Source organism: Artemia sp. Qi Xiang Cuo, chromosome 5 (genome assembly GCF_049724085.1).
Source record: "Artemia sp. Qi Xiang Cuo chromosome 5, ASM4972408v1, whole genome shotgun sequence".
Classification (NCBI taxonomy): Eukaryota; Metazoa; Arthropoda; class Branchiopoda; order Anostraca; family Artemiidae; genus Artemia; species Artemia sp. Qi Xiang Cuo.
Window position 1 is genome coordinate 68,653,111 of NC_142798.1, and position 72,089 is coordinate 68,725,199.

The window sequence follows — 72,089 nt, forward strand, 5'->3', positions numbered from 1 at the left end:
TTTACGTGTCTGGGTTGATGTTTGTAAGTTCAAGTATTTGTCTTTGTTGGTTTGAATGTTTAAAGTGTCTGTCTTTCTCTGTTTGTGTGTCTGATTCTACTTGTTTGCATGTCTGAGTTGATGTTTGAAAGTCCAAGAATTTGTCTTTGTTGGTTTGAATGTATAAAGTATCTGTCTTTCTCTGTTTACATGTCTGATTCTATTTGTTTGCATGTCTGGGTTGGTGTTTGCAAGTCCATGAATTTTTCATTGTTTGTTTGAGTGTATAAAGTGTCATTCTTTCTCTGTTTGTGTGTCTGATTCTATTTGTTTGTTTGTCTGGGTTGGTGTTTGCAAGTCCATGAATTTGTCTTTGTTGGTTTGAATGTCTAAAGTGTCTGTCTATCTCTGTTTGTGTGTCTGATTCTATTTGTTTGCATGTCTGGGTTTGTGTTTGCATGTCCAAGAATTTGTCTTTGTTGGTGTGAATGTCTATAGTGTCTGTCTTTCTCATTTTTTTTGTCTGATTCTATTTGTTTTCATGTCTGGGTTGGTGTTTGCAGGTCCAAGAATTTGTCTTTGTTGGTTTGAATGTCTAAAGTGTCTGTCTTTTCTCTGTTTACATGTCTGATTCTTTTTGTTTGCATATCTGGGCTAGTGTTTGCAAGTCCAAGTATTTGTCTTTGTTGGTTTGAATGTCTAAAGTGTCTGTCTTTCTCTGTTTGTGTGTCTGATTCTATTTGTTTGCATGTCTGGATTGCTGTTTGCAAGTCCAAGTATATGTCTTTGTTGGTTTGAATATATAAATGTCTGTCTTTCTCTTTTTGTGTCTGATTCTATTTGTTTGCATGTCTGGGTTGATACAAGCAAGTCCAAGTATCTGTCTTTGTTGGTTTGAATGTCTAAATTGTCTGTCTTTCTATGTTTGTGTGTCTGATTCTATTTGTTTGCATGTCTGGGTTGGTGTTTGCAAGTCCAAGAATTTGTCTTTGTTGGTTTGAATTTCTAAATTTTCGGTCTTTCTAAGTTTTTGTGCCTGATTATATTTTTTTGCATGTCTAAGTTGGTGTTTGCAGATCCAAGAATTTGTCATTGTTGGTTTGAATGTCTGTCTGTCTATCTGTGTATGTCTGGTTATATTTGTTTCCTTTTCTGGGCTGGTATTTGCATGTCCAAGTATCTGTCTTTGTTTGTTAGTATCTCTAAAGTGTATGTATTTCTATGTTTGTCCATCTGATTCTATCTGTTTGCATTTCTGAGTTGTTTTTTGAAAGTAAAAGGATTTGTCTTTGTTTGTATGTCTAAAGTGTCTGTTTTTCTCCGTTATAGTGGCTGATTCTATTTGTTTACATGTCTTGGTTGGTGTTTGCAAGTCCAAGTATTTGTCTTTGTCTTTGTTTGAATGTCTAAAGTGTCTGTTTTTCTCTGTTTGTGTGTCTGATTCTATTTGTTTGCATGTCTGGGTTGATGTTTGCAAGTTCAAGGATTTGTCTTTGTTGGTTTGAATGTCTAAAGTGTCTGTCTTTCTTTGTTTACACGTCTGATTCTATTTGTTTGTATGTCTGGGTTGGTGTTTGCAAGTCCAAGAATTTGTATTTGTTGGTTTGAATGTCTAAAGTGTCTGTATTTCTCTGTTTGTGTTTCTTATTCTATTTGTTTGCATGTCTGGGCTGGTGTTCGCATGTCCAAGTATTTGTCTTTGTTGGTTTGAATGTCTAAAGTGTCTGTCTTTCTCTGTTTGTGTGTCTGATTCTTTTTGTCTGCATGTCTTGGTTAGTGTTCTGGGTTGGTGTTTGCAAGTCCAAGTATTTGTCTTTTTTGGTTTGAATGTCTAAAGTATCTGTCTTTCTCTGTGTTTGTGCATGATTCTATTTGTTTGCATGTTTGGGTTGGTGTTTGCAAGTCCAATAATTTGTCTTTATTGGTTTGAATGTCTAAAGTGTGTGTCTTTTTCTGTTTGTGTGTCTGATTCTATATGTTTGCATGGTTGGGTTGGTGTTTGCAAGTCCTAGAATTTGTCTTTGTTGGTTTGAATGTCTAAAGTGTCTTTCTTTCTCTGTTTGTGTGTCTGATTCTATTTGTATGCATGTCTGGATTGGTGTTTGCATGTCCAAGTATTTATCTTTGTTTGCATGAATGTCTAATGTTTCTGTCTTTCTCTGTTTGTGTGTCTGATTCTATTTATTTGCATGTCTGGGTTGGTGTTTGCAAGTCCAAGAATTTGCCATTGCTGGTTTGAATGTGTAAAGTGTCTGTCTTTCTCTGTTTGTGTGTCTGATTCTATTTAATTGTATCTCTGGGTTGGTGTTTGAAAGTCCAAGAATTTGTCTTTCTTGGTTTGAATGTCTAATGTGTCTCTCTTTCTCCGTTTATGTGGCTGATTCTATTGGTTTACGTGTCTGGGTTGATGTTTGCAAGTTCAAGTATTTGTCTTTGTTGGTTTGAATGTTTAAAGTGTCTGTCTTTCTCTGTTTGTATGTCTGATTCTACTTGTTTGCATGTCTGAGTTGATGTTTGAAAGTCCAAGAATTTGTCTTTGTTGGTTTGAATGTATAAAGTGTATGTCTTTCTCTGTTTACATGTCTGATTTTATTTGTTTGCATGTCTGGGTTGGTGTTTGCAAGTCCAAATATTTGTCTTTGTTGGTTTGAATGTCTAAAGTGTCTGTCTTTCTCTGTTTGTGTGTCTGATTCTATTTGTTTGCATGTCTGGGTTGGCTTTTACAAGTCCAAGAACACGTCTACGTTGGTTTGAATGTTTAAAGTGTCTGTCTTTCTCTGTTTGTGTGTCTGGTTCTATTTGTATGCATGTCTGGGTTGGTATTGCAAAAGGTTGGTATTGCAAACAAAGACAAATACTTAGACATGCAAACACCAACCCAGACATGCATACAAATAGAACCAGACACACAAACAGAGAAAGACAGACACTTTAAACATTCAAACCAACAAAGAGAAGTTCTTGGACTTGCAAAAACCAACCCAGACATGCAAACAAATAGAATCAGGCACACAAACAAAGAAAGACTGCCACTTTAGACATTCAAACCAACAAAGACAAATACTTGGACTTGCAAACACCAACCCAGACATGCAAACAAATAGAATCAGACACACAAACAGAGAAAGACAGACATTTATATATTCAAACCAACAAAGACAAATACTTGGACTTGCAAACACCAATCCAGACATGCAAACAAATAGAATCAGACACACAAACAGATAAAGAAAGACACTTTATACATTCAAACCAACAAAGACAAATTCTTGGACTTGCAAAAACCAACCCAGACATGCAAACAAATACAATCAGACACACAAACAGAGAAAGACAGACACTTTAGACATTCAAACCAACAAAGACAAATACTTGGACTTGCAAACACTAACCCAGACATGCAAACAAAAGGAATCAGAAATATAAACAGAGAAAAGACAGACACTTTAGACATTCAAACGAACAAAGACAAATTCTTGACACCTTAGACATTAATACCAACAAAGACAAATACTTGGACATGCAAACACCAACCCAGACATGCAAAAAATAGAATCAAACACACAAACAGAAAAAGACAGACACTTTAGACATTCAAACCAACAAAGACAAATACTTGGACTTGCAAACACCAACCAGACATACAAACAAATAGAATCAGACGTGTAAACAAAAAAAGACAGACACTTTAGACATTCAAACCAACAAAGACAAATACTTGGACTTGCAAACCCAAACCAAGACATTTAAACAAATAGAATCAGCCACATAAACAGAGAAAAACAGACACTTTAGACATTCAAACAAAAACAAATTCTTGGACTTACAAACACCAACCCAGACATGCAAACAAATAGAATCAGATACACAAACAGAGAAAGACAGACAATTTAGACATTCAAACCAACAAAGACAGATACTTGGACTTGCAAACACCAACCCAGACATGCAAACAAATAGAATCAGACACACAAACAGAGAAAGACAGACAATTTAGACATTCAAACCAAATAAGACAAATACTTGGACTTGCAAACACCAATCCAGACATGCAAACAAATAAAATCAGGCACACAAACAGATAAAGACAGACAATTTAGACATTCAAACCAACAAAGACAGATACTTGGACTTTCAAATATCAACCCAGACATGCAAACAAATAGAATCAGACACACAAACAGAGAAAGACTGACATTTTAGACATTAAAACCAACAAAGACAAATACTTTGACTTGCAAACACCAACCCAGACATGCAAACAAATAGAATCAGACACACAAACAGAGAAAGACAGACACTTTAGTCATTCAAACCAACAAAGACAGATACTTGGACTTTCAAATATCAACCCAGACATGCAAACAAATAGAATCAGACACACAAACAGAGAAAGACAGACATTTTAGACATTCAAACCAACAAAGACAAATACTTGGACTTGCAAACACCAATCCAGACATGTAAACAAATAGAATCAGACAGACAAACAGATAAAGAAAGACACTTTAGACATTCAAGCCAACAAAGACAAATACTTGGACTTTCAAACACCTACCCAAACATGCAAACAAATATAATCAGACACACAAACAGAGAAAGACAGACACTTTAGACATTCAAACCAAAAAAGACAAATAGTTGGACTTGCAAACACTAACCCAGACATGCAAACAAGAAGAATCAGACATGTAAACAGAGAAAGACAGACACTTTAAACATTCAAACCAACAAAGACAAATACTTGGACTTGCAAACACCAACCAAGACATGTAAACAAATAGAATCAGCCACATAAACAGAGAAAAACAGACCCTTTAGACATTCAAACAAAGACAAATTCTTGGACTTACAAACACCAACCCAGACATGCAAACAAATAGAATCAGATACACAAACAGAGAAAGACAGACAATTTGAACATTCAAACCAACAAAGACAGATACTTGGACTTGCAAACACCAACCCAGACATGCAAACAAATAGAATCAGACACACTAACAGAGAAAGACAGATAATTTAGACATTAAAACCAACAAAGACAAATTCTTGGACTTGCAAACACCAACTCAGACATGCAAACAAATAGAATCAGACACAAAAACACAGAAAGACAGACACTTTAGTCATTCAAACCAACAAAGACAAATTCTTGGACTTGCAAACACCAACCCAGACATGCAAACAAACAGAATCAGACACTCAAACAGAGAAAAACAGACACTTTAAACATTCAAACCAACAAAGACAAATACTTGGACTTGCAAACACCAAGCAAGACATGTAAATAAATAGAATCAGCCACATAAACAGAGAAAAACAGACCCTTTAGACATTCAAACAAAGACAAATTCTTGGACTTACAAACACCAACCCAGACATGAAAACAAATAGAATCAGGCACACAAACAGATAAAGACAGACACTTTAGACATTCAAACCAACAAAGACAAATTCTTGGACTTGCAAACACTAACCCAGACATGCAAACAAATAGAATCAGACACACAAACAGAGAAAGATAGACAATTTGGACATTCAAACCAACAAAGACAGATACTTGGACTTGCAAATATCAACCCAGACATGCAAACAAATAGAATCAGACGTGTAAACAGAGAAAAACAGACACTTTAAACATTCAAACCAACAAAGACAAATACTTGGACTTGCAAACACCAACCAAGACATGTAAATAAATAGAATCAGCCACATAAACAGAAAAAACAGACCCTTTAGACATTCAAACAAAGACAAATTCTTGGACTTACAAACACCAACCCAGACATGCAAACAAATAGAATCAGATACACAAACAGAGAAAGACAGACAATTTGAACATTCAAACCAACAAAGACAGATACTTGGGCTTGCAAACACCAACCCAGACATGCAAACAAATAGAATCAGACACACAAACAGAGAAAGACTGACATTTTAGACATTAAAACCAACAAAGACAAATTCTTGGACTTTCAAACACCAGCCCAGACATGCAAACAAATAGAATCAGACACACAAACAGAGAAAGACAGACAATTTAGACATTCAAACCAACAAAGACAGATACTTGGACTTGCAAATATCAACCCAGACATGCAAACAAATAGAATCAGACACACAAACAGAGAGAGACACTTTAGACAGTCATACCAACAAAGACAAATACTTGGACATACAAACACCAACCCAGAAATGCAAACAAATAGAATCAGGCACACAAACAGATAAAGACAGACACTTTAGACATTCAAACCAACAAAGACAAATTCTTGGACTTGCAAACACCAACCCAGATATGCAAACAAATAGAATCAGACACACAAACAGAGAAAGATAGACAATTTAGGCATTCAAACCAACAAAGACAGATACTTGGACTTGCAAATATCAACCCAGACATGCAAACAAATAGAATCAGACACACAAACAGAGAAAGACATACATTTTAGACATTCAAACCAGCAAAGACAAATACTTGGACTTGCAAACACCATTCCAGACATGCAAACAAATAGAATCAGACACACAAACAGATAAAGACAGACACTTTAGACATTCAAACCAAAAAAGACAAATTCTTGGACTTGCAAACACCAACCCAGACATGCAAACAAATAGAATCAGACGCACAAACAGAGAAACACAGACACTTTAGACATTCAAACCAACAAAGACAAATACTTGGACTTGCAAACACTAACCCAGACATGCAAACAAAAAGAATCAGACATGTAAACAGAGAAAAGACAGACACTTTAGACATTCAAACCAACAAAGACAAATTCTTTACACTTTAGACATTCATACCAACAAAGACAAATACTTGAACATGCAAACACCAGCCCAGACATGCAAACAAATAGAATCAAACACACAAACAGAGAAAGACAGACACTTTAGACATTCAAACCAACAAAGACAAATACTTGGACTTGCAAACACCAACCCAGACATACAAACAAATAGAATCAGACGTGTAAACAAAGAAATACAGACACTTTAGACATTCAAACCAACAAAGACAAATACTTGGACTTGCAAACACCAACCAAGACATGTAAACAAATAGAATCAGCCACATAAACACAGAAAAACAGACACTTTAGACATTCAAACAAAGACAAATTCTTGGACTTACAAACACCAACCCAGACATGCAAACAAATAGAATCAGATACACAAACAGAGAAAGACAGACAATTTGAACATTCAAACCAACAAAGACAGATACTTGGACTTGCAAACACCAACCCAGACATGCAAACAAATAGAATCAGACACACAAACAGAGAAAGACAGACAATTTAGACATTCAAACCAACAAAGACAAATACTTGGACTTGCAAACACCAATCCAGACATGCAAACAAATAGAATCAGACACACAAACAGATTAAGACAGACACTTTAGACATTCAAACCAACAAAGACAAATACTTGGACTTGCAAACACTAACCCAGACATGCAAACAAAAAGAATCAGACATGTAAACAGAGAAAGAAAGACACTTTAGACATTAAAACCAACAAACACAAATTCTTGGACTTTCAAACACCAACCCAGACATGCAAACAAATAGAATCAGACACACAAAAAGATAAAGACAGACACTCTAGACATTCAAACCAACAAAGACAAATTCTCGGACTTGCAAAAACCGACCCAGACATGCAAACAAAAAGAATCAGACATGTAAACAGTGAAAGACAGACAGTTTAGACATTCAAACCAACAAGGACAAATTCTTGGACTTGCAAACACCAATCCAAACATGTAAACAAGTAGAATCAGACACACAAACAGATACAGACAGACACTTTAGACATTCAATCCAACAAAGACAAATTCTTGGACATGCAAACACCAACCCAGACATGCAAATAAATAGAATCAGACACACAAACAGATTAAGACAGACACTTTAGACATTCAAACCAACAAAGACAAATACTTGGACTTGCAAACACTAACCCAGACATGCAAACAAAAAGAATCAGACATGTAAACAGAGAAAGACAGACACTTTAGACATTCAAACCAACAAACACAAATTCTTGGACTTGCAAACACCAACCCAGACATGCAAACAAATAGAATCAGACACAAAAATAGATAAAGACAGACACTTTAGACCTTCAAATCAACAAAGAAAAATACTTGGACTTGCAAACACCAACCCAGACATGCAAACAAAAAGAATCAGACATGTAAACAGAGAAAAGGCAGACACTTTAGACATTCAAACCAACAAAGACATATTCTTGGACTTGCAAACATCAACCCAGACATACAAACAAATAGAATCAGACACACAAACAGAGAAAGACAGACACTTTAAACATTCAAACCAACGAAGACAAATAGTTGGAATTGCAAACACCAACCCAGACATGTAAACAAATAGAATCAGCCACATAAACGGAGAAAGAAAGACACTTTGGACATTCAAACTAACAAAGACAATTTCTTGGACCTGTAAACACCAACACAGACATGCAAACAAATAGAATCAGACACACAAACAGAGAAAGACACTTTAGACATTCATAACAACAAAGACAAATACTTGGACATTCAAACACCAACCCAGACATGCAAACAAATAGAATCACACACACAAACAGAAAAAGACAGACACTTTAGACATTCAAACCAACAAAGACAAATACTTGGACTTGCAAACACCAACCCAGACATACAAACAAAAATAATCAGACACATAAACAGAGAAAGACAGACACTTTAGACATTCAAACCAACAAATACAAATTCTTGGACTTGCAAACACCAACCCAGACATGCAAACAAATAGAATCAGACACACAAACAGAGAAATACAGACACTTTAAACATTCAAACAAACAAAGACAAAATACGTGGACTTGCAAACACCAACCAAGACATGTAAACAAATAGAATCAGCCACATAAACAGAGAAAAACAGACACTTTAGACATTCAAACAAAGACAAATTCTGGTACTTACAAACACCAACCCAGACATACAAACAAATAGAATCAGGCACACAAACAGATAAAGACAGACACTTTAGACATTCAAACCAACAAAGACAAATTCTTGGACTTGCAAACACCAACCCAGACATGCAAACAAATAAAATCAGACACACAAACAGAGAAAGATAGACAATTTAGACATTCAAACCAACAAAGACAGATACTTGGACTTGCAAATATCAACCCAGACATGCAAACAAATAGAATCAGACACACAAACAGAGAAAGACATACAATTTAGACATTCAAACCAGCAAAGACAAATACTTGGACTTTCAAACACCAATCCAGACATGTAAACAAATAGAATCAGACACACAAACAGAGAAAGACAGAAACCTTAGACATTCAAACCAAGAAAGACAAATTCTTGGACTTGCAAACACCAACCCAGATATGCAAACAAATAGAATCAGACACACAAACAGAGAAAGACAGACACCTTAGATATTCAAACCAACAAAGACAAATACTTGGACTTGCAAACACCAGCCCAGACATGCAAACAAAAAGAATCAGACATGTAAACAGAGAAAAGACAGACACTTTAGACATTCAAACCAACACAGACAAATTCTTTACAATTTAGACATTCAAACCAACAAAGACAAATACTTGCAAACACCAACCCAGACATGCAAACAAATAGAATCAAACACACAAACAGAGAAAGACAGACGCTTTAGACATTCAAAACAATAAAGACAAATACTTGGACTTGCAAATATCAACCAAGACATACAAAGAAATAGAATCAGAAATGTAAACAGAGAAAGACAGACGCTTTAGACATTCAAACCAACAAAGACAAATACTTGGACTTGCAAACACCAACCAAGACATGAAAAAAAATAGAATCAGCCACATAAACAGAGAAAAACAGACACTTTAGACATTCAAACAAAGACAAATTCTTGGACTTACAAACACCAACCCAGACATGCAAACAAATAGAATCAGACACACAAACAGAGAAAGACAGACAATTTAGACATTCAAACCAACAAAGACAGATACTTGGGCTTGCAAACACCAACCCAGACGTGCAAACAAATAGAATCAGACACACAAACAGAGAAAGACAGATATTTTAGACATTCAAATCAAAAAAGACAAATACTTGGACTTGCAAACATCAACCCAGGCATGCAAACAAATAGATTCAGAAACACAAACAGAAAAGGACAGACACTTTAGACATTCAAACCAACAAAGACATATTCTTCGACTTGCAAACACCAACTCAGACATGCAAACAAATAGAATCAGACACACAAACAGAGAAAGACAGACCTTTTAGACATTCAAACCAACAAAGACAAATACTTGGACTTGCAAACACCAATCCAGACATGTAAACAAATAGAATCAGACACACAAACAGATAAAGACAGACACTTTAGACATTCAAGCCAACAAAGACAAATTCTTGGACTTGCAAACACCAACCCAGACATGCAAACAAATATAATCAGACAAACAAACAGAGAAAGACAGACACTTTAGACATTCAAACTAACAAAGACAAATACTTGGACTTGCAAACACTAAACCGGACATGCAAACAAAAAGAATCAGACATGTAAACAGAGAAAGACAGACACTTTAGACATTCAAACCAAAAAACACAAATTCTTGGACTTGCAAACACCAACCCAGACATGCAAACAAATAGAATCAGACACACAAACAGATAAAGACAGACAATTTAGACATTCAAACCAACAAAGACAAATTCTTGGACTTGCAAACATCAACCCAGACATGCAAACAAATAGAATCAGACACACAAACAGAGATAGACACACACTTTAGACATTCAAACCAACAAAGAAAGATACTTGGACTTTCAAACACCAACCCGGACATCTAAACAAATACAATCAGACACAAAAACAGAAAAATACATACACTTTAGACATTCAAACCAACAATGACAAATTCTTGGACTTGCAAACACCAACCCAGACATGCAAAAAAATAGAATCCGACACACAAACAGAGACAGACACTTTAGGCATTCATACCAACAAAGACAAATACTTGGACATGCAAAAACCAACCCAGACATGCATACAAGTAGAACCAGACACACAAACAGAAAAAGACAGACTCTTTAAACATTCAAACCAACAAAGACAAGTTCTTGGACTTTAAAAAACCAACCCAGACATGCAAACAAAAAGAATCAGGCACACAAACAGAGAAAGACAGACACTTTAGACAAACCAACAAAGACAAATACTTGGACTTGCAAACACCAACCTAGACATGCAAACAAATAGAATCAGACATGTAAACAGAGAAAGACAGACACTTTAGACATTTATACCAACAAGGACAAATTCTTGGACTTGCAAACATCAACTCGGACATGCAAAAAGGTAGAATCAGCCACATAAATAGCGAAATACATACACTTTATGCATTCAAACCGACAAAGACAAATACTTGGACTTACAAACACCAGTCCAGACGCTTGCACCAATAGAATCAGACACAAAAACGGAGAAAGAGACACATTAGACATTCAAACCAAGAAAGACAAATTCTTGGACTTGCAAACACCAACCCAGACATGCAATCAAATATAATCAGACACACAAACAGAGAAAGACAGACACTTTAGAAATTCAAACCAGCAATGACAAATTCTTGGACTTCCAAAAACCAACCCAGACATGCAAACAAATAGAATCAGACACACCAACAGAGAAAGACAGATACATTTGACATTCATACCAACAAAGACAAATACTTGGACATGCAAACACCTATCCAGTCATGCATACAAATAGAATCAGACACACAAACAGAGAAAGAAAGACACTTTAGACATTCAAACCAACAATGACAAATTCTTGGAATTGCAAACACCAACCCAGACATGCAAACAAATAGAATCAGACACACAAACAGAGAAAGACACACACTTTAGACATTCAAACCAACAAAGACAAATTCTTGGACTTGCAAACACCAACCCAAACATGCAAACAAATAGCATCCGACACACACAGAGAGAAAAACAGATACTTTAGACATTAAAACCAACAAAGACAAATACTTGGACTTGCAAACACCAACCCAGAACACTAACCCAGACATGCAAACAAATAGAATCAGACACACAAACAGAGAAAGACAGACACTTTAGACATTTAGACCAACAAAGACAAATACTTGGACATGCAAACACCAACCCAGACATGCAAACAAATAGAATCAAAAACACAGACAGAGAAAGACAGACACTTTAGACAATCAAACTAACAAAAACAAATTCTTGGACTTGCAAACACCAACCCAGACATACAAACAAATAGAATCAGACGTGTAAACAAAGAAAGACAGACACTTTAGACATTCAAAACAACAAAGACAAATTCTTGGACATGCAAACATCAACCCAGACATGCATAAAAATATAATCAATCACACAAACAGATAAAGACAGACACTTAAGACATTCAAACCAACAATGACAAATACTTGAACTTGCAAAATCCAACCAAGACATGTAAAAAAATAGAATCACCCACATAAACAGAGAAAGACAGACAATTTAGACATTCAAACAAACAAAAATTCTTAGACTTACAAACACCAGCTATGACATGCAAAAAAATAGAATCAGATACAAAAACAGAGAAAAACAGACACTTTAGACATTCAAACCAACAAAGACAAATACTTGCACGTGCAAACCCCAATCCAGACATGCAAACAAATAGAATCAGACACACAAACATAGAAAGACAGACTCATTAGACATTCAAACAGACAATGTTTAATTCTTCGACTTGCAAACACCAATCCAGACATGCAAACAAATAAAATCAGGCACACAAACAGAGAAAGACAGACACTTTAGACATTCAAACCAACAAAGACAAATTCTTGGACTTGCAAATATCAACCCAGACATGCAAACAAATATAATCAGACACACAAACAGACAAAGACAGACAATTTATACATTCAAACCAACAAAGACAGATACTTGGACTTGCAAATAAAAACCCAGACATTCAAACTAATAGAATGAGACGCACAAACAGAGAAAGACAGACATTTTAGACATTCAAACCAACAAAGACAAATACTTGGACTTTCAAACACCAATCCAGATATGCCAACAAATAGAATCAGACACACAAACAGATAAAGACAGACACTTTAGACATTCAAACCAACAAAGACAAATTATTGGACTTGCAAACACCAAACCAGACATGCAAACAAATAGAATCAGACACACAAACAGAGAAAGACAGACACTTTAGACATTCAAACGAACAAAGACAAATACTTGGACTTGCAAACACTAACTCAGACATGCAAACAAAAAGAATCAGACATGTAAACAGAGAAAAGACAGACACTTTAGACATTCAAACCAGCAAAGACAAATACTTGGACTTGCAAACACCAACCCAGACATCCAAACAAAAAGAATCAGACATGTAAACAGAGAAAAGACAGACACTTTAGACATTAAAACCAACAAAGACAAATTCTTGGACTTGCAAACACCAACCCAGACATGTAAACAAATAGAATCAGCCACATAAACAGAGAAAGACAGACACTTTAGACATTCAAACCAACAAAGACAAATTCTTGGACTTGCAAGCACCAACCAAGATATGTAAAAAAATAGAAGCACACACACAAAGAGAGACAGACAGACACTTTAGACATTCAAACCAACAAAGAAAAAAACTTGGACTTGCAAACACCAACCCAGACATACAAACAAATAGAATCAGACACATAAACACAGAAAGACAGACACTTTAGTCATTCAAACCAACAAAGACAAATTCTTGGACTTGCAAACACCAACCCAGACATGCAAACAAATAGAATCAGACACACAAACAGAGAAAGACAGACACTTTAGACATTCAAACCAACAAAGACAAATACTTGGACTTGCAAACACCAACCAATTCATGTAAACAAATAAAATCAGACACATAAACAGAGAAAAACAGACACTTTAGACATTCAAACAAAGACAAATACTTGGACTTCCAAACACCAACCCAGACATGCAAACAAATAGAATCAGACACACAAACAGATAAAGACAGACACTTTAGACATTCAAACCAACAAAGACAAATTCTTGGACTTGCAAACACAAACCCAGATATTCAAACAAATAGAATCAGACACACAAACAGAGAAAGATAGACAATTTAGGCATTCAAACCAACAAAGACAAATTCTTTGACTTTCAAATACCAACCCAGACATGCAAACAAATAGAATCAGACACACAAACAGAGAAAGACATACATTTTAGACATTCAAACCAGCAAAGACAAATACTTGGACTTGCAAACACCAATCCAGACATGTAAACAAATACAATCAGACAAAAACAGATAAAGACAGACACTTTAGACATTCAAACCAACAAAGACAAATACTTTGACTTTCAAACATCAGCCTGGACATGCCAAAAAATTGAATCAGACACACAAACAGATAAAGACAGACACTTTAGACATTCAAACCAACAAAGACAAATACTTGGACTTGCAAACACCAACCTAGACATTCAAACAAATAGAATAAGACACACAAACAGATAAAGACAGAAACTTCAGACATTCAAAACAACAAAGACAAATTCTTGGACTTGCAAACACCAACCCAGACATGGAAACAAATATAATCAGACACACAAACAGATAAAGAAAGACATTTTTGACATTCAAACCAACAAAGACTAATACTTGGACTTGCAAACACCAATCCAGACATGCAAACAAATAGAATCAGTCACACAAACAGAGAAAGACAGATACTTTAGACATTCAAACCAACAAAGACATATACATTGACTTGCAAACAACAACACAGAAATTCAATCATAAATATTAAGACTCACTAAAATTGAATGACCTTCAATATATTCTCTACTACCCAAACTGACAAATACAGGGACTAGCAGAATCCAACCCTGACATGCCTAAAAGTAGTTACCTACTCCCTAACAGTGCCATACCGAAACTTAAGACAATAAAGTCAACGTTTACTATTATATAGGAAAACAAACATCGACCGAAACATGCAATCAAAAAGAATCATAAATGTAAATAGAGAAAGACAGACACTTTACACATTCAGACCAACAAAGACAAATTCTTGGAATTGCAAACACCAGCCCAGATATGCAAACAAATAGAATCAGACACACAAACAGAGAAAGACAGACACTTTAAACATTCAAACCAACAAAGACAAATACTTGGACTTGCAAGCACCAACCCAGACATGTAAACAAATAGAATCATCCACATAAACGGAGAAAGACAGACACTTTAGACATTCAAACCAACAAAGACAAATTCTTGGACCTGCAAACACCAACCCAGACATGCAAACAAATAGAATCAGACACACAAACAGAGATAGACACACACTTTAGACATTCAAACCAACAAAGACAGATACTTGGACTTGCAAACACCAACCCGGACATCTAAACAAATACAATCAGACACACAAACAGAAAAAGACAGACACTTTAGACATTCAAACCAACAATGACAAATTCTTGGACTTGCAAACACTAACCCAGACATGCAAACAAATAGAATCAGACACACAAACAGAGAAAGACAGACACTTTAGACATTCAAACCAACAAAGACAAATTCTTGGACTTACAAACACCAACCCAGACATGCAAACAAAAAGAATCAGACATGTAAACAGAGAAAAGACAGACACTTTAGACATTCAAACCAACAAAGACAAATTCTTGGACTTGCAAACATCAGCCCAGACATGCAAACAAATAGAATCAGACACTCAAACAGAGAAAGACAGACACTTTAGACATTCAAACCAACAAAGACAAATACTTGGACTTGCAAACACCAACCCAGACATGTAAACAAATATAATCAGCCACATAAACGGAGAAAGACAGACACTTTAGACATTCAAACCAACAAAGACAAATTCTTGGACTTGCAAACACCAACCCAGACATGCAAACAAATAGAATTAGACACACAAACAGAGAAAGACAGACACTTTAGACATTCAAACCAACAAAGACAAATACTTGGACTTGCAAACAGTAACCCAGACATGCAAACAAATAGAATCAGGCACATAAACAGAGAAAGACAGACACTAGGTAAATCACGACAAAACATTACTGAAATAATCCAAGTCTTGCATTTCAATGAAAGAAATTCAAAATGAACTTTGTAAAATCAAGAGAATGTAAAAATCCAAAATGAACTATGAAATATCAAGAGAATGTAACTGTGACAAGATAAACCACGACAAAACACTACTGAAATATTCCAACTCTTACATTTCAACGAAAGAAATCCAAAATGAACTTTGAAAAATTAAGAGAATGTAACTGTGACAAGGTAAACCACGACAAAACACTACTGAATTTAAGTATGTTTCATCTCATTCGAAGACATGTAAAAAAAAAGTTGAAAAAAATATCATGTTAAAAAAAAAAAAATGGGGGGGCCAAAAAGTTGGAGGGGAGGGGGCGCCCTTCGAGTTTGGGGATAGGGGACCTTTGGGGGGTTGATGTTTCTGCTGGTTAGGGTTGTTGGTGCTTATGATCCTTGATGGTTCGTACTCACATACACCTTACTACTTGATTTGCAAGGATTTCTAAGGTGTGTTCTGAATTTCATTATTAAAATTCTTTTCTTGCAATCTACATCTCTTTTAGTATCAACTTTTAGCATACTATAACGTTAGACTCTATTTTAAACTGACAACACTGTTCAAACACCACTTGTGTATTATACAGAACACATCGGAGATGTAGAGCTAGGTCAACTCGCAATGTCATTCTATCATCATTAACCATTTTCATAGATTTATGTTGTTCCAAATTTATAATAAATAAGGTATGAATTAACAAGCCCTTCGGGTTAGCCTAACTGCTAATCAGTTTAATCCTTTTTTTTCTCCACCTTCATACAATCCAATCACTAATTAGAATCATTCACGCTCCTATTATTCAAACATTAATTAATATCGTTCTTAGAGTTCAATTCGCAAATGCTAAACCCTTTTTTTGTAAATAGAGTTATTTTTTGGTAAATGATTCAATAGCATATTGGCATCAATTCTAGACATGTTACATTTTTAATCAAACTACTCTCGAGTTAAGGCAATTGTCCCAAAAAATATATCGCTTTTTGAAAGGGGAATCCCCACTGATACTGCTCGTTTTTTTTGCAATGTTTAGGAACCAGTGGGGAATCCCCACTCGTTTGGTAAGGTACCAAGGGGACATAAGCAAATAGCTTGTAGTTTCAAAACGTGTTTTTTTTTCTTTTTTTTATCACTTTGTTCGGAAAGGTACCAAAGGGACAAAAACAAATAGCATGTAGTTTCAAAACGTGTTTAATCACGTGTAGAGGTCCCATAGAATAGCACAGGAAGGAACATAAGGCCATAACATGGGAGGGAACATAAACCCTTAGAATAGCATAGAAAGGAACATAGCGCTATAGAATCGCATGGGAGGGAACATAAACCCTTAGAATAGCATGGGAGGGAACATAAACCCTTAGAATAGCATAGGAAGGAATATAAACCCTTAGAATAGTATAGGAAGGAACATAATCCACCCAAATCCATAAGTACATGCTCTGGAAAGGTGCCATGGAGCATAAAGTAAGCAAATCCATAAGTACATGCTCTGGAAAGGTGCCATGGAACGTAATCTAGGCAAATAGCATGGGAAGGAACATAATATAGGCAAAGTATAACTTAGCACTCTACTGCTATAATCCCTCAATTGAATACATGCAGCTCAGTGTGATCGTTTTTCGAAGCTACAGACACTTGGCAGGATTACCCTTTAACTTGGAAGCTACAACCAAGGGGCTTTCAACTTCCTGTCACCTGGTGTACATCTCAAAACGCCACGTATACTGTAGAGCTCCGCCATGGATGGTACTCTTGGCACACTCCACCTGGGGCACATGATTTCTTAGAGTTGGCTACCCCTCAGCTACATCCGGGTACTTTGGCAAAAAAAGGAATCGCAATCAAACTGAATTTAACTTCCTTATATATTGTCAACTGACAGTTTAATAAACTAATTCCAAAATTGTTGAAGTGCCCCATTAATCCGAGACTAAAAGGGTTGTCCTAAGCCCCATGTCTCACCAGGGGTGACAAACCCTCTCTGTGGGTAGTCAATGATACCTTTTCCTTTTTTCTCGTTCAATGGATTGTCGGTAATTTATTTCTTCGTGGGGCGATCAAGCAGAGAATGTAAATCGACCCATAGTGGGTTTTAGCACATTTGGTACTCAATTTTGTCCTCGTGACAACAGGGTACGGACGCCTTCTGATACTTGTTTTGTTCCTTTTTTTGTATTTCTTCTTAGAAAATAAATTGCGAATATGTTTTGACTTTTTTTGCATCGTTTCATTGCTAACGAAACAAAAGTAAGCAAATAAAAATCCGGTTATAGCCAAAACTGTGTTACACACACTTGTGCAGGGGCGAGGGTGATTCCTTATTCCAAGGTTTTTTCACCTTAGGAGAAATGTGGTGAGCTTAAAAACGCAAAAAATTCATATTATTGAGGCCAGACTCATATGTAAGATTCTGTTCCGGGAGACGGGGTGGCATAAAACTTCGAAAAAACTGCCGAACCAAAAATACAAGAAATATATTGAAAGCCCGTCAATCATGGACAAAATTGTTAAATTTCAAGAATCAGAAGGTTATGGGTGTAGAGGGTGCTCCATCTTGTAACAGTCTGATTAGGCTGGAGGTATGCCGTCAGGATAGGCATAGCGCATAGTGTGAAAAGACTTAGACCATAATTATTTCCTTTCCTTTTTCATATATATTCTTTTATCCGAGTATTTTTATCCTTTAAAACCCTGTTTATAGTCATTTATCATCAACTAAATTGTTTTTTCAAGAAATTGCATTCAAATATAATTTTCTGTTTAGCTGAACCACGTTTTCCGTCTAACTGAAGCAAATTTATTTTCCATCTAAGTCTGTAACCATTGATTAATTTATGGCAAATTTGGTATCCAGTATATCTCAAAGGGCAACAATACCCCCCTTGTAGATGTGATTAACCTCCCCCGAATATTTGAAAAATATATTATTTTAGTTTTTCCATTGAAAAAAAAATCCCCCCCCCCTAAGATTCTGACAAGTACCTTTTTTGTTTCTCTATTCTAAATAAACTGAAAAAATCCTTGCCCCCTCCTCGTACATTTTTCTGAGCTAGCTGCCCTGCAAGTCACCGGTTGAATATTTCCTCTCTATTAATTGGTTCCCTTATATTGGGACCTGCGCGAGATTTTCATGTTTACGGAGTTTGTATCCCTATCAATGTTTTATTCCTACTAATTTTAACTAATCAAGTTGTTTAGAAGTTTGATCATAAGTTTAATGCTAATACCCCTGATTTTCAATGTGCTATTGATTCGTCAATGCTTTAACTAAATGTGACAAAATGTTTACTGAATTTCTTACAAGGTAAAAGTACGTTGTTTCAAGACAAATTTGGACTAATACACTGGGTTAGAAAAAGTTTTCTGAAATTTTCCGATATTTTTTCCTCAATAGTTTTGGTCGTTTCTCAATATCACTTGTGCCAAAGAAACACTACAGTCTTATTTGTCTGTATCAAAAAAAAAGAAAAAAAAATATGTGATTTATCTGTAGAGGGAAGGGGTAGCACCAATCTTATGTATAAAACTTGATTACCCTTGCAATATTAAAAAAAAATTCCAAAAATCACAAACACTCCCAAAAAATTCCTCACACTTGTGCTAAAGAATTGGAAAATTCAAATGACGAGACCTTGGTTTGAAAGTCTGTGTCAAAACTAAGCTATCCCACAGTATTTTCTACTGATACTATGTCTTGGTAAATTTTGGTCTACTCTTGCTTCTATTTTTGCTTCTATTTTTTCTGGTTCTATCTAGATCTACCACTAATCTTTACTCTGGCAGATCCTAAAAATTACTCAATACACTTGAATCAAGGCCGTATCCAGTTACGGCGGATCAAATCCTCTCCCCCTCTCCAAACAAAAATCCTAGATACGGCCCTCTGTGGGTGCCAGATTAAAAACAAAATGGGAAAAATATTCCAAATTTTTCACACACAAAAAAAATAGCAAAAATAAAATCAAATAATCTAACAAGCGTGAAACTACCACAAATCAGCACCGATAAATAAATGAAGCCCAAAACGAACAGAAATTACAATTAATAACCGAGTCAAACTCAAAACGAGCAGAAATTAACATAAGTTGGGCTCAAAACCCCTATGCCTTCCCAAGGCCAGAACATAATTTGCACTTTACTGAAAAAAATATAAATGTTTTTACTTTTATAACTATAATCAATCAAATAATATTAACATTTTGATTACTAAATATCAGCATATGTATATTAAATTGAGAATGCACATTCATTTGTATTTTTTTCAGTAAAGAGCAAATTATGTTCTGGCCTTGGGAAGGCATAGGGATTTTGAGCCCAACTTATGTTAATATCTGCTCGTTTTGAGTTTTAATTGGTTATTTATTGTAATTTCTGTTCGTTTTGGGTTTCATTATATATCGATGCTGATTTGTTGTATTTTCACGCTTGGTAGATTATTTGATTTTATTTTTTGTTTAATGGAGTTCTTTACTTTTCATTGAAAAGCTTATTTTGTGGAAAAAGTTTTTTTAATTAATTTCTGTTCGTTTTATAGTGACATAGTATTTTCAGAGAAAAAGAATATAATACTTTAAATCTTTTCGTTTTTTTAAGAATTTATAGTTTGGCCTGCTATTTGTATGCTGGAGAAAAATTTTCAGCAATTTTTAACAACAGACATCCTTGTCAAAATCTGGACACAAATAGTAGTGCTTAATTTAGTTTCATACCTCCTCTAGCTGACCTGAAATGGAAAACTTGATACCATTCGCAAAAAAATCTGTTTAATTTCTTTGATAGCTTGGATAAACTTACGCTATTTTGATTTGGTTAAATTTTAAGGGCAGAAGCAGCCCCGAAAGTCACTTCAAATCACTTTCGACTATTAAAAAAGGCACTAGGCCTTTTGATTTCCACTCGAATGAGCCCTTTTTGAGTTTCTACGACAGCACCTCATATAAACACCTCATATTCCCCCAGGGTATAAATTATAACCCTTACCCTAATTTCCATAACTTTCAACTACGTTAAACAACATGGCTATCTCAAAATTTTGATTGGACGTGTCTGAGAAAACGGTGGGCGTGAGAGGGGCGTTAGTCTTTCTCCAATCACTTTCAACTATTGAAAAAGGCACTAGCCCTTTCAATTTCCAATCAAATGAGCCCTTTTCTAGTTTCTACGACAACGCTTTTAATAAAAACCTTACATGCCCCCAGAGGATAACTTACAACCCTCGCCCTGAGGGCGGGGGGGGGGGGAGGTTGTCATCCTCAAAGACCTAATTTCCAGAACTTTCTACTACGTTGAACAAAATGGCTATCTCAAAAATTTTTATTGGCTGTGTTTGGGGGAATGGTGGGCGTGAGAGGGAGGGTTAGTTACCCTCTAATAATTTTCAACTATTGAAAATGGTCCTAACCCTCTCAATTTCCAATTGCATGAGCCCCTTTTGAAGTTTCTACGACAACTCTATCATTAAGAACCTTATATGCCCCCAGGGCATAACTTACAACCCTAGCCCTGGGGACTCTGGGGGGGGTTCTCATCCTTAAATACATAGTTTCCAGAACTTTCAATTACGTTGAACAAAATGGCTATCTCTAAACTTTGATTGAATGTGTTTGGGGAAATGGTGGGCGGGAAAGGGGGATTAATTACTCTCCACTCACTTTCGACTATTAAAAAGGGCAATATCAATTTCCAATCAAATGAACCCTTTTTGAAATTTCTACAAAAACTTTCTATATAAACCTTATATGCCCCCAGGGCATAACTTACAACCCTTAAACTGAGGGCTCTGATGGGGTTATCATTCTAAAAGACCTAATTTCCAGAACTTTCGACTACGTTGAACAAAATGGATATCTCACATGATTGAGTATTTTAGGGGAGATAGCTGGCGTGAATGGAGGTTTAGTTACCTTTTAATTAATTACGACTATTAAAAGGACACTAACCATTTCAATTTACGAATTGAATGAGCCCTTTTTGATGTTTATACAACATCGCTTTCTATAAAAACCTTACATGTTCCCAGGGCAGAACTATACAATCCTTGTCCTGTGGGTCGTGGGGGGGGGGGGGGGGTGGGTCGTCATCCTTAAAGACCTAATTTCCAAAACTTTCAACTACGTTGAATAAAATGGATATCTAAAAATTTTGATTGGATGTGTTTGGGGAAAAGGTGGGCGTGAGAGGGTGGTTAGTTGCCCTTAAATCACTTTAGACTATTAAAAAACGCACTAGCCCTTTAAATTAAAATCGAAGGAGCCCTTTTTAAAGTTTCTACGACCAAGATTTCAATAAAAAACTTATGTGCCCCCAGGGCATAACTTACAACCCTTGCCTTGGGGGCTGTGGGGGACGTTCCTCCTCAAAAACATAATTTCTATCTGGAAATCCACAACACTGAACAAAATGGCTATCTAAAAATTTGGTTGGATGTGTTTGGGAAAAATGTGGGCGAGAGAAGGGGGCTAGTTGCCTTCCAATCATATTTGAAAATTGAAAAGGTCGCTAGCCCTCTGAACATCAATTTGAAAGAGGACATTTTCATGTTTGTATAACAAATATTTCAACAAAAACTAAAATGACCCTTGAGCATAGCTTATACCCCTTGTCCTGAAAACTGGGGGGGGGGGAGTGTCCTAGACTGAGGTATAATTTCCTGAACTTTAACTACGTGGAACAAAATGGCTATCTCAATATTTTGATTGGATATGTTCGAAGAAATGGTGGGCTTGGAAGGGGTGTTAGTTCCCTTCCAATTACTTTCGACTATTAAAAAGGGCACTAGCCATTTCAATTTCTAATTGAATGAGCCCTTTTGAAGTTTCTATGACAACGCGTTCTATAAAAACTTTTATGCTCCCATGGCATAACTTACAACCCTTGTACTGAGGGCTGTGAGGGGTTTGTCATCCTCAAAGACCTAATTTACAGAATTTAAAAGTACGTTGAATAAAATGGCTATCTCAAAATTTTGATTGGGGGTTAGTTGCCCTACAATCACTTTCGACTATTAAAAAGGGCACTAGCCCTTTGAATTTCAAATCGAATGAGCATTTTTGAAGTTTCTACGACAACACCTTCTATAAAAACCTTAAATGCCCCCAGGGCATAACTTACAACACTTGCCCTGAGGACTGTGGGGGAGTGTCCTCCTCAAAAACATATTTTCTATCTGGAATTCAACTACGCTGAACAAAATGGCTATCTCAAAATTTTGATTGGATGTGTTTGGGGGAATGATGGGAGTGGCGGGGGGGGCTAGTTGCCCTTCAATCACTTTCGACTATTAAAAAGGGCACTAGCCCTTTGAATTTCCAATCAAATGAGCCTTTTTTGAAGTTTCTACGACAACGCCTTCTATAAAAACCTTATATGCCCCCAGGGCATAACTTACAACCCTTGCCCTGAAGGTTGTGGTGGAGTGCCCTCCTCAAAACATAATTTCTATCTGGAAATCAACTACGCTGAACAAAATGGCTATATCGAAATTTTGATTGGATGTATTTCGGGAAATGGTGGGAGTGGAAGGGGTGTTAGTTGCTTTCCAATAACTTTCGACTATTAAAAAGGGCACAAGCCACTCCAACCAATTGAATGAGCCCTTTTCGAAGTTTCTACGACAACTTCTTCGATACGAAGTGCCCTGCTCTAAAGGGAAAAAATATTAAATGATGCTTTGTGCCAACATCGTTTTTATATGCCCTCAGTGCACAGCTTAAAACCCTTGCCCCGAGGGTTGTGGGGGAGTGTCCTCCTCAAAAACATATTTTGTATTTGGAAATCAACTACGCTGAACAAAATGGCTATCTCACAATTTTGATTGGATGTGTTTGGGGGAATGATGGGCGTGGGGGGCCTAGTTGCCCTCCACTACCTTTTGACTATAAAACAGGGTAATATTTCTTCGATTTCCCAATTTAATGAAGTTGATTTGAAATTTTTACAAGACCGATTTGTGTAAAAACCACATATAAACTTTGGGTCTACATGAACATACTTGCCCCTAGGGCGTTGGGGGAGTGTCTTTCCGACAAACATATTTTCTACCTTTGATTCAAATACGCTGAAAAGAATGATTTTCTGAATAGGTTTTGGGGATTTGTTTGGGGAAATAGTGGGCGTGGGGACGGGCTAGTTGCCCTCCCCTCCAATCACTTTCGAATATTGAAAAGGGCACTAGCCACTACAATTTCCAATCGAATGAGCCCTTTTCGAAGTTTCTATGAAAACTCTTTTGATACAAAGTGCCCGGGTTTGGAGGAAAAAAACATTGTGCCCACATCGTTCTTTACTTAGGCAACGCTATTGCGCTGCCTATGAAACGATAAAAGGCCCTGGAGGGTTAACAAGGACCTCACTTTGGGATCTCAGTCACAAAGATGTAAAACTTCGGGAAAGTGCGAAAGTGAGGATGGAGGGAGGCACTGGCCCAAAGGTCATACCTTGGGCCATGCAAAAGCTTGACAATTCTTTTATGGCTATATGATTTCATCATGGTTTATTGTTTATTAGCATATCCACTTTTTTACTATAATAGTTATTTGACCGCCTTGTTTTAGGTTGGGCCACTTATAACTTGGGGCCCTGAAGATGCTCACCTGACTGGCATTTCAACCGTTCTGATACAAACGGCTATCTAAAAAATTCGATGTGTGTGGGGCTCTAAGGGTTTGTGGAGTGTTTAAGAGATAGCGAGTTGTCCCTTGATCAGTTTTAACCCTTAAACAGGGCACCGTAGCATTTCAATTGCGATGGAATGAGCCATCCTTAAAATTTTTATGACCGTCTGTTTATAAAATGACTCACAGGGGAGGGGCAACAAATCAAACAAGTCGCTCTTTACCAAGTCACCGCTACTAAGCTGACTAGAATTTCATTGTTTTTGCTTTTTTTTTACTGTTAAAGTACAGAAGTAAAATAAGAGCACAATAGAATGTTTTGAATGTACTTGGAAATATCAGCTTGAAAAACTACTTAGACTTATTTAGAATTTAAATAGAAATGCCAAAGAAAGGTACTTGACAGCTGAGATTCATTATAGTTGCATATAAATATTAAATTCAATTATGTAAGGTTCCACATTATAGGAAGGGGCACTACCTTAACTTAGCAACATTGTCGTAAAGCTACCCATAATTTACCATTCATAGCAACAATGTACACTGGTGCACGTTTTATACGAGGAAGTGGGCCCTTTGAGGCTAAAATGTTTTGGCAATGCTGTTCATTTCTTAGTGTCCAATTCCCAGTGTTTTCAATTCGAGGGGGGAGGCTCTCCCCTATATTTTGAAAAACACCTTATTTTTGGTATTTTCATAATGTTTTTTCTTCTGATACTGTCATTGAAAATAAAATCGAAGAAACAACAAGTTCCTTTCCTACTAGATTTGAAAAAATCCATCTTGTGCACCCCCTAAATTTGTGCGAATTGACAAAACTGAGCAGAACACTCAGAAAAAAGGAACAAAACCCTCAGAGAGGTGGCAAATAGACCTGCTGTCACAAAATCTAACAAGCAATATTTTTTTTTTTTTTTACTTTCACCATCATAATCTACATGGTCAACTTATCTGGTTTATTTTTATGGTCAGTTACGACTGTCCGTAAGTCATTTATGTCATTTAGTCATTGTCCGTAAGTATTTAATTTACTTTCAATCTCAGTTGTTTTTGTTTTCACTATTAGTTGCTTTTTATCGTTTGTTTAAACTGCTACTTTTTGTGGAGGATTTTTTTTTAGTTTAATAAATATATCCATTTAAACTGACTGGTTTATTTACGCTTCTGTAGGCTCTTGAAGTCTTGTTCGTTAAATTCACATCTTAATTGACATATTGCATGTTTTCCAGCTTGAATGAGAATGCATACCTGTAGGTAATTTTCTTGAAATTACTGATCTTCTCGAAGACAGAACAACTAGACATGGTAATGAATCTAAAAGTGGTTAGTGCTTGCCATCGCATTAAAGAGAGAGAAAGACTACTGTCTACGATCGCTGAGGGACGCCAGTATTTAATAAATTTAAAGGCCGCATAATCTTGAAGATGAACCAGCAGACCTAAATTTAATATGCCACTTAAATTGCGTAAAATGGCTTTATTTAAGTTTAGTGTGGCCAATAATACCACTGCTACTATTATAGCTCATCGTAGTACCAGACAACCAGAGGCCAGCGCAGCTACGCACGCTCCTCCTCCACCCCAGTCTGTTTTAATCTGTATTGTTCACTCCCCCCTTGAAGTTCCTATTTCTTTTCAAACCTTCTTATGATTTTTTCCGCTCCATTTGAGGATGTCCTGCATTTCGTTTGGCTCCAGACGATTACCATAAACCATAATGTCTGGCAACCATGACCACACCATATTAACCTTCCGTTCACTACAGCCATGACACGCAGGGTTGCCATCTGTAGCACGAAAGTGTTATTTTAGCACTGTTTCATTATGTGTAGCACAAATGTGCTATATTAGTACAATTTGAGCACTAACACAGTCAATTCTTTGACAGTAGCACCGAAAATCGCTGTTTAGCCCACAACTTCGGGCAATTTTAGCACTTTAGGAACTGACTGTGGTGGCAATCCTGAGAAAATGGCATCATCTCGCATTTTTCAACTTACTGTTTAATTTAAGGTAATTCAAACGAGTACCCAAAACTATTTTTAAGTGGATTTGATACCCTAAAATCATATTGAGATCCTCAGCGTCAGCTGACCGTCTAAATAACAAAGGGCCCATTAGCTAATTCTCACAGGGGACTAGCCACCTTTGATGGCTACTGAGAACCTGTGGCTTGACTATAAAATAAATGCTAGAATATTTTTAAGAGCTATTTTTTCCTGAACTTCAAAAGGAAAATTCTGTTCTGTTTAATCGATAAAACCAAATTCACACTTTCTAATTATGTAAATTTCATTAAAACAGAATATCTCTATCTCCAACGCTAACCGGAGAAGTGAAAAATAAGCTGCGACGTTTAGCTCTCTGTCGTTCATTCGGATCTCTTATCTAAGCTATGTAAGTTACGGCAGGACCACCCAACCAATTCTAAATAGTTTGGCTACATAAACTAAACAAGTTTAAAACAAAAGACTTGGGTGACCCTTTAAAGTATCAAATCCCTTTGAGCGATTCCTCAGAATACATCTAGTATATCATCCTTAACCTCTCAAAAACACACCTGTTTCAGATGCCATACTTTACCTTGTCATTCCCGTAGCTTCCTTGGCTCCAGATTATGATTCAAAATCCTAATCTTGGCTCGAAGACTCGTCTTCCTATCCTTCCAAAATTTTTAAACTACGGAAAAAAAACCTGTACCTCCAACTTTGCTTCTCTAACTCTCCTGTTCCATATAAACTCTGAAATAATCCTTCAATAAATCTAAATGATATTGATTACTAAAGAAAAATCAACTTCTAGAGTAAGTACAGCATTGGCTTGTAGATTGAAAAAAAATACGTACAATTAAGGTTCACTCTAGTCCTGGTCTATACACAAATATCCTTGAGTTTTTGTTCATGACTCCTGGGTCTTATCTTTGACAAACCTACTTTAGATCCTCAAAATTTCCCGGTTCAAGGACTAATCATGGTTTCCTCTACTTAGCAGTACTTATCATTATATATTTTATATTAATATTAATTGCATATTATTATAGATTACATTAGTGTTAAATATGACTTAGAACAGTATGACTTAAAATCGTTTAGTAGCTTGTCTTGAGGAAGAGTTGGACCTACTAGGCTTCAACTAGAATTCCCTCTGAACTTCTGAACCATCAAAATTGTGCAGAAAATTGTAGCCTACGTGGTTTTAAAATAATGGATGGAAAAAGATTTTCCTGCAGTCCCCTTCCGCCACCTCAGATGGTGTTCAAATGTCTCTATCCAAAAATAGAATACTGACAGTGCCAAAGGATTAGTCCAAAGTCGATTGTATACATGGCTTTTAAAAATTTTGATAAAAGCTTAAAAAAACCTTTTCATACTGTGGAAGCTCCCAGTGTTTTTTTACTCGGTTACATTTACCACTATGGTCCCTACTTGGTATTAAATAGAAAAAACAAGTTTTTCTTTAACTGAAAGTAAGGAGCGACATTAAAACCTAAAACGAACAGAAATTATTCCGTATATGAAAGAGGCTGTCCCCTCCTCAAAAGTTCATAACTTGCAGAGCTTCACCCGGGGATTGTGAGGGATTAAGTCATCCTCAAAGAAATAGTTATTGTATTTTTCGACCATATTGAACAAAATAGCTATCTCAAAATTTTGATCGGGTGACTTTGGGGAAAAAATGAGCGTGGGAGGGGGCCTAGTTGCCCACCATTTGTATGGTCACTTAAAAAGAGCACTAGAACTTTTAATTTTCGTTCAAATGAGCCCTCTCGCGATATCCTAGGACCACTGGGTCGATACGATCACCCCTGGGGAAACAAAATAAACACGCATCTGTGATCTTTCTCCTGGCAAAAAATACTAACTTCCACATTTTTATTAGGAAGATCCGAAAAAAGATCCACAATTTTTATATTTTTTAGGAAGATCCGAAAAAAGAGTATGTTTTAATCTAGGGGGGTAATTCAACTTTTTTTCGATTTTACATAGAAATTTCAAAACAAAGTTATCGATTAAACCCCTCCCCCGATAGATACCCCTGCCCATGTGTTTATGATGTTGCACCATATATGACCCCTCCCCACTCATGACGTTTCATGTTGCTTCTTTGTTAATTTGCGTTCACACAACTCTTTCAGTAATGTGTACGTTTCGACTTTCATTCACATTCTTTCTTGTTGAAATAGTCCCTTTCAATTTCCTCCATTATTTTCTGTAAGCTTGTTGAGAAGTGTAGTTACCTGTCGTATTCTTTATTGAAGCAGAGATGACGCTCAGAGTGAGCGCTTGTCCAGTATACACAATTATAAGAAGATTTTTTAAATAGAAAAATGTTCAACTAAAATTGGTACTTGTGTCTTAAAGCCCGGGCCGAATCTACAGTATTTTCATTGAGGGGGCAAGAGGGGTTCATATCCTAATATTCAAGGAGCATGGGCTATATAATAATTTTTCTCCACATTATTGGAGGGGCAACAGCCCCCCCCCAGCCCCTCCCAAACGACCCCCCTGCGTAAAGCCACCACACTCAACGCTAACACGAGACAATAACCGGTTTTCATGGTCTTTAAACAAGACAATTAGCTTTGGCTCGGTGGGAAACTACATTGTAGCTATATTTTAATTAAATATTTAGTTGTTATTTTGGTTAGGTTAGATAAGTTTAGGTTACGTATTAATATGATGCGTTCTGGGGGGCCTTATTGCCATAATTCTGTGTTGTAGTTTCCGTAATCTTGTTACAAGTGTATTTTACTTTCATCATACTTAGGAAGATAATTTCTTAAACCACATTGGCCTGACATCACATAAAGAAAGAAAAACGAGCAAAAATGGGGTTTTTATAGGCCAAATGAAGGCCAACTCAACCACCTTAGAGATATTTTATTTGGGAATGGTTATCCAATCAGTTTAATAAATTCTGTAATTGCAAAACGCATTAAAAGATTATCAGATAGTTCCACAGAAAACACAAATCAAAGGGAAAATTCAGTTTATCTTGGTCTCCCATACATTAAAGGGATTTCAGACCACATTTCAAAAAATCTAAGAAAAAATAAAGTTTACACTTATTATAGACCCAGAAAAACTATCAGATACCAAATTTATCAAGGTATAGACCCTATCCCGATAGGTGAAAACTCTAGTGTCTAGAGAATGCCTTGTTTGTGTGACCTTAGGTACATCGGAAAAGCTAACCAGTAACACATGGGGCGATTAAATCAGCCCTATATTTCAATTAACTATGAGCTTAAAATGCGGAAAAAAACAGAAAATTTCGACTTTGCCCTTGCTAAGCAAATTTTTGAAAAACCAGACCATACTATTTTGTTTAATCAAGCTAGTCTTATTTCGAATGATAAAGGTATTGTCCAGCACTACAGAGAAGCTGTTGAAATTTATAAATACCAACATTTAGGTCTAGCTTTAAACAGAGATTTAAGAATAAATGAGTCATATTTCGGTTTTCTCAAAAGAGAAGCCGATACTTTAGTAATCCCTGAAATAAACCTCGAACCACTTTCTCAGTCATCTAATCAAACACGTGAATAACCTCTTGGGTCTCAAAGGGTTTCTGCAAGAAATGCCTTAATTAAAATCCGAAAATCAAATGACATAGTTTTCCAACTTATTTAATTGCTGGTTCGTTTTTTTTTTCGAGTGAATGAATTGTTTCCTTTCCTTTGTCAGTTGTTCGATAGTATCCGTCGATGGGAGTTCATTTTTTTTTGTATTTTGTGCAAATCGCGGATATTGGCGAATAACTCGCTTTTATGGTGTTTAGGTAGTTGGTTTTAATTATTTTTATTTTTGTCTTTTATTTATAAATCATTTTGTTTTGCGCTGAAAAAGAGAGGCGATTGTCATCTAGAGACATTCACTTTGTTTTTTCAGTCTCTTCATTTGGCCTATAAAAAATTCAATTTTTATAGTTTTTCTTTATTTATATCATCATATATTTCATTAGCAAATTTTGAAATATTTTTGCGTGTAACCTCCCCAATGAATACAATTGGTATGAACAAATACAACCTCCACTGAGATTTTTTTTTACAAATGGGAAGAAGATTAGGATCTATAAAGGGAAAGGTGTCAAAACCTGGCTTCTTACTAATTTTCACATACCTTATGGCTTTGAAATTTTATCACGCTATAAACCCTGGCTCTCCCCAGACTGGGGACGATGGTTCTAGATGTAAGAGTGTGACAAGACAAGTGATTCTTGTCATCTCAACTGTGAGAGTCATCATATTGGGAATTTCGTCAAATGGACAGTACAACGCAACTCAAAAAGGTGGGAAGGGGGATTGTAAGTAATAAACAAGACAAAGTATAGCATCCAAAATAGCAAGCTTGTATCTTTTTCTGGTATGTCAGAATCATGCCAGCGAGAGGAAGTTGTAATAATGGGTGAAAGGTCAGCCACCTTATCCTCTCGTGTTTTAACTTTGGGTTAAAATAATACCTGCACATAGGATATGGGGAAAATTCCCGTTAGATCGGACTGAATGACTGACTCTAGGAAAAATAAAAAATAATGGCATAAAATGAGATTTTCTGTTGTATCGATCCCCTCCCCGAAGATAAAAGTGCTGAAACCCTCTTAAAGGTCAGAACTAGTGTACCTTTAGCTTAAATTTAGCTTCTCCAAGAAACAAGCCTCTTTTAGAACTTGGAATACAGAATGGTCCTAACCTCCCACAAATAGTGAACGTTCAGAAAAGAAATTTACGCAATTACAAAGTTGTTTCCAGGCGTTGATCTGGTCGAAAATTCAACCAAGAGTAATACGATTGAATTTACCCCTATTGGCTACTATCTCATTATTGTAGATACAGCTAGCCCTAAAAGGGTATATGAGGTACAAGCTACCCCTATAAATTGCGAAAGCCTTAAAAAAGAAGAAGGAAAGATGACTTTCTATCATAGGCAGCGCAATCGCGCTGCCTAAGTAAAGAACGATGTTGGTACAATGTGTTATTATTTTTTTTTCCTTAGACCAGGGCACTTCGTATCGAAGGTTTTGTCGTAGAAACTTCGAAAAGAGCTCATTCGATTGGAAATCGGAGTGGCTTGTGCCCTTTTTAATAGTCGAAAGTGATTGGAAGGCAACTAAAACCCTTTCCACGCCCACCATTCCCCAAACACATTCAATCAAAATTTTGAGATAGCCATTTTGTTCAGCGTAGTTGATTTCCAGACAGAAATTATGTTTTTGAGGAGGACTCTCCCCCACAGCTCTCAGGGCAAGATTTGTAGGTTATGCCCTGGGGGCATATAAGGTTTTATAGAAAGCCATGTCGTAGAAACTTCAAAAAAGGCTCATTCAATTGGAAATTGGCAGGGATAGTGCCCTTTTTAATAGTCGAAAGTGATTGAAGGGCAACTAACCCCCCTCTCACGCCCACCCTTTCCCCAAACACATCCAATCAAAATTTTGAGATAGCCATTTTTTTCAACGTAGTTGAAATTTCCTGAAATTAGGTCTTTGAGGATGACAACCCCGCCCCCCCCCCTCCCATAGCCCTCAGGGCATGGGTTGTAAGTTATGCCCTTTAATTCTGGACATATAAGGTTTATAGTGAAAGCTTTGTCGTAGAAACTTGAAAAAAGGCTTATTGGATTGACAATTCAAAGGGCTAGTGCCCATTTTAATAGTCGGAAGTGATTGGAGGACAACCCCCTCTCACGCCCACCTTTTCCCCAAACACATCTAATCAACAATTTTAGATAGCCATTTTGTTCAACGTAGTTAAAAGTTTTAGAAATTAGGTATCTAAGGATAATAACTCCCCTCAGAACCCTCGGGACAAGGGTTGTAAGTTATGCCGTGGGGGCCTATAAGCTTTTTATAGATAGTGATGCTGTAGAAAGTTCAAAAAGGGCCCATTCGATTGGAAATTAGAAGGGCTTGGCTTGTGGCCTTTTTAATAGTCGAAAGTGATTGGAGGATAACTAACACCCCTCTCACACCCACCATTTCCCCAAACACATCCAATCAAAAGTTTGAGATAGCCATTTGATTCGACGTAGTTAAAAAGTCCGGAAATTATGTTTTTGAGAATTACACTCCCCCCACAGCCCTCAGCGTAAGGGTTGTAAGTTATGCCCTGGAGGCATATAAGTTTTTTTATTATAGAAAGCGTTGTCGTAGAGAATTAAAAGAGGAATCATTCGATTAGAAATTGAAACGGCTAGTGTCCTTTTTAATAGTCGTAGGTGCTTGGAGGGCAAGTAACCCTCCTCTCACGCCCACCATTTCCCCAAACACATCCAGTCAAAGTTTTGACATAACCATTTTGTTCAACGTAGTTTAAAGGTCCGGAAATTATGTCTTTGAGTATGACAACCCCCTCACATCCCTCAGGTAAAGGGTTGTAAGTTATACTCTGGGGTACATAAGCTTTTTATAGAACGCGTTGTCGCAGAAACTTTAAAAAGGGATCATTCTATTGGAAATTGAAAGGGCTAGTGCCCTTTTTAATAGTCGAAAGTGATTGGAGGGCAACTAACCCCTCTCTCACGGCCATCATTTCCCATAACACATCCAATCAAAATTGTGAGATAGCAATTTTCTTCAACATAGTTGAAGGTTCTGGAAATTAGGTCTTTGAGGATGACAACCCCCTCCCCTCCCAGCCCTCAGGGCCAGGGTTGTAAGTTATGCCCTGGGGGCATATAAGGTTTTAATTGAAAGCGTTGTCGCAAAAACTTCAAAAGGGCTCATTCGGTTGGAAATTGAAAGGTCTAGTGCCTTTTTTATAGTTGAAAGTGATTGGAGATCAACTAACGCCCCTTTCACGCCCATCATTTCCCAAACAGATCCAATCAAAATTTTGAGATAGCCGTTTTGTTTAACATAGTTTCAGTCTCTGGAAATTAGGTCTTTGAAGATGACAATCCCCCGACAACCTTTAATATAGTAGTTATATTGCACGCCCTGGGGGCAAATAAGGTCTTTAGCGTTGGAAAGCGTAAAAAGTGTTGTCTTACTCAAGAAGTGTTCTTTCTATTGGAAATTGACAGGGCTAGTGCCCTTTTTAATTGTCGAAAGTGATTGGAAGGCTTGACATTTATATAGAAAAGTCAAACAAAACATGTATTTTTAGATATAGATTTATTTAGACTAAGTTTCATGATATCTTATTATTATTTTTGCTGAACCTCTGGGTGTTAAAATCAACATATTTGTTTCAATTTTTGTAATCCTGGATCACCCCTTCTTCTGAAGAGGAAACAGTAAATAAACTGACTCGTATATATTTCCCTATATTTTTAGAATTATAAAAAACTAGGGCTTTACTAAAATTGAGTTTAATTGAGATTTTTAAGAGAATTATAACTGTATACTCAAAGTTATTGAAAAGACTACTGACTGTCTTTTAAAGTAGCTTTTTACTGCGGCCTGCTTATGGACTTTCCTGCTCCTAAGAGAACATCTTGTTTTTGTGCTTGTTTTGTGTTTTCTGTAGAGCATCAGTTTTTAGAATTCTACAAATGTAGAGACATTTCACGAGTTAGTTTATCTGAGCTAGTTATGTAGATAGCCTATGTTGTGCATCATTTGCGAAGTAACAATTTTTGCTTGTTTTAAAGTTTCAACTTCGATCTTTATTTCCGTAGAAAACTTAGTTCTCTTAAAAGTTAATTTATCTGCCAAAAGGGCATTTAATTGTTCCCAACTCAATAGTCACGGCCATATCTAGGAGAAGGGGGGGGGTTAGGTGTTTGAACATTCCGCAGAAATTTTTGTCCGACTCGTAAAAACGTAAAAAATATGCTTATAAACAAATTTTGATGCGTTCTTCAATTTTTTACCCTCTCCCCCACCCCGACCAAAAATTCAGGATACGACCTTGTCAATAATATCTTATTTACAAACGATTTGAAAACTAGAAACTAGTTTTCTAATCGAAGAAACTAGAAACTAGAGTTTTGAGATAGCCATTTTGTTCAACGTAGTTTAAAGATCTGCACATAATGTCTTTGAGGATGACAACTCCCCAACAGCCCTCAGGGAAAGGGCTGCGAATTCTGCCCGGGGGCATTTAAGGTGTTTACAGAAAGCGTTGTCATAGAAACTTCAATAAGGGCTCATTCGATTGGAAATTGAAAGGGCTAGTGAAAGGAAATTGAAAAAGAAACTTGAAACTAGAAACAACGATTGAAACTAGAGAAACCATGTAAATCTGATTAACAGACATTTCCTGCACACTCTAAAGTTGGAACTTCAATATTATAATGTTCTCTTTAGAAGTTTGGCGCATAGTGCATGGCTATGTCCTTCTCCATTAGGGAGTGAGGGAGATCACCGTAGCGATGATACTATTTGGAAATAGTGCTGAATATGGAAAATAAACGCCTTACTCAGAGCTGTTCCTAGAGTTGGTGGTGCCCGAGGAAAAATCAATTACAGCGCCCCCTTCCCGACTCAAAAAGCCGAATCAAAGCGAAACATTTCATCAAAGTGGGCAATAACCCAGCTGCGGCACCCGGGGTAGCTGACTCGGTTGCCCCCCCCCCCCCTATAGGAACCAGGAGCGTAGTTTGTGAGGGGCAAAGGGAGGGGGGCAGTTGCCCCCCAGTAGTGTGGAGAAAAAAATTATTACAAGGAGCCTATGCTCCTTGAATATCCGAAAGTAGACCCCTATTGACCCCCCCCCCATGAAAATGTTGTAGATTCGCCCCTGCTAGGAATGGATCTGGTATTGCTCTTTTTGTGACTAGTGTTTCTTTCACAGGGGGAACCTTCATACAGAATTACCTTATGTAGACATTATAAAGTAAGAATCTTATATCTTAATGTTGGTTTTTTCTTGTAATTGTGTATATAGCCGGCTATATCTGGCCCTATTATGGGGGTGGGGGTGAAGTGCAATTGCCACTCCATCGACCGTTATGTTCAGTCAGATTGTTTAACGAGAACTCAATGTTGCCGATGTTTCCTTCTTAAAGCATCGGTCATTTTGGATTCTCTATTTTTTATATTTTACAGTACCTGAAATGTATCCTTTTATTTTTTGTTATGACACAATCATGCTTAAGCACATGTTGCAAGACAGTCGCATTGCTGGAAAACATAATTCTGCTGTTACATCCTTCGAAAAGGCCCGAAGGCATCTTTTTTGTTAGTACTACCGAAGCTCTGTACCTATTCGCGAGCTATGGACTGACCATAAATACTAACAAATTACCGAGTCAGTTCAAAAACATATGCGATGTGGTACTGCCGATGTGTGACGGACTGTGACGCATAAAATAGTTTTGCGCGTTGTTTTGGCGGAAGTTAAAGAGAAAACTATATACATATATATTTTATCTGTCAGTTACATTTCTTTTCCTGTGGTATATATTTGGATAGATGGTTGATCAAAAGGGTTTTACAAGCAGCGAAAGTTTTAAGGTAATCTTTTTATATAGTGTCTAGGCATTTTTATGGCATCATCGCCATTATGGTTAGGGCAGACACCCTGACTCAACCCTAACTGCAAGACTATAGCTTATTAACACTTTGGCTCAAAGTGCACGCTCCTAGGGGCTTAACAAGTACAAGGAGGCAGGGGAAAATTCTAGTTACGGGCATTTTGCTATTTTGGAAAGTAGTTGAGCTAGGTAAATGAAACTTTCAGGAGTAACCCAATAAATAAGAAAAGGGTAGGCATAATAGCTTGGCAATACCTACTCAGGATATATTTCGTAGAGGGTTCAGCTAATTTGACATCACTATTTTTTTTTATTTGGTAGTTAACCCAGATGGGTCGAGGGTAAATTAAGGGTAAATTTTTACCAAATCATATTATTGATTTATGAATAAAGTAAAAATACCACTCGATGCCTTTTTTTCTGCTCTTTCCAAATAAAATAATGATTTTTTTTGGAAATGAATTTTACCCCCAACCCTATTTATACCAATTCAGGGTATATATTTGCACATTATGGGTGTGGGGGTGAATTTTATTTCCGATGTAAATGAGAGGTAAGATTGAACTTTTCCCCCACCCCCTTAATGTGTAAATATAGGTAAATTTTTACCAAATCATATTATTGACTTACGAATAAAGTGAATATACCACTCGACGCCTTTTTGTATGCTTTTTCCAAATATAATAATGATTTTTGTCGGAAATGAATTTTACCCCCACCTCTATATATACCAATTTAGGGTATATATTTGCACATTAGGGGGGTGGGGGTAAAGTTTAAACTTACCTCCCATTTGCATCAGAAATAGAATTTACCCCCCCCCCCTAATGTGCAAATATATAACATTAGATGGTGTATATTGGGGGTGGGAGCTAAAATTCATTTCCGACAAAAAACATCATTGCATTCGTAATGAGCATAAAAAAAGACATTAAGTCGTTTGTCTACTTTATTCGTAAGGTAATAATATGTTTTGGTAAATATTTACCAAATTAAATTCCGTTCTTTATCCCTGGAAGTGGCTTATTTTTTTATTATATTCAGTTTTGTCATGGTAAATTTTATGGTGTAGACAGACGTCAAGTAGAGGAAAAACGATACTTGTGCATTAGGCCTATATCCTACACAGCGCTGTAGACAGTACAAGGAAATACTACAGGAAACCAGTCAAACGGGTATTTGCAATGGATAAGTGGATCGCAGAGCGTGATTTCTTATTGCATTTACAATATTAAACTATTATATTTTCATCCTATTTTATTTTCATGAGCATTAACCAAACTTGACTTCTTTCATGTGTAGGATATAATGCACAAGTACCGGAAAAACATTCCATTTTATTTTTTGGTACTATTCTAATATATTATACACACTCGAAAAGGGAAGTTTGGTGAATGGGTACTTACACATTATATGGGCCTTTCTAAAAAGTCAAGTTTGGTAATGCTAATGAAATAAAATAGGATGAGTATATAATAGTTTATAAACAAATTTGGGCTATATATTTGCACATTAAGGGGGGGGGGGGCGTAAAGCATAGTATATATTAAATATGTAACCTACCCCCCCTAACTTAGGTACTTTCCCCCCCCCCCTAAACTCCAAAAAACAACAGTTTAAATATCGTAAACGCAATGAAAACCCCCGCTTTGCATTGCATTACTCTATAGCGGTCTCTTGAATTAACCCGTCTGGCGGGTTTTTCGTGACTGGTTTCCTTGTAAAGGCTCATATAATGCGTAAGCACCGGTGAATGCTAATGAAATAAAAGAAAATATGATGAAATACAATACTTTAGTAACAAAATTATGAAAACTACCACAAAGAGTTATGGAAGGGGGACCGCACAGAACGCGTAACCTAAAATACCCTAACCTAACCAAAATACCAACTAAATATTTAATTAAAGTATACCTACAATGTATTTTCCAAAGCGAGCCAAAGCAATTGTCAGGTTAAAAAAGTTCCTTGACTAGTTTTTGTCTCATGTTCGCGTCACAAATTCTCGAGTGTGTAGTATTTATTAGAACAGTACCTATTTTTTACGAAAGCGCCTCCATTCGGGGGAGCCTAGGGAAAAGCAATTTACTTAATATTGATTATTGTACATCATTACTAAAAAACAAGCGGTACCAATTGGTGGGACAGGGGAAATTTTTGGAAACGATTTTTAATTCGAAAAATAAGTTTTTTTGGTATTGAACTTTGCTGGTTATTTTTGGTTACTGAAAAAATCGAAAAAATGTTCCTTGCTCTGTATTTTTTAAGAAAAATTTTGCCCTCCTCTACGTTTCCCTGAATGGGTATCACTAAACAAACTAGTGCTAAAACCGAAAACAGATGATTGCTGAAACCGAAATCCTCCATGGACAATTTATCGCTTATTTGGAAGCTACGTAGACCACAAGTGTTAAGATGAACAAACCCGCTCTATTCCCGGAATCACTTCTAAACCAATAATATTTAACATTTCTACCTCGACTTAAAAAAAGAAAAGAATCTAAAAAAGTGCCGATTTGTGTATAAAATTATGGTAGATAATGACCAATTTAACTGTAATTGTTTAACATCAAACTATCGTGGTGCCCAAGGCCGTGTCCAGGGAGGATTCAGTTTTTAACTCCCCTCCCACCACAAAATTTCTGTCTAACTCGTAAAAACGTATCAGAAATACATATAAAGGGAAAGCAAAAACGAACACAACAAGTAATGTTATGATCGCTTAGTCACGATTTGCAAAAATCCATGCAAAACCCGTATAATTGAGTTTTTATGATATCATCGAAATCGACCGTGTATGTAATCATATTGTATATGATGTCAATCCAGATTTTTTTTTTCTTCTTTTTTTGTAGATTCCTTGACTATTTTAGCAATCTTTGACTAGGAATTTCTGTCTAACTCGTAAAAACGTATCAGAAATACATATAAACATTTTTTTTTAGGTTTTATGCTAGTTATCAAATAAAAATTGTTTTGTTTTATTATTACCTCCCGTGAAAGAAATCCGCATGTACTTGCTCGGCTGGGGATGCTGGTGAGAGGGGGGCCTCTCAGTTTTACATGTGAGAGTCTCCATGTCAAACTAGCTTATTCCGTCTTATTCGTCTTCTTTCGGTATGTTTCTCAAATGCAGAAACTAATATTTGCGAAGTTCTTATTTGAAATGGCACAAGACCAACAATTGCAACTGTGTGGCGTATCTTGAAGGGGCGAAACAAGCAAAAATTGTCTTAATAATGGTACAAGAACAGAAAATAAAGAGGTTAATAATAAAATGAGACATTCAATTTCTAACTTCGTACCAGGTGGTACTGGCACATATAAGAAAACAAAAAAAAAGTTAGCTTCGCACATTAATGATTTCACTTCAAGATTAACAGATTTGATCAGCTCAGTATTTATATAATCAAAGAGTTCGTGGTAACGAACTGTAAGTAAGGAGCGACCTGGCTCAATGGTAATCGAAACTCTAAAAAACAGAATTTTGATACCAATAGATACATCAAAAGAATCAGATTTTAATGCTGATTTCAAATATATAAGTTTCATCAAGTTTGTTCTTACTCATCAAAAGTTACGCGCCTAAGAAAATTTCGCTGATTTTAGAAAAAAGTGGAAAAGACCCCCCAAAAATTATAGAACCTTAATGAAAACCACACCATCATATTCAGCGTATCGGAGAACCCTGCTGTTGAGGTTTCAAGCACCTATCTACAAAAATGTGGAATTTTGCATTTTTTGCCAGAAGAAATGTCACGGATGCGTGTTTATTTGTTTTTTTCCCAAGGTTGATCGTATCGACCCAGTGGTCCTAGAATATCGTGGGAGGGCTCATTGGAACGGAAATTAAAAGTTCTAGCTCCCTTTTTAAGTGACCAAAAAAATGGAGGGCAACTAGGCCTCCTCCCCCGGGGGGTGGGTCGTGGGTTATATGAGAGGATCTTTCCATGAAGGAATTTTTCATGGGGGAAGGGGCATTGCTATGAAGGGGGCGCCGGATTTCCCAACATTATTAAAGAAAAAGATCAGAAATGAAATAAAAAAAACAAGTTTTCAACTGATTTCCTGGTCAACTGATTGTGATTAAGGGGTCATTTTTAAAGAATTGGAAAAAAGTTCGAACTTTAGCTTAAAGAGCAAGGTATTGACTAGGGGGCAAACCCCCTAATATACTTGTTAAATATGCAAATTTTGTTTTATTTATTCATGTACGGTGAGCCAAAATCAAAACCTGTATTAATTCAAAAACGTTCAAAAATTAAATAAAAAAAACAAGTTTTTTTTATCTGAAAGTAAGGAACGACGTTAAAACTTAAAACGAACAGAAATTATTCCGTATATGAAGGGGGCTATCCCTTCCTCAACGCCTCGCTCTTTACGCTAAAGTTTGACTTTCTCACAATTTTATTTTTTTAACGATAAAAAAACTTTAGCGTAAAGAGCGGGGCGTTGAGGAGGGGACAGCCCCCTTCATATAAGGAATAATTTCTGTTCGTTTTAAGTTTTAACTTCGTTCCTTACTTTCAGATAAAAACTTGTTTTTTTATTATTTGATACCATATGAGATCAATCTGTGTTACATGAAGATTGGCGGTGATGCTACTACAACACTGGTATGGCAGTGATGTAACATTTTTTTGCGTCGTGAAATTCTGCTGCAGCCTAGTTGCAAAATCCAATCTTTTTACAAAACATTTTTCTTTCTGAAAAAATATCTGAATCAAGTTGCAAAAACGTGTACATGGAATTATTATGGATTTTAGCATAAAGCTAATTCTCAATTATCGAATAATACCAAAATTGTCGTCTTTCGCTGTAGCTTGAAGACGGTACGTGGCCTGAAACATGCATGGTAAGCATAAACCTTAATTCGCAAACATCACAAATCATGAGGATTGATTGGTTTTACGAAATTTGGGATTTTTTATTGTTTATTATATCTCTTTTCGCAATATCCTATTATCAATAATTTTAGGTTTAATGAAATATGTTCAACTTGGCTGTGGTAATTTGGAAAGATCAAATAAATTGACATGTTTAGATTAACACAATGCGTGAAATACCAATTACGATATCATTGCCAACCACCCCACCCAGAAGACTGTTGTGCGACTGATACACAGGGCTGTAGCCTATATCACTCATTGCGGCAATTTTTGAACATAATTTAAAGATCAAAAGATAGGATTGGTTTTAAATAATTTTCGGATATCTGTGATTGTGTACAATGCCTCTACAGCATTATGTTAAATTTAGGAAACATTTGACATTGGGTTGCAGTAATTTGTGAAGCTCATTTCAAAATCAATAGATTTGATTAATATAACGAATTTATGATACCGTCGAGACCAACGAAACGCGGAGGGACGTCGTCGCCTACGATGCCATCCAGAAGACAAATGTCCCAGTCAAGGCCGCATCCAGGGGGATAGTCCCCCCCCCTCCCCCCCAAAAATTTTTTTTTGACCGAGTCGAAAATTAGTAAAACCTAGGTAAAAATCAGTATAATTAGTCGAAAACTGAGTCAAAAATTAGTACCCCCCCCCCCCCGAAAAAGTCAAAAATTAGTACCCCCCCCCCCCCCGAAAAAAAATCCTGGATCCACCCTTGGTTATAAACTTGCCTATTTTGCCTGTTTTAGTTTATAGAAAATTTCCGATTTATTACGGAAAATTTGTAACCTGTTGTTCAAATGGTGCACATAAGTTTCTCATGGTAGCCTACAATTTTAGTCGGAAAACTGGTACAGTTTATTATAAAGCGTTGGCAATGCTGGTTGACAATAAAATCGTTTTCGGCTGTCAAGAAGCGCCTGTCTTTTCTTTCAAAATGCTATTTATTTTTGTACCTTAAATGCTATTTTTGGATATTGTTTAGTCTTACCCCTCGAAGCAATTTTTTGCGCGCATGTTTGATTAGATCTTATGAAGCTCATTACTAACAAAGTGAAAGGGAAAGAAAAAAACGAACACAACAAGTAATGTTATGATCGCTTAGTCACGATTTGCAAAAATCCATGCAAAACCCGTATAATTGAGTTTTTATGATATCATCGAAATCGACCGTGTATGTAATCATATTGTATATGATGTCAATCCAGATTTTTTTTTTCTTCTTTTTTTGTAGATTCCTTGACTATTTTAGCAATCTTTGACTAAGGATTTTATTCCGCCATTGTTACCTCAAGGTCCTAATTACATCTTGTAATGAAATCGGGGCGTTTTTTGGTTCTTTTTATTTGAGGCCATAACGATAAAGGTTGAACAGATTGAAAAAAATGTAAAAAAGCGCGAAGTATTATGCAATAAGTCTCAATTCATCTAAATTTGATTTTAATTAATCCAACTATAGGTCTAATTTGATTTTTCCAAATCTCCTTTTTCCTTATGATTTGATTCTTAGGATACTAAAAATTTCGTTTCTTGGATGTCTAGAAAAACCTACCTTTCACAATGAAAATGTTTTCAATAGCAGTCAGAAGACTGGAAGTGCAGTTTTCCGACCTTTTGCTCTGCTGTAAAATTTAGGTTGCAGCCTATAAAACAACGCCTTTTGAGTTAAATAACATTTTTTTTTTTAATTTTCTCCTTTCCAGTCGCTCCTAGGGTTGGTGGTGACCAGGAGAAAATTCATTACAGTACACCCTCCCGACTCAAATACAAGCAAAAAATTCAAATCAAAGTGAAAAATTTTACCAAAACGGGCAGCCCCCAGTCACGGGGGCTGGAACAAGGAGCATTTCGCTTTTCCTAGATCTTGAAAAATACCTCTTATCAAGTACATTAATTGAACAATGCCTTTTTATGCTGTTTCCATTGAAAAAAAACACAATAAATTTTCACCCTTGGATTATTAAAAGTGCAGTCACCCCCCCCCCCCCTGTATTTTCGTGAATTGACCCCACTGCTCCGTTAAAAAAATATTTTCAATAGCAGTTGAAAAAGTCAAACCATTGTCTTCTGCCTTTCTCCTCCCCTGTAAAGTGTATACTGTGAACAGAGCCGTTCAAAGGGGTAGGGGGAGCAGCCTGGGCAGCTTCCCTAGGTACCATGGCTTGGGGGGGGGGCGACTGGGGGCTGCCCATTTTGTTAAAAAAATTTACTTTGATTTGGGTTTGTTACTTGTATTTGAATCGGGAGGGGGCGCTGTAATTAATTTTGTTCCCGGGCACCATCAACCCTAGGAGCGACTCTGGCTTTGAAACAAAGTTCCTTTGAGTCACGATAATTTTTTTATGAAATAGTTGATTGTAAAAATGTACAGTAGCATTTTATTTGTAGAAAATCGCTCGCTTTTAAAATTGAGAATGATGTTTCGGTTCATTGACTGAGCTAGAGTTAAGAGCTTTAAGCAAGTCTCTACATAAAGGGGGAAGTTTTTGAGAATATCGAGTTGCTCCTTCCAGATGTTTACGTCATCACAATTAGACTAGACTTGCAAGATATTTAGAACCTATGCTTATTCAAAGACAATTTTAGTTCGTCAGTCCCCTGCTCTAGGGGGATAACCCTGCTCCAAAAGCTCCCCCCTGGAGAAATTAAATGGCCCCCAAAAAAGCTTTTGCATTCCTGATATAGTGATTGCCGATGTTCATTTATTTGATTCTGATGTTACTGTGTACATGGCCTTTGGCTTTCAGTACATTCTTATCTTATCTCATAACGCCTTTTCAGCTATCTTAGCCGATTTCCTTTTATGAAATAATTAGGCTGATAAAACTTAGGATGAAGAGTTACGTCCAGGGGCGTCGTTTGGGAGAGGCAAGTGGGGCAGTTGCCCCCCCCAGTAATGTGGAAAACAAATTATTATATAGCCCATGCTCCTTGAATATCCGAAAGTAGACCCCTCTTGCCCCCCCCATGAAAATGTTGTAGATTCGCCCCTGGTTACGTCAATATTGCATTAAACTAAAATTAATATTCAAGGCATGCAATCAATTTAATAAAATTCCAATAAATCCTTGTGTGATGGTTTTTTAATATGTATCGGTATGCCTCAACGGATCGAATTCTTCTTAAGTAAGCTTGCCGCTTAAGGGAGACATGTATATACTTGCAAAATACCGCTGCAATATTAGTAAAAGAGGTTATGCCTTCGAACTTATGCACAGACGTATTTGAAGTGATTTTTCGGCTTCAACTATTGGAGCCATTATTCATATTAGCTTGGTAACCAAGGGCGGATCCAGGATTTTATTCGGGGGGGGTTACTAATTTTTGACTTTTTCGGGGGGGGGGTTTACTAATTTTTGACTCAATTTTCGACTAATTTTACTGATTTTTACCTAGGTTTTACTAATTTTCGACTTATTTTCGACTCGGTCAAAAATTTCGGGGGGGGGATTCAAACCGGGTAACCCCCCCTGGATACGGCCTTGTTGGTAACCTAGTTTTTAACAGCCAGGGCCGGATCTAGGGGGAGGGGTAAGCGCCCCCGGGTGGCCAAACAAGCTAAAATTGTAATTTTTAGAGGTAAAAATTGTAAGATTTACAGTATTGATGGTGCATCAAAGTGGAAAAAATTTTTCAAAGTGGAAAAGGGCTTCTTCCTATCTTGGAAAGTAGTTAAGTTTGGTGAATGAATCCAAGGCCTAAAATTCACATTGGGAAGATATTGCCAAGCTATTATATGTACCCTTTTCTTATTTTTAGGGCTATATTTGTCGGCTATTGAAAACATACCCAAGAATTACGCTTAAGGAGGTCTGAGACGGTCAATCATTTTGATCAAAAGCTTCCGTCAATCGATTGACGTTTGCTTCAATTGACCCTTCAATCTTGACCAAAGCTAATTTCAAGTTTAATTTTAACTTTTGGCCACATTTTTAGTTCAGAGTCGGGTAGTGAAGGGTCTACCGTGTGTGAAATGCAGTATAATATTGATTTGGCTTTTCTTGCATGTACTTTGGTTGCGCTCAAGCGAAAAAAAAAGAAGATAGAAACGTCGTTATTCCAAGGAGTGGTACAAGATGAGAAATCGCTTCACTCATGATCGTTTACTGAATGTTCTGCACGATACAGAACAAGAGGACTGCAGGAACTTTGTAAATTGTATAATCTGGTTTCAATGCCCTTACCGCCCGCAATATCCTGTCAAATGCCGCACTTTTTTTTTATTTCGGTTATAATAGTCTGTAATTTTAGCTTTCCATAGCTCAGGATGATCCCGGTATAGCTCTATTAATAAACATATAAACTTGCGTTCTGCTTACTTTCGATGTGTCTTCCATTGTTGTTGGCGCTTGACTAACGCAATACTTGAACCAGTGTTGCCAGATCGTGAACAAAAAAGTAAGCCGCAGCCTTTGAAAGACAAGCCAAAAATAAGCCAGACAATTTTTTTCCCAGAATCTAACTTTACTTTTAAAGGTGTCCAAGTTTTGACGGCCGTTTAATAGAAATACTCACCACAATTCAGGTCCTTTGATCCTACTGGCATTATCCACCTTTCAATTCGTTCCCTGGCTTGAGGAAGTTCAGTTACAATGTAGAAATTATTTTGAGCCAGTAATTAGTAGAATTGCAATAAACCGGTACCCCATGTGGAACTCTAAAGACTTTAGCGAAAGTCCTGTGCGCGAGGCTCAGAAAATGCTCGATCGGGCTTACTTTCCTGTCCAACATTTTAGGAACAATTCTTGACGAGGACACCCACCGGCTCGATTTCTCCTGTGTTAGTTCGAGCACTGTCCGTGTGTGCGCCGCAATTTCTGTATCCCATAATTTCACTGAGTCGGACCTCCGATTACTATAATGATACTCTGCGACCCAAGGCGTTTTAATGACAACATTTCGATTCAGTCAGAGGTTCTTTTTGGCGAAATAGATTTTTTGCCATAAAAAATTCTTAAATTTGTGTCCCAGCCTTTAGGCATTGGTTGTAAATATTTGTGCATTACTAAATAACGATCGTGGCCCTCTCACAAAAACAAAAAAGATCATTAGATCATTGGTTTATTATTACATGGATACACAAACTAAAATCAGATCATTGGGATATTATCACATATAGATTCATACAATTATGGAAATCACTTTGTGTAAAGTCAAAGCTTTGGAATAAAATCCTTTTCCCAATGCTAAATGCAATGCTAAAATGCCCTTAAAGGGCTACGAAAAATACTCAAGGAACACAATCGTACTTTTGTATTTATCACAAGTCCATTCCAAGGTCATAATTGGCTATCTCGAACCAAATTACGTCCCTGGTACAAAGAAAAAATAAGACTGAGTAGAACCTCGGTCTTTGGTTCATGCACCGACTCTTGGATAACCTGTAAAATGTGAGCAAGGGTGGAGCCAATTTGAGAACTTGCTGAGCACCGAGCTGACGGCCGTCTGCTTTCCCTCATCGTAGCCATGTATTTGCAAGGAAAATACCGTAGCAGGCCTCCAGGCGTGTATGATTATTGTAATCAATCACTTTCATTTGTTCTCACTCAATTTTTCTTCTCCAGGGCTGTACTGCGATGAGCTAGTTGTAGAGGTAACGAATTGTAATGTTCCACGCCAGCTCCACATCCACTCAAATTTGCCGGATATCAACCGTATTTTATTTGACTCCGCAAGGCTGTAGTATCGATATAGGGAGACGAAGGCTCCCAGTCCTCATTTGTTCTTGCTAGGACGGATCTCCAGTTTCCTGTTTGATGAGCCACATTTTAACAAAGTTCCAATATTCCACCACTTTAAACATGGATGGGAAGTATCGTGGGCCAGATTGGGAATGACACGCGTTATAAATTTCGATACTTTTACGTAAGACAAAATAAGAATTGAATTTTGTTGCTGTGCTGCGACAGCCAACTCACTCATCGATTTCAGAAGTTTACAACTTATCATAATTATATTGACCTTTAGCGCAATATGGCTGTCCGAACTCTGGCTGCCAGTCGTTGAGTGAGTGCGTACCTTTTAAGGCGCTTTATGACGGGAAAACTTAAAAAAAAGTGGCAGTTTGGAAAAAAATGCTGCAGGATGGAATTTTCGGTGATTAAGAATATCCGTCTTTCATAGCCCTTTAAGATTGACCAAATGCCTCTAAGATGTCACTGAGTTCATCTTCTTCGCGGTAAGCGTCAGGCGCATCAGCTCTGCCACATCGTCCACTGTCAGACGCATTTTCAGCTCCATTTTTCGAATATATGGAACTGTTGAATGAAGTCATTTTGGCCGATGGTACGAATGACGAACAGCAGTGGCCACTGACAGACATCCACAGTCGAAAAATCAAAATTGCGTTTAGCATTGGTAAAAGCATTCTATTCCGAAGCAATGACTTTACACAGTTCATCATAGAAAACGCTCTCTCAACGACTGCGTTGCTGATAGGCAAACTCAGCAATGACAGTGCCCACTTTGCCAAATCCTGAAAGACTGGCTCTCCAATAGGGACGCATATTTGAAGTTTTGTTCATTTTTATCTTGCATTTAATGGACATAAATTGTGTATGTTCCTTCATTTATCTGTCTGTTTCTTTTCTGGAGGAATATTTTTTATCATTTTAGAATTTGTAATTAATTTTTCCAACTAGTTGACTAATAACTTCTCCCCAGCAGAACTTAATTTTTCGCAGGGGTTTGTACAGAGATACAAACCACAGAAAATAGCTAGAGTGTACATGACGACAGCATGACGACTCTTGGACGACTCACATGAACTAAACAGCTAAACAGGATCTGTAGATGTTACAGACATATCTGTTATGAGGTTGATTCCTGGCGTTATTCTATACTAACAAGTAACAGCTAATATACTGTACCTTCAGCTGTAGTTCAACCCCATGACTTAATGGCTAATGCTTTTTATGTTGTTGTTACGAAGCCACGTGTCTCTTAGGATTTGAAAACTTCACCACACTGCCGCGGTTAGATTCGTATTTTGACCATAGAGTTAATACGTGATTTTGACCTTTCGTGAGCATTCGTTCGTTCGTTCGTTCGAGAATCGGATTAATTGCCAAAAAATATAAATTCTTCCCGAAAAAGTAAATGACGCCAAGAAATAAGCCAGCTCAAAATAAAAATAGCCAAGTTTTAAGCCATAAGCCAGTTCCAAAAATTTTCACGCCAGTTGCCGACAAAATAAGCCAGTTTGGCGTAAAATAAGCCAATCTGGCAATACTGACTTGTACAAAACTAGTGTAGACGGTCAATCACTCTCCTAAACCGCTTGAGTCATTCAAACTTTCTACCAATCACCGTCAACGCTTGACTCAAGCGTCAAACAGGTTCTTAGACGGTCAGTTATGCTTGAATCAACCGATTGACGGAAGCCTTTTGTCAAAATGAATGACCGTCTTGGGCCTGCTTCAGGTTAAATGTCAGAAAACCGGTTTCGTAGCTACAAAAACAAGTGACGGATGATACAATGCATTGGACTTAGACAGAATGTATTGGACTTGTATAATTTGGCCTATATATTTGCACATGGGGGTGGTGGGGGGGGGCTAGGTTAGGTTGGGCTTCCTTAATTTTGTCTATAAAATATTATTTTATCCTTATGTTTTGTTATATTTCATTAGGATTAACCTAAATTAACTTCTTGGGTGGGTTTTCAATAACCAACAAGTACCTTCTAGGGCTTAGAAGATAGCATACATGACACCTATAACCAGGGACGTCCCAAGGTGGGGACGGGGATGGGCGAGCCACCCCTGCAACTTTTTTGGTATTTCGTAAAATTTTCGCCGAAGGCGAAAATTTCGTCAGAAATTTTGCAAAATCGGCCGAAATTTAGCAAAATTCTTGATTTGAAAATTCGGCATAAATCAGGTAGTGATTCGTTAAAATTTACGGAGATCGCCCCCCCCCAATAAAATGAGCCGTGGGACGCCCCTGCCTACAACTATCTAAATTCTGACTAAAAATGTTTTCCCTTAATCTTGAGTTTTAATCTCTTTTCTTTTGGTTTTAAGTTTTGAAAGTTCAATTCCTGTTTTTTCATTGGAATTTTAAGCTGTACCAAGAGTTTTTTTCTAAATTTAAGAAAGAAATGTAAGAAAATCTGTATATATGAGAAAATTATAGTTGTTAATTTTTATTTGAATTTGATTGTAAATATTAGTTTATTTCAATTATTTAAATTAGTTTATTTCTAATTCAATATTTATAGTTGATTAATTAGTTAAATCAAGAGTACCTTTTGAAATTTAAATTGGCAATTTTGAAGTCAAATTTCATTTCGACTTTACTACTGAATTGAAAGGGGAAAGTTTTTTTGGTCAGCATGATTAGGTTTCAGAATACTACGAATGCTGCTTTAGTGGATACTGATTCATGAAGGTATAGAGGAGACATATTTAGATTGAGAGGAAAAAAAAATAATAAAAGAAAAATAGTGCAAAACGGGATATTCGTAGAAGATTTGTAACAAAATATGAGAACGATTATGGAAGCGGTGGGGATACTTGTATGATATAGCCCGAACTAATATTCTTCATCTAAATAGAACCCGTTTCTCTGACACTCAATCCTTATGACATATACCTAAGTATGATAAAAATATAATACTCTAGAAACTAGTTTTAGGGCTGTATATTTGCACATTAGGGGGCGTAGGATGGTGGTGGTAAAGTATAGCGGGTCTGCATGCCTAATGTTTTAGGTACAATTTTTCTGCATATAATAAATTAAGAATTATTTTTTAAATTCACACTTTCCAAACATTTTACCCCCCCCCCCCCCCTAATGTGCAAATATATAGCCCAAATTATATATTTACCATCTATGCTGTCGCTTCTCTTTGGCTTGTCTCACGCTAAGCTGAGAGAAACTAACGAAAAAAACCTAGGGATTCTTCTTCAGTTAAAATACATCCTTTTTGATTGAGACATATTTTGATAGTTTATTCATGAAATTTGTAAGAAATTATTTAGAACTACATAGAGGGAGAACATAAGGGATGGGATTGAGAATCTTGTGGGCATATGGGGATGGAATATGAGGATGTAGATCTGGTGGGGTTTAGTCAAGACAGTATCCTAGCTTGAGAGTGTATTTTCACCCACAAATCTGGAGATTTCTAGTCTATTTGCCTTATTTTACATTTTTTTTTTGGGGGGGTCCTCGAATTAAGATTAAAGGAGCGTTCTTTTTCCCCTGTGCAATTATCAGTCGAACTGCAATCCAAATCATTTGCAGGTACAAACAGGATTTGTAAACAATGTTACAAATGATGCTTTTTGTTTGCTAGGCGAACGATCTCCAAAGCTGGCTATAAAGTTAATTTTTAAATTGGAATTTATGGTATTTTCAACGACTCCTGCATAGATAATCCTTTTAGACATGCCCTTTAAAAGCCTTTGAATTGGACCTTTTGGTCAATGCTTTAAAGTTGATTACTATCCTTCTGTTCTTAATACTCATAAGGGATTGCATACTATTTGTCGGAATTGAACGGTCTCAAGCCTTTGACCCTACCTCTTGTGGCTCCAACTCTGCATCTGAACCGCCAATTATAACTCCTTGCCTTTATGCTTCAGTGAATTTTTCCGTGATGCACCTTTTTCAGCACATGGTAGTGTGAAATTTTATTTAATTTTGATATAATATCAAGCAGTTTGTGGTAACGAACTGTAAGTAAGGAGCGAACCGAATCAATAGTAACCATAACTCTAAAAAAAGAAGTTTTGATTCCAGTATATCCATCTACAGAATCGGGTCGTCATGCCTATTTTAAACGTACAAATTTCATCAAGCTTAGTCTAAGCCATTAAAATTACCATGACTGAAAAAATTTGTTTACCTTTCGAAAAAAGGGGGAAACGACCCTTGAAATTTATAGAACCTTAACGAAAATCCTATCATCAGATTCAGCGTATCAGAAAACTCTACTGTAGAGGTTTCAAGCTTATATCTGCAAAAATGTGGAATTTTGTTTTTTTTTTTTTGCCAGAAGAAAGATCACGGATGCGTGTTTATTTGTTTTTCTTTTTGTTTTTTTTTCCCAGGGGTGATCGTACCGATCCAGTGGTCCTAGAATATCATGAAAGAACTCATTCTAACGGAAATTAAAAGTTCTAGTTCCCTTTTTCAATGACCCAAAAAATTGGAGGGCAACTAGGCCCCCTCCCACGCTTTTTTTCCGAAGTCACCCGATCAAAATTTTTAGATAGGGATTTTCTTCAGCATAATCTTTTGAATATGTCTTTGAGGATGACTTCATCAACGCCTCGCACTTTACGCTAAAGTTTGACTCTGTCTCACAATTTTATTTTTTAAAACGAAAAAAAAACTTTAGCGTAAAGAGCTAGGCGTTGAGGAGGGGACAGCCCCTTTCATATACGGAATAATTTTCTGTTCGTTATAAGTTTTAATGTCGCTTCTTACTTTCAGTTAAAAAAACTTGCTTCTTTTTATTTAATCTGAGTAAGAGCCGGATTCAGTCGCAGATCCAGTGATTGGGCCTTTTTGATAATTTTTTAGAATTCAGCAATTATTGCTTATTATTAAAAAAAAAAAAACACACAGTTTTTCTTATGGAAGTGAAGAGCGAAGTTCAAACTTAAAACGAAAAAAAATTGCTGTTTCGCAGTTTATGCAACACATCTTAAAAAAAAAACTAGCGCTTTACTGAAGACAAACAACCGACGCAACAAAAAAGGATTAGGAGCAGAAAAGCCCCTAACTTACCCACAGAAAATAGAATACTAATTTTTAAAACCCTCAATTATATTTTTCTGTCCATGAAATCAGTAAATTTTACCATATAGTTTTTATTCTCTAAGAAAATCAAGCAAACTTAGTTTTCAGCATAGTACTAGTTTTTCAGAATAAAAAAAAAATACAGGATAATATCAAGATCCAGTATATTTGGAACAGTTATAAAAATATGTTGCATAAACTGCAAGAGAGTAATTTTTGTTCTTTATATGTGCTTTTCGATGTCACTTTTGAGAGATTTCATAAAACAGTTGTTTTCACTGTCCTATTTAAAATATTATATCCATTTTTCTGCATTTTCTTTTGTTGTATTTGTAAAAAAATTTATTTAAAAAAAATTCAGAGAAAGATGATGCTCCCCCTTCTCAAAAATAGTGTAAATCCTCTAGACTGTCGCATCAGCTACGTTAACGTCGATACTGTCCAAGGTCATAATAGAATATAGATTGATCTCTTTTGAATCTAAAAAAGAAAAAAAAATGCCAATATTCAGTCATATTTGGTGCTATGACATAATCTACCACGTCAGGGATTAAAGAGTAAAAATAAGCTAATGCTAACTTAAGAGATAATATAATAAACACGTCTTTGAAATTGACCGCATGACGCTTCAGCTTTTTGATCCCTTTATGGAACTAATCCATTGGCTGTTAATGTCTATTTAAATTGATTTGCTTATCATTTTTAATCCCCAAGAAACCTCGAAAAAGATTGCTTGGATAAATCGCATGTCCATTGTTGAAGTCGAATTTTGCTTTGGCTGCCAAACTTCGCGTAAAACAATTTTGGAGTTCCAAGAAAAACCTTCACGGAAATGAATATTCGGCTTGCTTCTTTTTTGGTTGGCGCTTGGTTTGGAATTCTTTGTCCCGCCGGATTCGATTCCTCGTGTGGCTGGTTATTTGGATTGGGGGTCTGTGGCGTGATTCTTTAAGCTCAATGCCAGAGTCGACCCAGCTCTAAATGGGTACCTAAAGATATCTGTTGAAGGAAAGCAGGAAGGGTGTGAAAAAGAACAGAATGGGTGCCCCCTCCCCATTGCACTTCCTGGCTGAAGGGCCTCGAAATGGAGATCAGCACTGCCAATTTGGACTTTAAGGGTCTATTGCCGTATCCTTTACCTCCCTTTACACCTTTACCCTTGCTTCTTCTTCGAATTAGAATTCATAAATTTATTTTTTTGACCAGTGAAATTGTGTTTATATTAAATGAAATAGTACCTTGCTGGACTGTAGGGGTGACAAGGGGCAAGCTGTCTGCAACCATCCGATCCGTTTTGACAACCAAAAAAGGTAAAAAGCTCTGTAAGCTCAGCCAGAGTCGACCCAGCTTTAAATGGGTATTTGGAGAAATCTGGGGAAGGTAAACAGGAAGGGTGTGCGAAAGCACAGGATGGTTGGCCCCAACCCCCCATTGCACTCCTCGGCTGAAGGGCCAAGAAACGGAGATCAGCATAGCCGGTAGGGACTGTAAATCCCAATGCCGCATTCTTTACCTTTTTCTTTTTTTCACGATTGCCCGTTCTAAATTATGAGAAAGGGAAAAAAAATGTGAGAGACAGCCAAAAAATGGTAGACAAATAGCAAGTCAATGATATACCGTTGACTTAAAACTCTTTAATAGCAAAATAAGTAAAAATAAAACTGCTAGCATGAAAGCCATATACTTACCGCCCATTTGTTTCATCACTTGAGACCCATTCCCTGAATGATCCATTGAGGATCACGAGTCAAAAGTGTGTGACACATTTACGAGTTATATTCAGAGGCACTGCACGTCTACAACTATTTATTGCCTCTCGTATATTTATGAGGTGGGAGGATGAGGGTGTCACCCGGTGGCTCTCCATTTATGCTCCCTAAGAAATCCCTGCATGATCAGGGGTCAAAATAGGAGCTTAATGTCAATACTTAAAAATTGGGGAAGGAAGTGAGTAGGGCCCTTCTATAGGCCGGAAGCTATTTACTAATTGCTTTTCTAAGCGTTTGAGTTTTGTCTTTGTATTGAACTGCCTTTCAAACAAGCGGTCATAAAATATCCAGAGATGGTAATAGAATATTCTATTTTGAAATGGATATTTGAAGCTTTTAGGTAAAGCCGTCTAGTAACAAAAACGATTGTGCCAAAATGGATTTTCAGTGGGGCAGTGGACCTCTTTATTGAGAGTTGTTGCTTGAAGCCTGAAGCGAATTTTATATCCTTTTTTTAAAATTTCCGCAAGACAGTGGCAAACTTGCTTCCAAATAGTTTTCAGAAAATGTAAAATACAAGAGAAAGTGGGAAATCCCCTTCATAAAATTCATAAAAATATCAAAACTTGCAATTTAAGTATGTAATTCAAAATTCTGACTATGTTCTAGCCGCATGTCCCCCAAAGTTGAGTCAAGGAAAAATGCTCCCAACGAATAGAGTGTGAGAAGGTGTTGTAACCAGTCTGGAAAGTGCTTGTTTGGGAGGGGGTGGTCATGGGGGCATTAGTCATCCTTGTAATTTGGACCTGAATATAATATAAAAAATGATCATAAATTAAATACAAAACACTTTTCAATTGAAAGTAAAGAGCTATGCTAAAACTTAAAAAGAATAGAAATCATCTATATATGAAGGGGAGTGTCCCTCAACCCCTCGATCAATGCGCTACAGATTGACTTTGTTTCTCAATGCTTCAAGAATGAATGTTCTGATGCAAGAGAACCAAAGGTACTTATTTAGGATCCGGTAAATACGCGAGAAGTGAAGTTTCGTTAATGCTAATGAAATAAACCAAAATAGGATAAAAATATAATAGTTCAGAAACAAATTTGGGCTACATATTTGCACATTAGGGGGGGGGGGGTAAAGCATAGCGTATATTAAATACGTAACCTAACATAAGAAAACCTAGGTACCGTTTATTCCCCTTAAACCCCCAAAAACTAAAGTTTAAATATAGTTCCCGGAGTGAGAAACCCTTTGTTTATACAGCGTCTCATATGAATTACCGGGTAATGCTTATCTGATCCGCAATACAATTCTCGCGTACTTACCGGATTCTAAATAAGTACCAAATTAAATTTCCCATTTAGTTGCATTTGCCTTCAGCAATAGTTTCTTATTTAAACCACAGAAAAGGCAATCGATAAATAAAGGAATGGTAATTATCTACTAGCTTTCTTTGTTGCATCCTAAAAGGCTTTCAGAAAAGTACAAACTAAACATTAGCGCATTGGGGCTGTGGAGGCTGGCGGCCACTTCATATATAGGATATTTTCAATTCGTTTCAAGTTCTAACTTTGCGTTAAAAACAATTCTTTAACATACCTAATAAAGAGCCGAAAATAAAATTGGAACACCAGTTAAAAAAAAAAATACTTAAGGCAGTAATCTCTTCTCTTCTTTAGGCGCATTTTCTTTTCTGCGGTCAAATCGCCCATCGATTTTTATGGTTTATGGTCACGCGGAACAAATTCAAAATTATTGCTCAAATTTATGATCTCGGATGCTTAATTGTTTTGTAGTTCAGAAATACCTTCCTTTTCTGTAGTAGGCTACATTCCTGATTTTGCTGCCATTCAACTAACAAAAATAACTCTTTTTTAAAGTTCAATCTAATAATTCATAATAATGTTTTGCTTAAAAGAAACAATAAATGGAATATTTTTGCAGAAAGTAGGATGATATAAATTTTATTTAAGCAGCAATTTCAATGACCACACAAAAAAGAAAGCTGGAAAATTTAAAGGTACTTTCCCGTTATAGCGACCCCACTCAAGAAGTGAAGTTAGGCTATCCTAACTAAATATACAAAAATATGACGAAAATATAATACTTTAGAAACAAATTTGGGATATATATTTGGACATTAGGGAGGGAGGGGTTAAAGTATAGCAGGTCTCCATACAAAATGTGGTAGGTACAATTTATTCGGCATATCATGAAGTAAGAATTGTTTTCTAACTTCACACTATCTAAATACCTTACTCAACCCCCCTAATAGGCAGATATATAGCCCAAACTATATATTCACCATCTATTCCGTCACTTGTCTTTGTCTTGTCTTACGCTTAGCTGCAATAAACTAACGAAAAAAACCGGCTCTACAGTGCGTCAATGGATGAAGTACTTGAGTGGGGTCGCTATCAAACAGTTCGTGGTAACGAACTGTAAGTAAGGAGCCACCCGGCTCAATGATAACTGAAACTAGAAAACGGAATTTTGATACCAATAGATAAATCAGAAGAATCAGATTTTTAAGTTTAGTCTTACCCATCAAAACTTATGCGCTGAAAAAAGTTGCCTTATTTTCGAAAAAAGGGGGAAACAACCCCTAAAAGTCATAGAACCTTAATGAAAATTACACCGTCAGATTCAGCGTATCAGACAACCCTACTGTAGAGGTTTCAAGCTCCTATCTGCAAAAATGTGGAATTTTGCATTTTTTGCCAGAAGAAAGATCACGGATTCGTGTTTATTTATTTGTTTGTTTTTTTTTTTTTATTTTCCCAGGGATGATCGCATCGATCCAGGAGTCCTAGAATATCGTGAGAGGGCTCATTCGAACGGAAATTAAAAGTTCTAGTGCCCTTTTAAAGTGACCAAAAAAATTGGAGGACAACTTGGCCCCCTCCCACGCTCATTTTTTTCCCAAAGTCGCCCAATCGACATTTTGAGATAGCCATTTTGCTCAGCATAGTCGAAAATCTAATTAATAAGTCTTTGAGGATGACTTAATCCCCCACTGATCCCGGGGGAAGGGCTGCAAGTTATAAACTTTACCCATTGTTTACATATAGTGTTGGTTATTGGGAAGTATACAGGCGTTTTCAGGAGGAATTTTTTTCTAGTGGGGGTCGGGGTTAGAGTAGGGGTTACGTTAAAGATATTTCCATGGAGGATATTTCCTTGGGGAAAGGGACATTTCTATGAAAGGGGCGCCAGATTTCCCAGCATTATTCAAAAAACGATCAGAAATTAAATAAAAAAAACAAGTTTTTTTTTCAACTGAAAGTAAGGAGCAACATTAAAACTTAAAACGAACAGAGATTATTACGTATATGAGGGGATTTGCTCCCTAGTCAATGTCTCGCTCTTTACGCTAAAGTTTTTTTTAGTACTTTCAAAAGAGCTATCTATTCTTGTTAACCGGCCTTTGTGATTCAGGGGTTTGTGATTCGGACAAAATTCGAACTTTAGCGTAAAGAGCGAGGTATTGACTAGAGAGCGAACTCCCTAATATACGTAATAAAAACATACGAATATAGAAATTCGTTACGTAAGTTAATTCGCAAGTTGTACGGTGAGCCAAAATCAAAGCTGCATTAATTCAAAAACGTTCAGAAATTAAATAAAAAAAACAAATTTTTTTAACTGAAAGTAAGGAGCGACATTAAAACATAAAACGAACAGAAATTATTCAGTATATGAAAGGGGCACTCCCCTCCTCAACGCCTCGCTCTTTACGCTAAAGTTTTTATTGTTTTAAAAAATAAAGTTCTGAGGCAGAGTCAAACTTTAGCGTAAAGAGCGAGGCGCTGAGGAGGGGACAGCCCCTTTCATATACGGAATAATTTCTGTTCGTTTAAGTTTTAATGTCGCTCCTTACTTTCAGTTAAAAAAAACTTGTTTCTTTTTAGTTAATAACAGATAAGTACCAATGTAAATTTGACGGATCTTCTTTCGGGTTTTGATGTTAAATAGTAAACAAATAACAAGAAGAAATAAAAAAAAATCAACGATATCTCTTATTTTTTGTCGCCAATAATGGGGATATTTATGACAAATTGGACGAAGTTCCACAAACAAATCAAAATAATGATTAGCGACTTTTCACATCGTATTGCCTCCTAGCTTCCCAGTACATAAATACAACTAATGCTGATATACGAAACTACACGTGGGGTTACCCACTCTTCACCCTCTGTTGTAAATCTCAGGTTGTCATTTGTTTCATTGCGCCACACCTCTTCGCGCCACGAAGGACATACCTGTGCAATGCATGTCGCGTGCCATCTAGCATAAACGATTTTTGAAATTAGCCAAGCCTGGTACGAACCTTACATTGCTATTCGTATTAAGTTAGTGGACCTCTTCGTGAGAGTTTCAATTTGGTTTGATTCTAACTCGCTTGCCTTAAATGTTTCTAAAACTAGTTCTTTATTGTATAGCTCAGGTTTGTCCTCAATTATCTGAAATTCATATATCCAAAGGCTTTATTAGTAGACCAAAGGATGGTTTTGTCCTTTTCCTAGGTATTCCTAGATGAAAATTTATCTTTTAAACACCATATTGATTTGATTAAAGTGAAGGTATGCAGAAACCTCTGTATTCTAAGAAAACTCAAACATAGATTTCCAGGACCAATTCTAAGAATCCTATTTTATTGCTTAATTCATTCTTATGTTTCCTATTGCCCAGTCATATGGATGTCTACTTACCCTTCTTTTCTCAAACCGCTTTCGAATACTTCAGATAAAGCTATAAATCTCATCCAGGATGTAAATCGTTTTTTGCAACTAAACCGCTACTTGATATAAAAAAACTTTATATTCTTGCCTGTGCGTCTTTCTCTTTTCTTCAGCTCCATGGTGATATCCCCAGGTCCCTTAGATTTACGTCTTCTTTTGTACCTGATCGGTCAAATTATCAGCTCCGTAGTTCTCTGAATATCCAAATTCCCCATACACCAACAATAAGATCCGATTTTAATCCTCTTGTTGAGTGTCATTTGACATGGAACAGCCTTCCCGATTCGGCTCGAGAATGCCACTCGTTTGGCACCTTCAAAAGACTAGTAAAAAAAAAAATGTTTTCATGTGATCAGTTTTCCTTATTTTTTCCTGAATAAATTTTCAATTTTTCCTGAATAAACCTTACTTTATAATTTTTATTTATTTATATTTTCTTTTCTTCTCCTTTTGCTCTTCTTTCTGTGACTGTGAGTATAAGTGGTTTTTTTTTTGCCTTATTCGGCGTCTTTCCCGTGGCTTACTTTTGTGTTTTTAATGGTTGGCAATAGTTTTTCATTTAATTGTTTTTCGTTTCTGTTTTTTCATTTCTTTTTTTCTGTATAATCTGATTGTGACCAGTGGATTATAGAAGGGTATGAAGATCACCTTTATGGTTTGAGAATAATATACAGAGGTTACGTATTTAATATAGTATAAATTACCCCCAACCCCCTAAGGTGCAAATATATAGCCCAGATTTTTTTCTAAACTATTATATTTTCTATTATGTACTTGTCAAACAGTCCGTGGTAACAAACTGTAAGTAAGGAGGGACCCGGCTCGATAGTAACTGAGACTCTAAAAAACAGAGTTTTGATACCAATAGACACATCAAAAGAATCATATTTTAATGCTGATTTCAAATATATCAGTTTCATCAAGTTTAGTCTTACCTATCAAAAATTACGAGCCTGAAAAATTTGCCTTATTTTCGAAAAAAAGTGGAGAACACCCCCTAAAAGTCACAGAATGGAAAATGAAAATCACAGCATCAGATTCAGCGTATCAGAGAACCCTACAGTAGAGGTTTCAAGCTCCTATCTGCAAAAATGTAGAATTGTGTTTTTTTTTTGCCAGAAGAAAGATCACGGATGCGTGTTTATTTGTCTTTTTTTCAGGGGTGATCGTATCGACCCAAAGGTCCTAGAATTTTGTGAGAAGGCTTATTTGAACAGAAATTAAAAGTTCTAATGCCTTTTTAAATGAAAAAAAAAAAATTAGAATCACTTTTTACAAAGAAACTGCATTTTAGATGTATTTTCATATTTTCAAAGATATTATATTTTTAAGTAATCATAACTATATATGAAGTAATAAGTAACGTGAGGTTAGATCTAACAGCGATTGTGTGTTAATAACCATATATGACGTAATGAGTGACGTTACGTAAAAATTGAAAAAAAATCAATTTTTTTTTATTTTAGTTTTAGTTCAGAACCGATAAAGTTATAAACCGCAAAAACATTTATAGTATCTATGTAATAATTTTAATCTTGTAATTTAAACTGGAAAATACCTGAAAACTTTACAATGGTTTTATTTTTGTCAGGTTTTTGATAATTGATGCGAGACTTAAACACAAAGTATTTGATTATTTATAAAGAAAATTATATATTGTAATGAAAGAAAAAGGAAACTTAAGAAAAAAGTAAGAAAAGGAAAACTTAAGGAGAAGGAAAGATATGAAAATCGAGCTAAACAGCTTGCTGGCAAAAGGAAAGAGAAGTATGAGAAAAAAAGGACGTTCTCAAATTGATTGCCAAAAACCGATATAAGAAGGATGTGAAAGCAGCAGCTCTAAATAAGCGTCGCGTTCTGATCAAATACAGAAATGATTTGGCTTATCGTCTGAATATTATCATATTCTTATAATATTATCAAGAGCAGCTTCAGCAGTCGGTGAATCGAAACTTAACCAACAAGCACTAGCTTTTAAGCCCAGCGAGGCTCGATGAGGCTTTGATCCATGAAACTTCAGGTTAAACACCCAGCGTGTTTCCGCTGCGCCAAGCTGCTCTCGTCAGTAAGTATGATCAAAATGGTTTATGATGTGTTATACGGGTAAGTTTTCAGAAGTCCACAATTGTCTGGGGTTGAGGTTCTAGATGAGGGACTGCTTGCTCTTCTTGAAAGTTCTTTTGTTGAATAAATTAAACTTTCAAGTTTTGTGGTTGCAATGGTAGCTGGATCATGGTTGCAGCTGTAGCTGCTGCAAAAATATTTATGGTGTCTTAGCAATAATTTTAATATTATAATTAAAACTAGAAAAACAGCTGAACATTTTAAAATTAGTTTTGTTTTTTGCTAGGTTCTAACTACCCAATTCGTGATTTTGCGGGAATGATTTTAAACATTGACAAGAAATGGTCTCAAGTGAACAAATTTAGTAAATTCGTGTTGCAGCAGTGGCTAGCAACCTAGTAAGAGAGGATTACGTCCAATGCTAAGAAATATAATAACCTATAACTCCAAAACATAAAGTCAAATCAAAATAAGAAGTACACTATTAGAACCACCTTGTTCAAAACCCCTATTTAGGAAACTTACTATCCCTTGGCTTGAACAACAATGGAAATATATTGGCTTGAAAATCAAGATAAGTGGCTGCAGTCATGATATTCTGCATCGAGGGCATCTTTTTTTTATCCTTTTTATTCTCCTCAGCTAGCTCGGCAATGGAAAATCACAGAGAGCTTTTTAATGGCTCATTTTGAAGGAAATTGATGGGGTTAAAAACCTTTTGTAATAAAAAAAAGTTATCTTAATATAAAATCATTTTTTTTACGAAAATACAGTAAAGAACGAACCTTAGCCCATAGTAACATTATATTAAAAGACGATCATTAGAAGAACAAACCATTTCATACATTGGACTTAGTTAACTGCCTGGTTCTTTGAGAATCGTCTCTTACTATTCCAAAGAAGAAAAGTCCGTAGGCTTTACCTGTTTGTAATCGGGGTTTACATAATCTGGGTTTACATAAAGAATCGACATAGTTCATCATAATATGGTAAAGAGCGAGGCGTTGAGGAGGGGACAACCCCTTTCATATACTGAACAATTTCTGTTCGTTTCAAGTTTTAATGTCGCTCCTTACTTTCAGTTAAAAAAGTTGTTTTTTTAAACTTTAATTTCTGAACGTTTTTTCAACTTATGCTGGTTCGAATTTGGCTCACCGTACGTGAAAAAAAAATTGCATATTAATTTTGGCAGATTTATTCTGTATATGAAGGGTTGCCCCCTTCTCAATAGGCTACCTTGCTCTTTGCGCTAAAGCTGTTAGCACTTTTAAGAAAGCTTCCTACTCTAATTAAACGGCCACCGTCTTTCAGTAGCCGTTTTTGAAACATTGGGACAAACAGTCAAAATTTAGCGTAAAGAGCAAGGTATTGAGGAAGGGGCAACCCTTCATATATGGAATAATTTCTGTTCGTTATTCAAATAATGCCGGTAAATCTGGCTCACCCTTTATGAAATATACCCCTCTCCCTCATGGAAAACTCCTCCAACGAAATTTCATCCAACGTAAAGTGCATCCCCCCTCGCCAAATTCCCTCCAGGAAGTTCCTTCCCAACTAAAAATCTCCTCTCAATGTATAATTACTTGTGGATGATTCACCCTGAAAAATCCTCCTTAGCATTTTTTTCATTTGAACAAGACCTTAATCCCTAATCGGTTTCTCGATCACTCCAGAAATGCCCCTTTCCGTGGAAACTATTTCGCAGAAATCAAAACATGCGGAAAATAGCCCCTGGATAATTTCGTGTAGTAATTTTGTCAAATACCCCCTGTGTAACATTTCCCCTGGAAAATTCACCCCCCCCCCCCAAAAAAAAAATTTCCCTTCCCATGGAAGATTATCCCTATAAAAATCAACCCCAAGCATACCCCCCTCACCCAAAAAATGTCTGTATACTTCCCCATAACAAATACTATACGTAGACAATGGGCGAATTTCATAACTTACAGGCCTCTCCCCACGGACTGTGGGGGATCATTTTACACATAAAGACATAGTTATTTTATGTTTCCACTATACTGAACAAAATGGCTATCTCAAAATTTTGATCAGATAAATTTGGGAAAAATTGTCGTGGGAAGGGAAAAATATCGTGGAAAAATTGTACCTCATGGAAAACTCCTCCACCAAAATTTGATCCGACGTAAAGTGCACCCCTCCTCGCCAAATTTCCTCCAGACAGTTCCATCCTCGCTGAGAATCCCCCCTCCCTGTAAAATTGCTTGCGGACGATTCAGCCTGAAAAATTCTCCTTAGCATTCTTTCATTTGAATAAGACTTTAATCTCTAATCGGTTTCTCGATCACTCCAGAAATGCCCCCTTCCGTGGAAATTATTTCCCAGAAATCAAAACACGCGGAAAATAGCCCCTGGATAATTTCGTGTAGTAATTATGTCAAATCCCCCCGTGTAACATTTCCCCTGGAAAATTCAACCCCCCCCCCCCCAGAAATTTCCCTTCCCATGGAAGATTATCCCTATAGAAATCAACCCCAAGCATACCCCCCTCACCCAAAAAATGTCTGTATACTTCCCAACAACGAATACTATACGTAAATAATGAGCGAATTTCATAACTTACAGGCCTCTCTCCACGGAGTTTGGGGGATCATTTTACACATAAAGACATAGCTATTTTATGTTTCCACTATACTGAACAAAATGGCTATCTCAAAATTTTGATCAGATAAATTTGGGAAAAATTGTCGTGGGAAGGGGCCCAGTTGCCCTCCAATCTTTTTGGTCACATAAAAAGGGCCCTAGAACTCTTAATTTCCTTTCGAATGCATCCATTTCCGATCTTCCAGGATCATCATTTCAATACGATCACCCCCGGAAAAAAAAAACAAGAATGTGTGATCTGTGATCTGTCTTCTGGCAAAAATAGCAAAACGTCATATTTTTACAGATAGGAGCTTGAAACATCTACAGTAAGGTTCTCTGGTACGCTGAACATGATGGCATGATTTTCATTAAGATTCCATGAATTTTAGGGGTTGATTTCCCCTATTTCGGAAATCAGGCAAATTTTCTCATGCTCGTAACTTTCGATGGGTAAATCTAAACTGATGAATCTTATATATTTGGAATCAGCATAATAAGCTGATTCTTTTGATGTATGTATTGATATTAAAATCCCGTTTTTTCGAGTTTCGGTTACTATTTAGCCGAGTCATTCCTTACTTACATTTCATTACCACGAACTGTTTGAAGCTTTAAAATGACGGTCTTAAGTGGTAAAACATTTTATTTAAAAACTCGAACTAATCCGCATGTGGCACTGATATCATCTATGACATGGGAGTCGCTGATCCTGTTAGTTTGAGTAATCTATGGTATGGTGCATACATACTATGCAGAGAGGCGAATTCCACCGACTGTTATAGCCGCAACCTAAAAGGGATTTGCATGTATCATGGCAAGCCGGTTCTTCAATTAAATAAATAAGAAATGAACATTTTCAGATGAAAGGAATGAATAATATTAAAACCAATATTAATTACCTATGATCAAAATAAGAAACTTAGAACGAATATTAATTACCTATGAACAAAATAGGGTAGCTCACACCTCCCAGCAATTTATGCTAATTTCTAATTTATGATTTATTGAGGATATTATTTAAGTCGATGCTATGAGTTTATTTAGACCTCCGATTGGTTATAAGAGATAACAACCTGAACATAGAAAAAATAATTTTATTGCCAAAAATATACAATGAAACTTACTTCTCTGCTTCATCACTTTGACGATTGAAGTACTATTCACCTCTGTAAAAAAGCTTTGCAATATCCTCTTCATAAAATGGCCCAGCTAATAGTTTGAATTGAGCCGAGACGCTTTCTTTGAACTCCTTAAGTTTAGAGGCACTGCACACCAAGCTACTCATGGAAAAAATAGGTTTCACTCGGTACTAACACTTGACTATATGGTTGGTGTTCGAAGATATCCCCAAACTCCTATTTAAGTTGCTCGAGAAGCTACTGGATTGCAGATTAAAACGATTAAAACGTAGATCGTAGATTAAAACGATTCCAGAAGTCACCGTGACCCTTCTTCTCTTTTTCGTAGTTCTCTGACCTATTGTTCCCCCCTGCATAAACCACACGCAATGCAAATTTTTAGCCCAAAAACTTTTGACAATAGTGAACTGTTTCTCCAAAGATGACACACCTTTCATAGCGCGTAATTAGGCAAGTTGACGTACCGTCAGAGCAATGCGTCAGCAGAAAATATAGTGGTTGAAGTTCAAATAGGGATGAAATCCTTTTAATAGACAGTGATAATTTCACAAAAATACTAGATATTTCGGTCATATGTGCAGTGACCGTCATTAATAGCAATCAGTATTACTACTGATGACGGTCACTGGATATGTGACCGAAATATCTAGTATTTCTTGTGAAATTTATCATTGCCTATTAAAAAGATTTTATCCCTATTTGAACTCTTATTTATTGGCATGGAAAAGCAGTGTGGTCTTCGAAATTATCTATATCCGAAGTATATACGTCAGAGCAATAGCTTCAGTTGCTACTTGATTTCCCCTCGGGAATATTTGTCATTGTGCGTGTGCGAAGGCGGGGTTATGAAGCTTGTGCGGTTTTAGACATGTGTCCAAAATTATCAATGGAGAGTATAGGACTTTTCGCTACTGTATATTACCTTTACTGTGCATGCGGCTAATAAACGTTCTTTTGCATTTTGGGTTTGTTTGGAGTATTTGTGTGCATTTCCAAACAACCACTATATACCCGCGTTCAATATAGGTTATTGCAATAAGGTATAGTGACCGCGGGAATAGTAGCCTATAGAGACGAGTAACTTCCGTCTTTTCGTTGAGTCGTGAAAGGGGCCTGGAGCCGGCAACATAGCGTTTACTAACTTACTTGAATCTCAACGCAATTCGAATCATTTGTGGCAGCATTTTATGAAGAGGATACTACAAAGCTGGTTTACGGATATGGCAAATGCTTAAGTCGTCAAGGTAACTATGCAGAGAAGTAACCTGATTGCTTTTGGTAATTAAAAAAAAAAGTTTTTTTTTTAACTGAAAGTAAGGAGCGACATTAAAACTTAAAACGAACAGAAATTATTCCGTATATGAAAGGGGCTGTACCCTCCTCAAAGCCTAGCTCTTTACGCTAAAGTTTTTTATTGTTTTAAAAAATAGAGTTGTGAGAAAGAGTCAAACTTTTTATTTACGAAAGTTTTTATTAGTAATAAATATACGTAATTTACAAATTAACTATGTACGTAATAATTTCTGTTCATTTCAAGTTTTGATGTTGCTCCTTACTTTCAGTAGAAAAACTTATTTTTTTTTTGTTTAATTTCTGATCGTTTTTTTTAATAATGCTGGGAAATCCGGTGCCCCCCTCATAGCCATGTCCTTTCCCCATGAAAACTTCCTCCAAGGAAAGATCCTCCCATGCAACCCCGGCCCAATATATCCTCCCATATATGTGTGTCATTAACGATGATAAATGTCTAATTATTAAAAGTGATGCTCATAGAGGTTAATGGTCTGCTCTCTCTTTGATTTTGAGTGCTGTTTTTTTTCTTTTTTTCTCCACAAATATAATATCCCAAGAAGGAGAGGTATTGACATATATTTTAAACAAAGGATACCTGTAATACAATTTGATTTTTTTAAAACAACTAAAATATTACCAAAAAATTACGAAAAATTACAAAAAAATTACCATTATTTACCATAATCTGACAGTTTCATTTTGAGGCATTCTACAACCAAATACTCCATCAGAGTATCTGCCTAGCTGTTTTGGAAGGTGCCCTTCCATCATTTGACATGCCTCCTACAGGCGTACCAAAGTTACAAGCGACCTAAAAAAAATTGCTCCTAATTCCCATATTAAATGTATTTGAAGACTGAGGAGGGTTTTTTTATTTTCCCAATAGAAATACCAAAAAATAGCATTTTAAAAATTTAGAGGAGGAGGTAAATCATGGGGCCTGAATTAACGGCCCTACTTTGTTTACTTCTTAAATACAATTTCTGTCAAGCTAAACCAACGTATAAAAAAATCAAGCAAACTATATTAGTAAACCGAATCAAACCATATGAAAATACCCGTAAATGCTTTAATGTTCTACCTTAAAAACTATCTTTTAGTGAATGATGTGTGACGTTGAGGGTTACCCTTGTCTTTGTCAGGTCAGGTGTGATTGGTTTTTTGTGGTCTAATGGTCACTCTTATTTTAGTTTTTGTAGTAGGTGACTTGATTACGTGATACCCAAAAACACCGGTTTCATACTTCGAACACTGGAACCTGCTTTTTCTATCTGCTTCCTGCTATTGTTCTTAAATATGCCTAGAATTTTTTTCTGCGGGGAAAAAGAGGTAAACGATTAATCTTGTGTCAAAGAAATTTCCCGTATAGCCTAGTTTCGTAGTAAAAAGTGAGCGATCACCCATTTTCCGCCCACCTGGTCTCGGAACTCCATGTGTGCCGTAAAGTCCGACAACGCGTTGCATAGTTCTGCCACCCGCGGCACAGCCTCTGCAACGCTTAAACAGTCTCGCTACCCTTGGCACACTTTTGCCATGCTTGGCACCTTACACCTTTCTGACATTTGGTGACCCCTCGATAAAAGTGTGCGATAGATTGGAACCAACCAGCAAAAGTGAAGTTTTGCTGAGTAAAGTGCATTCTCTTTGTTTCTGTTCAAATTTTTGTGAATACATTCTATTCAATCTGCAGTTGGCCTTATCTGCAGTTGACCTACTATCTCGTCTTAGTAGTGATTAAATAAAAAAAACAAGTTTTTTTAACTGAAAGTAAGGAACGACGTTAAAACTTAAAACGAACAGAAATTATTCCGTATATGAAGGGGGCTGTCCCCTCCTCAACGCCTCGCTCTTTACGCTAAAGTTTTTTATTGTTTAAAAAAATAGAGTTGTGAGAAAGTCAAACTTTAGCGTAAAGAGCGAGGCGGTGAGGAGGGGAGAGCCCCTGTCATATACAGACTACTTTCTTTTCGTTTTAAGTTTCAACGTCGTTAATTAAAGTAAGTTAAAAAAACTTGTTTTTTTTATTTAATTTTTTAAATTTTTTTTATTAATTAAGGTTTTTATTTTTTATAAAAGTAAATGAATAATTTAAACAAAAATTTCATATTATATTTTGTTAAATTGCTTTATCGAAACTTGTTTAATTTTATTTACGAACGTTTTTATTAGTAATAAATATACGTAACTTAGAATTAACTTACGTAACGAGCTTCTATATTCATAAATTTTTAACACATATATTAGGGGGTTCGCCCCCTATTCAATACCCTGCTCTTTAAACTATAGTTCGAATTTTTTTTCCAGTTCTTTAAAAACGATTTCTTAATCACAATCAGTTGATCAGTTTAAAAACTGTTTTTTTTTTTTATTTAATTCCTTATATTTTTCTTAATTAATTATGGGAAATAAGGCGCGCCCGTAATGGACCGTTCCCGTCCACCCTGCAAACTTACTTAATGTACAGTTCCTTCCATATATCCCACGACCCACTCCGTCCCCCACCTACCAGAAAAAATCTCATCTGAAAAATTCTGTATACTTCCCAATAACCAATACTATATGTTAAAATTGATTAAAGTTCGTTACTTTCAGGCCTCCCCCTGGGGACTTTGGGGGATCAATTCATCCTAAAATACATTTTTATAATATTTTCGACCATGCTGAACAAAATGGCTATATCAAAATTTTGATCTGGTGACTTTGGGAAAAAAATGAGCGTGGGAGGGGGCCTAGTTGCCCTCCATTTTTTTTGGTCACTTAAAAAGTGCACTAGAACTTTTAATTTCCGTTAAAATGAGCCCTCCCACGATATTCTAGGACCACTGGGTCGATACGATCACCCCTGGGAAAAAAAAACAAAAAAAAAAACAAACAAACAAATAAATACGCATCCGTGATCTTTCTTCTGGCAAAAAATACAAAATTCCATATTTTTGTAGATAGGAGCTTGAAACCTCTACAGTAGGGTTCTCTGATACGCTGAATATGATGGTGTGATTTTCATTAAGGTACTATAACTTTTAGGGGGTGTTTCCCCCTTTTTTCAAAAATCAGGCAAATTTTCTCAGGCACGTAACCTGATGGTGATGGTTTTAAATTTAATCCTTCAATCAGCTGACCGGAGGAATCTGTTCTACTTTTTTTTCTTCACTCTTTTTGTAGGTTACGAGTACACCGCAGGCACTTTTTCCTCTGGTGTAGGCATATCTCGCATTTAAGAAGGTTCAACTTTTGTAGATGAGGAAGATAGGTGACTTCGTGGGATAGTGGCATCTAGATTTCTCACTGCGAAGAAGTAGTAGAAAACTTTGTGTTCAACGAAATGATGTCAACCAAAGTGTTACAATGTTACAAGGACCTGTCCTTAAATGTACACAGTTAAAAGACAATTGACGCTAAAATCTCAACAATTCAAAACCCAGATTTGATTAGGTTGCGTTCTGACAGAATCCTGCAAACAAATACAATTATACCTTTCAAAGGGTCCGTGGCCTTCCCTCCATTATTTTACCATTTGCCAATTTGTGAGGGCTTAACACCGCTTCGGTACTTGGCTTGGAGTAAATAAATAAATAAAACTGAAGAACTGTAGAATAGCAAAGCTGAAAAAGGAGACATGCATGGAAGTAGCTAGGGGTATAAGGCAATGCCCTCCTGCTAGAAAATTCATTGTCCTCCCCCTGTAATCGTAACTAAAAGCAGGTGTGAAGCTCTAATTTAATAGAATAGAAGACGGTAAGTTTGTACCTTACTCCCAACTGCCATTTTCTCCATTGGAAAAATCTCTAGCTACGCCTCCGGAGACATCCGCAACAAAGAAGTTTAGGGTTTCTGATGTAGAATCTTATGAATATCCTCGCCACATTTGTTGTTGAGCACGGAACGGTGGATCAGATCTTTTGATACGGTAGGTAGACTATATAAGTTGTAATTACCTTTTAGGCATAACTTATAATGCTTTCAGTATTTCGCGTGCTTAGGAGATGTTATCAGAAGGAAGCTCAGTATCTTACAAATTGAGAAGCCTTTTCCGAATGGTGCCATATTTGTAAACATGATAAAATCTACACAGAAATCTTCCTTCCTTTCCTTATAATTGAGCAACAAGAAGCAAGTTTCGGCGTTTAACTGAACAAGTCGACCGGAAATACGTTATTCTGAAAATATTGACGACTTCAAAAATGTCAATTTATCTCAGAATTATAATATTGATTTGAGTGGTCACTCATTTTTTGAAATCGTGTACATCAGGTGGCGCAACCACACATAGTGGATTTCTACACTAGGCGGTGAAGAGTGTACATACCCCCGCATGGATTACGATTTGCGATTCCTTCTAGGCGCTATGCGAAGTCTATTGTTGTACTAAACGAAAGGTTGCAAAAGCATGGCTGGTTACCAAAGGGTGCCGATTGGAAGGGTTTACCCCCTCAAGAGCTTATTTCTCCTTAAATTTTGAAAAATGCCTTTATTTCTTCATTCAAAAAATCGAAAAGTTCCCCCCTGCTTTCTCGTGGATTTACGCCCCTGTGGTTACCCCCAGCTCTTATGAAGTCAATTTTAGGATATTAAAATAAAAAATTTCATTTGTAGTCGTTTCTTTTTAGAATGAGAAATCTCCGGAAATACCCTCCTGAAAACCTTTCAAGTGTCTCTGGGAAATTTTTGAGAATTTCTACCAATTTTCCTATTGATATCTTTTTTGGAGTATTTCTTTTATGATATATTTGAAGTCTGGCATGATTTATACCTGCATCACTATTTTATGATTATCACTTTAGCTATTAATCGACTGAAATAAGAAATGGCTACCTTACGGCATAGTATTTAAATATTTTCCCATCCCCATCGGCTATCCCTATTTATACTTCATTATATATCCCTATTGTACTCAGCATGGTTTAATTACGTTATTCACGTAATAAGGTTCGTGTTATTGATGACCATGAACATCTACTGGGTGCAGATCAAAGGGTTTCCAACTATCTGTAGTATATATATATATATATATATATATATATATATATATATATATATATATATATATATATATATATATATATATATATATATTATATATATATATATATATATATATATATATATATATATATATATATATATATATATATATATATATATATATATATATATATATATATATATATATATATATATATATATATATATATATATATATATATATATATATATATATATATATATATATAGTTTTACCTCTGACAATGCCTCAAGAGCCTCCGACTCTGTACTGTCCAGCCCCAAGTCTGTATCGCGTTCTATTTCCATGTCTCTGACCTATCCTCGTGACCTCACACTCCAGATGTACTTAAGGTAGTCTAGTGAGTAGCCCCTTGATATAGTAGATGATTAGTAACTTTGAATTATATATTCCCCATCGATAATCTACGTTTTTATAGCCAGCATCATTCTTTGTTGATTAAGATGCTTTCAATTGTTTCTTTTCCTGGGAACTATCATTAATTATCATATGAATTAAAACCTTCAGGTTAAGTACTGATCAGCATTGATGAATGACCTATCACTTTTTGGATACATTTTCTGTCCTTCCGCTGATTGGAGTAATGGAGTTTTGTGCCGTGTTTTATAAAACATAATTATATGGTTTAAAGTTGTGTTCATCATGTTGGATGCGTCCCCTCCCCCTATAACTCCAATCCTCCAGTTCTATTGTGATTCAAGTCCGTCTGCTGCAAGGCCGTATCCAGGGGGGGGGGTACCCGGTTTGAACCCCCCCCCTTTTAGAAAGAGAAAATAAGTCGAAAATTAGTAAAACCTAGGTAAAAATCAGTAAAATTAGTCGAAAACTGAGTCAAAAATTAGTAACCCCCCCCCCCAAAACAAAATCCTGGATCCGCCCTTGGTCTGCTGAGAAGTTAGGAGCCAAGTTCAAAATTCAAAGCTATGCAATATATGCAGCCCTAAACGTGTTAAACACTTTCTTATTGTACCCATACTTTTCCAGCTCAGCTAGGGGGTGGGCTAGTAGGCCCACGCCCCAGAGGTTTTAACCTCCAGGCCTTTAGTTAGTAATACCAAAAAAAAAACTCGGCAAAGTTCTAATGCATGACCACCTCTAAAGGAAACATGATAATAAAAAAAAAGTAGTATCATTTGTTTCCTTATTTTATGACCTTTCAAAATATCACCGACGCTTTTCTGACAATACCGCCCCCCCCCCCTCTGACGGTCCCAAATATAACTTTTGGATGTGTACAAACCGAAAAGAAAACTCTAAAACAATAAAAATTTTACTTTATTATTTACACCATGTTTTACTATCATATTTCCTTCTATTTTTGTTAGGCCTACCTATATTTAAAAATCATTTTAAGATAATATTTTCATCCAATTCAGTTCTATAGCAATCGCTTAGTCCGAATGCTTTTCATGTGTCAAGAATGCAATTACCCAGCTAGCAGACATACGACTCATCGCGAGACGAATAACAACTAAGAAATTTTATTTGGGGTTGTATCTGGACAATCACAGAGATAGGGTGCATTGTCAGAAAAGTGACTATTCTATTTAGAAAGAGCATAAAATAACGAATTTAGTTGTAATGCTTTTATCTATTAACATATTTT